The sequence below is a fragment of the Fundulus heteroclitus genome, chromosome 19 (assembly GCF_011125445.2).
Source record: "Fundulus heteroclitus isolate FHET01 chromosome 19, MU-UCD_Fhet_4.1, whole genome shotgun sequence".
Taxonomy (NCBI): Eukaryota; Metazoa; Chordata; class Actinopteri; order Cyprinodontiformes; family Fundulidae; genus Fundulus; species Fundulus heteroclitus.
Window position 1 is genome coordinate 4,959,824 of NC_046379.1, and position 60,948 is coordinate 5,020,771.

Genomic DNA, 60,948 nt, shown 5'->3' on the forward strand with positions numbered 1-60,948 from the left:
ATCTGACCAAAATAAAATGAAACGTGATCTGATCTGGACTCTCTATATTTGTGGCGTTCACATCTAATGGTTGTTCTGTCAGTAAATCCTCTCACCTGAGCCACAGATCGGTGTAGCTCCACCAGAACATCTATGCTGCTTCTTTGATTAACACTGGGTTTGCAGTTGGTCCATACCGTTTCCGTTTTCAGACGGATGGAACAGAACAGAAAATGTTCAAAGCTTGAGTTATTTTTTTTATACCACAATCCTGCCTAAAGTCTCTCCCCTACTTTGGATTTTGTTGGTTAATTAGGGGACTTCTGAGTGCACTTAGTGTTGGCCAATCACATTAAATCTGAGGTTTGTGGCGATGATATGAAAACATCTGAGGATTGTTGCAAAGACCCTGTAAGCCAGGGGTGTCAAACTCATTTTGGTTGAGGGGCCGCATACAGCTTAATCTGATCTCAAGAGGGCCACACGAGTAAACTCATTGCAAGATTAAGCAGAACTAATAAAAGTGGACTTGTTATTGATTTTTATAGTAAATGAATAAATGAACTTTTACACAATATATTATGAATAACCTCAGCGTTTTTAAGAAAAGTATGTGCAATTTCAACAATACTTTTACTCAGTTAAACATTTACTTGTGCATTATGCATAAGAACTGATCACAGTGATTATACAATGTTGAAAAACATTTATTCACATTTTTTGGAACTTAAAAACACTGTCCTGCATGACAAAATACATCAAACAGATAAAAATTAAGAAATGATTTGAATTTTTCCACACCTGAAGCTTAATCTGCTAATTAAACCACAGCGCCCCTCGTGGACAATATAGGAACTGCATATTTTCAATTAAACGAAGTACATGTTTTTTTCAATAATTGTTTTATCATTCTCTTCCTTTTATCTGGTCCACTTGTGAAAGTCAAATCTGATGAGCTCTTTGTGGCATCTTATTGCCACATTGCCAGACAGGACACTGGAAAAAAAAAAAAAAATAAATTATAATGATAATGCATTTAGCCACAGGGCCGGACTATATTGTTCGGCGGGCTGGATCCGGCCCGCGGGCCGTATGTTTGACACCCCTGCTGTAAGCAGATGTTTGGGCAGCTGACGTTCTGGCTCATAATTCGTTACTGCTATTGTTACGCTGACGTGTTTTCGAACAGGACTGCGCGGCCTGCGTAACCACAATATGATGAATCTTAAACTGCATGTCAGCGATTAAACAGTGGTGAAAGGGTTTATATTATGCTCCGAGCGACGTATTTTCCTGTCTGCGACGCTAACATTACTGTGAAACAATTTTTCAAATCCACTGGGCAAAGTTGACTCGAGGCGTCACAACAAACTAATTGTGAGCCAATGTGCTCCTTCCCGTTGTCTTAACATCTCTGATGACGGCATTTGCTTGACGTAAAAAAAGAAATAACCATGTCGGCTGTGTCTGCAGCGCCAGGTTGTCCTGTCTGGAGGTGAACTCCAGCTGAGGCCTGACTTGATTGCCAAACCAGCAGATGTCCTCCGAGGTCACGCCTGGCTTCCAGTCCTCAGACTTTTGGAGAACAGCTCCCTCCGGTGCACGCGCGCAGAAACAGGAGCAGGTCGCTGCGTTTGCACGCACAGCCGCGCAGGCAGAGAGGGATGCAGCAAGGTCGTCTCATTAATACAGCTCCGCGTACACAGCCGTCACACTGAGGCTGGCCAGGTTATTGTTTCCTAGCAACAGATTCAGGCATCGACCTTTTTTCCCTCTTCTGTCCAAATCAGGAGCGGTGTAGCCAGCCGTGGTTTTGCCTGTTTTCGCTCCTCTTCGGACCTCTGCTGTGTCTCCAGTCCTGGTTTTCTGGCTGCCTTGATCTAACCCAACGTTTTCTCTCCCGCCCAGACACTTAGGATGAAGAGTCTGCAGCTAAATGAGGGCAGAGTTTCCATGAAGAGGTTTGAGACCAGCTTTTTCTTTTTCTAAACGTTGTGCTGTTCATGTTTGAATTTGTCACGAACTGGTTTATATATAAAAAAAAAAGACACATTACAAACATTTACATCAACTCTACGAAAAAAATTTTTCTCACCTTTCTAACATTAAATCAAACTGAACTTTTCCTGCTTTACTTTTATTTCTATTTCTATTAAACAGATGATTTTTTTGTTTTATTAAGTTTACATAGACAAAGATCACGGCGCCTTTAAGTGATAGTGGAAAGTCCAGATGACGATGTCTTGGGCGTGTTAAGCCTGTGGTAGGTGATCCCACAGCACTTAAGTTAATGGGAGGTGGATTTATTTTAAACGCACTACTTCCTTGTGTGTTGCATGCGGAGGGAAACAAAACAAGTCAGCAAAGATATCAGGGAGGACATTTTGACCTTCACAATTCAGATTCACCCTGGGGGGCAATTTCCAGATGCCTGAAGGTGAAGCAGCAACACTGGAAGTGCCGGGAAACAGCTTCAGGGTCATCGCCGTGATGAAGGCTCGATGCCAAAACATGTGTCTATGTATATAATGATTTATACCTGGCTTGCACAGTGGAGCAGTGGATAGCACTGTTGCCTTGCAGGCTGAAAAATGGCTGAAAAACTAGACAGCGAGGAAGAAGCCATTGCTCCAAACACAAACAGGCAGTTCACATTTTCCCAACGCACGCTCTCACTTTGTGAAGAGCCGTCCTGAAACCTGATCAAATCAAAGGCGAAGTGAGTTTGGCCACAGGGAACATGGTTACATTTGGAGGAAAAAGGGGAAATCATGCATTACATCACTACAACCATAAAGTACGGAAGTGGCAGCATCATGGTATGGGAGGGTTTTACTGAATTATGGACCGGTGCACTGCTCATGCTAGATTTTGATGATGAAAGAACTTTGTGAAGAAATACCAAAAGACCTTCAACCAGGAAGTTAAAGCTTTGCAGTGTGTCAAACAGCCCTCAGCAAAGGCGAGACCTGTTACCAAGTAGCTTAAGCTCTGAATTTAATCTCTATATTAGGAAAAACCCTAATAGTCTTTACTCATCTTTATTCTTATTTGTAGAAAATAAATTTAAAATAACTGAAAATATGTTAAAAATGACTGCCTAAATGAATTTAACTTCTCTCACATCTATATTAATGCACTTTTCTTTTTAAAAAAAAGCCCCTGTTGGCCTACAGATGATCAAAAAACCTCTGATGATGAGGGATCCACTGCTACTGCTTTGCCAGCGCTGGTAAATTACCGATTTGCAGTGCTGCTGCAAACAGCGAAACATTTTAAGGATATGCCTACAAGCGTACAAGAGTTAGCTACGGCAGCTACTGTCTTACTGCGATATTATTTGACTCAGCCCATTTGGGCTGGGCGCCGTCTGAGACACGCCACTCCCTAAGATTCCTTTGTTGTTATTGCATTAAAGCAGGTAATTATGCAATGATCGCACTGCAGCTCTTTTTCAAGATTGAATGATCCTCATAGATAATTAAGACTCATTCAAATGCACCATCAACTGATCATTAGACTCTGCCTTGTTCAGTCAGCGCTACAGCCTGAAAGGTGGAATATTTACCTCCTCTGCTTCACTGAATTCATTTGAGCCCTCTGTAAAGTAATGTCAGATTTTTTTTTGGCATTAACACGACAGTTTTTAAGGTGTGTTTCGGTTACTTTTTTAGGTAGCATGGTGACAGTGGCATGTTTACAATCCTGAGAATACACTGGTGTACGATTGATCAAAGGACAAGAGCTCAAATTTCAATAAAGTGTTGCCAAAACATTTGCATGTCACGGATTTACGATGATATCCGTGATATGCAAATGTCAAATGACTGTCTGCAGTAAGTTTGTTGCTGCTGAGTTTATTATAGTAATTAATCTATGTTCAGGCTGCCTTTACTCTCATACAGCTGTTTTAGTTCAGGCTGGTGCGCTGGCTCAGTTTTCCTGTTAGTTAGCAACTGCTTCCTCCGCCTCGATTTTCTCTTCTCCTGCTTTCTTTCATTCATTCCTTTTTCCTTTGGTAGCCTGAGTCTTTCTCTTTCTTGGTGAACTGAATGATTTATTTTCCTGCCTCCTGTGGCTGTCGGATCGAATCTCGCTGTTTGTGACTCGGTTGAATCGACCGGGTACAGGTGTGCGTCAAACCAATCTGCACTGGTTTTATGAGGGCGACAGAGGCTTCTGAAAACAACCCTAATTTTTTTTTTTTGCAATGCAAAATTCAGTCAACCATCAGATAATCATCAAGACATTAATTAATCAATTAGAGATGTTAAGAATGCAACACTGTGTTGGAGGGATGAAACAACACATTCCTAACTGACCCCCAAAAAACAGGAAACAGTTTGGTTTGATTTTATGTCAGAAAATTACAAAACACTGTGGTATTTTTTTATGCAGTGTATGTAAACGTTTGGTTTAAACTGTAGATTTATCATCATGACTGGACTGTTTTTCTCTTCCAGCGTGGATCCGCATATTTCTGCTGGAGTCGTGCCGAGCAAGCTGCTTCCCTCCGAGCTGACGGCCAGATCATCTGGTTTCTGGGTTTTTGGGGAAACTCTCCATGCACGTTCACTGTTGCTTTAATCTCTCCTTCTTCGTTAGTTACGCGTCTCGAGTATTATCAGAGAAAATCCGTTTTAGCACAAATGATGCAAACTCCAGCCTCCATGGTGATGGGGATCGTTTTTTCACCTTTGGGGCTTGTCCTCGTCTTCACCGCGGCCATCACGCCTCAGTGGCGGGAGGGACAGGCTCGTCTGAACATCGGAGGGACGGGATCTCTTCTCCGGTCCGGAGCGAAGGGCCAAGGGCTGGGCGTCAGGTCCGGGACGGTGGAGGCCCTGCTCCTGCTGCGCTCTGACGGCCTGTGGGAGAGCTGCCTGCAGGTGGAGCAGCCGGAGCTGAAGCAGTGCTGGCCCGTGGCTGGTCCGTATCAAAGAGACGCTCGGGTTCGGCTGGTGCAAGGCCTGGTGCTCACGTCCCTGTTCCTGTGCGGCATCGGCATTGTTCTGGCTTGCATCGGGGTCCGTTGCTGGACAGATCTACCTCTGAGGAGGGTGGCCGCTTCAGGTGGACTCCTCGTGGTGACCGCCGGCCTTCTGAGCCTGACCGGACTCGGGGTGTACACCCACAACCTCAGACGACTCGGGGTGGATCCCAGTCAAGGACTCAACAACCCCAAGTTCCCCCAGCTGAGCCTGAACGCAGCTGGGTCGCTCTACTTTGGGTGGCTGGGTTCTTGTTTGCAGGTCCTGGGAGGCACGGCGCTGCTGTTCAGCTTCAAGCGGCCAAGATGCCCGACCTGCCCGTCCCGCCAGGAGCAAACGGTCTGCCCCGCGTGCCACTCGTGTCCCGAAATCACAAGCAAGACGGACATGGACGTCTATGAAGTCAGCTGTTAGAGCGTGATCCAACGAGATGAAACACATCAGCACACGAATCTGCCTGTGGAGGACATAAAAGTTACAATCAAAAATGAAATCTGTAAAGTATAGTAAGTAAAAGGTTATTTCCGTAGCACGTTTTCACAGACATGTATCACAAAGTGCTTTACAAGAAGGGTAAACCCAAGAAAACACACACAAAAGACATTTAAAAACACAACATAACCATAAATGCATATCATAAAAGCCCAAATCTAACTAAAGGCTTCTGGGAAGAAGCATTTTCTTGCAACAGCTCGAAAAGATCAGTCACCTAAATCTGGTTAATATTGGAGACCAGAGAAACTCCTATCGGTACAATGTTGGCTGTAGTTATAGTGAAAAATGTACTTTGATAAATATAGATTTGTGAAGCTTTTTGTAAAATAGCTCGAGTCAGAACAAGACTGTGACCATGTGAGGTATTTATAAGAACATTTAGCGGTTTTTAGATGACGCTTTGCGATACTAACTGAGAACGGACTCAGACGCTGGATTTTCTGCGTACTTTCTGGTGTTGTTCATTAGGACCAAATTGGACCCAAATTCACTGATGTACTGTGTGACTCTTTAAATGTTATTTGAAATGTCAGTTTAATGAGGGTGCCATGTGTGCCAGTGTCACCATGAGGTGATCAGTGAGAATATTAAAGTTGTGTACCAAGATTGTTTTAGTCGTGTTCCTCTCCGTTTGTAAACCGTGTGTTGAATAAAACATTTGAATTACACCAAAAGCAAATACTGTTTGATGTTTCTGGGGTATTCGGGATATCTATGTGCAAAAATAGCTTTTATCTAACATCATGGATGATTAAATTTGTGATTTGTTGAGCTGTGAGACATAATCAGTTAAATAAACAGGAATAAAACACTTGAAATGTAACATTTGATACGCAATGACTTCATTTTCAATAGTAGTGAGATGAACCTGCATAATTTATTATATACTCAAACAAATGTATGTAGATATGCTGGGATTGATCTTGCGTTGCCCTACTTTGCTACCGACGTCCGTCCAGAGTCTGTTTAGGACCTTTGAAGGAATGTAGTTTCTCAGCCGAGGCGAAGCGCTGATGCTGCTGTGCAGACGACGTCCGGAGGGATTTATCAGGTTTGAGGATTCCAGATGTGACTGCACAGCGTATGAATGTTGATACCAAGGTGATTAAACAGTTTATCTGACAATCAGCGATGGACAAACAGCAAAACACGTCTTAAAACATGCAGCTTCATAATACTTTTCTAATGAAGTGCTGAGGCTCTTCATTAGAAAGAATCCAAACTTTAATATCATGCATTTATTCAGTGGGGTAAAGATTTCAGGCTAAAACAAATAGTTTTTTTCAATAGTAAACTGAGGGCAAACCTATCTGCACCCCTGATGTCAATACTTACTAGTAGGAGTCTTCTGCTATGACTTTCCTCTTGAAACAATTTATTTTTTTATGATTCAGACGTGGATTCTCTTTGCTGCTTTCTTCTTTTCAGTCCAAACCACAGTTTTTTTTTGTTTGTCTGAGTTTTGTCTCAGATTTCTGGTAGAGGCCACCATCAGGACTAATTAAAATGTACTTATATTTCAGAGTCTATTATGTGCTGCACTTTAAAGCTGTCCACCAGGCAGACCTGGACTGTGTGGTGCTGAAAAGCTCACCGAAGCCCACAGTTCTAGTTAAAGATTTGTGTTTGTAGGACTGAAAAGGCCTTTTCCTGGACCACCTCCTCTTAAAAAACTGTCATGTAGGTAGCATCTGATGGCCGACTGATAGATTTATGGTTTTTATTTTATTTTGGGTAGAAGCCCAAAGGTTAACATTTAAAATGATGCTTAAAAGCTTTTTTCTAATGTCTTTTATCACAGAACACAACAAAACAAAGAGCGTGGAGACTTTTTGAACCCAGCAGCGATCTTTGAGGTTGAACCCAAACATATTCATGCAGATTTAGGTTTAATGTAATATTTTAATTTTGACATGTTTCTTCTCACCGGACATAATCTTGGACTCACCCAGGGGTCCAAGCTAAGTAAAACTCATCTGAGTAATGTTTCCTTTTAAAAATAAGAAAACTTATAATTTTATATTTAAGTATGTACTAGCATGTACAAATTTGTTTCTAAGAACCACCATTTTATTTCTGTTTTTAGATTTTAACAAATCTTTTGCAAAAAAGAACATGGATGCATTTTCTGATGCTGATATTTGTGGAAAAAATTATAAACCACATGGTTTCCAAACTAATGGGAAAAAACTAAAAAGACCTACATTTGTTGTAATATCTATATTTAAAAACATATATTTTTATATCTATATAGTTTTTAGTCACAGTTATTAAGAGCCATGGTGAAGGTCTAAAGAGCCATTTAAAGCTCTGGAGTCCAGGAACTGAGAGAATCTGTGGATGGAGGCAAATAAATCCACTAGAAGATAAGGAGACCTTTACACTTTAAAGGCTTGGTGCTCATCACAAAAGATGAATCATTAAACCACCAACAGATACGTACATGCAAAGAGTTACTCTGCAATTATAAGAAGGTTTAATCACTGTACTGCTGATAAATAACCTTGCCTGCAAGATGAATTCTCACAAACACACGAAAATCCAACTTGTCCCCCTCCTGTCTCAATCGTTTGGGGCCGAACCAAAAACAGTTCTGGCCAATCACGTTGCAGTATCATGGTTTGAGGCGGGACATACCAGGTGTGACGACAGCAAGAGGTGCAGAACCAACACAAACACTGCAGCGCAGGAAGACGCACGCGTAGCTGCTGCTATCACGTCTGTTTGGTAAGAATCCACATTTTCATCTTTGAAAGAAGAACAGCAAGAAGTGTTTTGCTCCTGTTAGGGTTTCTCATGGTGCCTGCTACGTACATTTTCATCTGGTACCGTGATTGGATAAAACCAACCTTTGGTAGGCGGGCACTTGGTGTCGCTTCAACCAATCAGCTCTGAAAGTTCGGTCAAATGTCCCTTCTTTCATCAAACGCATTTGAAGGAAGCAGAACCAGATTGATAAAGAGCAGGACGTAGACTGCTACACATTATCAATCTGGCTGGCCTGGTTAGCTAATAAAAATCATTCATAAATCCAAAACAAAAACAGATAATCATTTTCAAACTGTATTTTTTGCCATTATCTATCACCTTGTGAAAGATGAGTGTCTAATTTTTTTATCACAACCTTCTTGATTGAATGAAAATAATTTAAAATCGACATCTGAATAATTTTGGGCTTAACTAATTTGTGTCACATCCTATTTAGACCCCAGGAAACAGAAAGTTAAAATTAAAGCGTGACTGGACGCTCCGCTTTAAGCTAATTTTATAGGGATTGTTGGGCAAGGCAATAAGCGTCACACTGTTGATGAGATAAAAATGTTCTTTTTCTAACATGAGACTTTCTCCTAGACTTAAATTAAAGGCTGGATTTCTCTGACATTTTCAGTGTAAAATGATGCTGCTGCAAGCACACGTCTTCACAGAAGTGACAATATACACAGTACACTGTAGGTGTGAGTATTGCAAAAAATAAAACAGGTGTGAAAAACACTATGTGCAAAATTATGAACATTCTTTTAACGAGGGCTGTAGAAATGAAGCAAATGGATAAGAGTCAATATTCAGTCAATGTTTTAGATTTGAAGCCAATATAGAATATGCATCTTATTGATATGACAGTAATTAGTGTTCTGGTCTAGCCTGGCCATCCAGACTAACTTAAACGGGCCGTAAATCAGTCTGGCTGGCCAGGCTGGTTCTGCTCATGATAGAGTGAGAAGGAAATTACAAATATTGAATTTTTGTTGAGTGAGCGGACTTTCAGAGGACAGATCTAGGAGCGCTCATCAAAAGTAATGAAAGCTGACTAAACAACCATGTAGAAAAACTTATTTTACAAGTGATTTTCAGTTATACTGTTCTGAGCATCTTCATTAAATGGAATATAAGCATAATTTTTTTCAATAATTCAAATTTACCTTTAAATACAACATAGATACGTCCCACAATAACTGATAAAATGTTCATTTTCAGGAGGTCGTTGCTAACGAAGTCAGCCGTTCACAAAATGCTGACTCAAGCGAACAAATGTAAAGCTAAGTGAAAGGAAGCAGAGTTGCACAGATGAAAGGGATAACTACAAGCTGGAGAATATTTTCAAGAGTCTGAGAGAGACTGAGGACATTTACAGCTCTAAAGTTGCTTGGTTAAGCGACTCCTAAACAAAGCGTCTCACCTGGGCTGGGAATAAATACGACTAGACTGCTGCTTAGTAAATGTTGCATTTCATTTGGAGATCTGTCCTAATCTTTGGAGGAAGACGAGACAGACAGAGACTCCAAATGGGATTCAGCGTGAACTCTCCAGAGTTCGTGATGATCGTCCGCCCAGATTTATCAAGTCCAAAGTCCTTTTTTTATTGATCCTTTGTATTATTCCAATTTGATCAGATACTGAATTATGGTTTCTCTCTAGCTAAAAACCATAATAATCCAATGGACAGAAATTAACCCCTGAAATCACTCTGAATTTAATTTATGTAGATGATAGCTATCTATATATGTATATATATTTGTTTACATTTAAATTACTAAATTAAAAAAATCTTTTTAATGGCTTTTGTATTTATTGAGATGCACTTGTGTATATCAGACCTAAATTCACCAGCATGGTGAAGCCTTCGTTGCTCCATACAGAGCAGCTGCAGACCCCTTCGGATCCAGCAAATGAAGGGTTCATAAGCAAGCGCACAGAAAAGGTGAAATAAAGCAGAGAGAAAGGAGCTAAAAAGCTTTGACCACCAGCAGCAAACCAGCTGGAAAGGTTCAATAAAACACTTTTCAGCTATACCTTTATTAAGGTGCAGAGAATAGAACAATAGAAACTGTAATTATGGGTAAATATACAACATATTACAAAGGGATGACCTAAAAAAGAAACTGTTACTGAATTTTAAAAGCAGTCCAAGGTAAAATCTAAATCAGTAGCTCAGAATTTCATAAATATGTGTTGAACACTTGGCATTTATTTTTTTTTACAAAAGAAGAGGATAAAATCTCTAAGGGACGCAGCTTTTGATTGAGAGGCATTATGAAGTGATCCTTGCAGGTAAATGTCCTCAGAGGACACGTTAAGATGCGCCTCTGTCACGCAGCTCCGTCTTCTTGTCCGAGAGGGCCAACATTAAGTCCTAAATGAAGAAGTAGTGATCGTCCGAGTCTCTGCCTGCTGCGTTTAAGCGCAGCTGTCTGTCTATGGAGGCCTGCAGCGACCCCAGAGAGAGGTCCAGCGTCGGGCTCGAATCCGAACTCACGGGGTCCGGCGGGATCTCCAGGAAGACGTCGGACGTCTCTGCGTCGACGAGCTGCTCGCCGTCGCTCAGGCTCAGTCTATACGCGCCTTCTGTCTCCGCTGTGGCTGTTTCCACGGCAACGGTTTCCGGGGCGACCTCCTCAGCCGGCGCGTCCTGCACCTCAGCGACTTCCCGCACCTCAGCGATGTCCTCGGCGCTCGCGGAGGCCTTGCGGGCGGCCGCCCTCTCGATCTCCAGGACCAGGTCCTCGTTGTTCTCCCGCCACTGCCGGTACTTTGAGGCGGTCAGCTCGGAGTCGTTCAGGATCTTGTTGATCTGCAGCAGCTCGGCTTCTTTTGCCTGCACAGGAGAGCAGCTTTTTATCTTCAGAGTGCAAACATGTTCTGATCACTAACACATCTGGTGGATATCCTGATCCTCCGAGTTCCAACATGGAGCGGACAACCTGTGACTCAGGAGCCACGGTTGGCTCTTTGGACCCTCCACAACGGCACTTAATAACTTTGGCTCACGATGTTAAAGCACCAACTAATGCTGTTAAACATGTATATGATAAAACATGCAGGATTTAGCTGTTTGTGGAATAACTGTGTTGAATTTTCACGACAGAATGAAACTAAAAACATCTGTGGCATTTATTTAGATCTGCTTCTCTTGTCATAGGGTTGGAACACTTAGCTATATTATACACTGGAGTGCTGATTTTGCCGAAAAACTGAAGTCACTGGCCGCCATCTTGCTACTCCCTACTCTCACAGAATCCCACAGGATTTGGTTGCAACAACAAGCAGTTTTCTGGCTGTGTGAAAACGTTTCATAGATAATTCTACAGTCAGTGGATGTACTAACACTATCAACTACTAGGAAATTAGGTGCTGAAATATTTCACATGTTATTCATATTAAATATATATATATGTATATATAAGTATGTGTATATGTATATATGTATATATATGTATACACATGTGTAAATATATGTTTTTGTATATTGTTATTTATATATTTATAAATGTTAAACATATATATTTAAATGAATAAAATGCAAAATATTTCAGCACATGACTTTCTCAGTACTTGATATTTTTAGAACAAAACATAAAAGTATATGGCATTTGACATTTTAATGCTCTTAAGCCCCTCCAGAACATGAGAAAATCCTCGTTATTCGATGCTGTAGCGCACATATTCCCTAGTTACTGGGGGGAAATAGGGAGTACCAATATGGCGGCTGGTGGCTTCAAAGCGACTCGTTCTAACAGACGGTGATTAGCACTCCAGTGTATTATATAGCTCACTGGGTTGGAAGCTGTCTGCTCTTGTTAGCGAGTTTTTTCACAAATATTAACACACCACTGAAGAAAATGTTTCCATCCTGTTTTTGCAAATGTCTTGTTTTTGTTCACTTTCAATTCTAAAAAATAGAAATAAGGCGATGGGTTCTTCAAAAATGACAACATATATTCTCCAGTGGCGTTTAATTAAAAAATAGAAGTTGTCTTTTTGGCTCCGAACAGGTTTTATTTAACAAGACTGAGGACAAAAACAGCTCTTTGGATTGTAACGGTTGCAGACCCCTGTCCTATAGGCACTCTGCAACTCGATTGGCTGTCCTCGCTCACCTTCAGCGTGCTCTGCAGGGCTCGCAGCGTGTGCACCTTCTCGTTGATGACCGGGTTCTTGTTGCGGCGGATGAAGGACCTCCTGAAGTGGTCCTGCGTGAACGGCTGCTCGTGGCCAATCAGAGAGACGCCTCCCTCCTTCAGGTTGTTAAACATCTGTCCCATCTCGTCGACGGTGCCGCCGTCTTAAAAGACAGAATAAAGGTTAAAGGTGGAGGACGCGGGGAGCGTCGTTAACATTATTCCCGTTGATTTGACGGCAGCTGGTAAGGTGGAAATATTCTACTGTTCTCCAGTTTTGCATTGCATTGAAGTGACTGTTGTCATTTCAGCTTTTAACTTTTTGCTCTCTCTCTTTTTCTGCATAGTAGGTACACCTGGTCTGACGTTCTGTTAGCTGTGACATCATTCCAATGAAGACAGATCACCCGCTACTACCATCTAATGTGGAACAGATTACTGGATCAATGTGTGCTTCTGTGCTTTTTTGTCTCTCTTGTTGTGTCTCTGTTCTGTCTTCTGTAACCCCAGTCGGTCGAGGCAGATGAGCGTTCATACTGAGCCCGGTTCTGGTTCTGCTGGAGGTTTTCCTCCCTGTTAAAGGGGAGTTTTCCTCTCCACTGTCGCTTCATGCATGCTCAGTATGAGGGATTGCTGCAAAGCCATCAACAATGCAGACGACTCTCCCTGTAGCTCTACGCTCTTTCAGAAGGAGTGAATGCTGCTTGTCGAGACTTTGAAGCAATCAACTGGTTTCCTTATATAGGACATTTTTGACCAATCTATATAATATGATTGAATTTGACTTGGTAAAGTGCCTCCAGATGACATGTTTCATGAATTAGCGCTATATAAGTAAAATTGAATTGAATTGAAAAAATATTTGATGAGTAAATTAAGGGAAGCTAAAATGTGGCATGAAAACATCTAACTTTTGCATTTGCAGTAGTGAGAAGAGTTGACTTGTAAGGCATACTCGTACCTTTGCTGCCCTCTGTTGAAGGAGTCGGTAATGGCGCCCTGACTGCTTTGTTCTTGGGTCGAGGCAGCGTGTTAGATAGCACCTTTTGCTGCACACAGAGACAAAGACACATCAGCCTCAGCTTGAAACACATTTTTTGTTGCCGCTTTGACTCGTTTTAATCGTGCCGACCTTGTTTTTCCTGCGAGATGAAGGCGACGATTCGCTCTCTGATTCCGTTTCGCTGTAACACTCTGTGAAAACATGCACAAGGGCGTTGAAAAAATGACATTACCTTACATGTGCGCCGCGTTCCCATTATTGTAATTAAATGGCTGCGTGGCAATCATGGCAACAGCAATTAGGCTCCATTCGCAGTGAACAGTTAACATTTCCTAATTCAGAAACATGATGATGGAACAGGAGGCCGTCGTTTATGTTTTTCTGCCCCCGCTGGTGTTGACGAGGCGGCCTCGACGTGCATTACAGCCGCAAATCACAAATATTCAGAAAGCGGAGGATAAGAGAAACGGAAAAATAAGTATGATAAAACTGTTGCCCCACCTTCTTCACTATCTGGACCATTCTGGATCTTCCTGTACTTTCGTATGGTTGTAATCAGGCTGTTTATCCACCTGAAGAGAAACAAACATCATTGTAACAGGAGTTACAAGGCCTTGGAAAACACGTTTCCTGCCACCTGAATATTTTCACATTGTCATATTTAAATTGCAAACATGATTGTATTTTATTAGGATTTCAGGTGATGGACTAACACCAAGATTTAAGTAATTGTGATGTGGATGGAATATAAAGCATGGTTTCAGACACATGAACAACTAGAAATCTGAAAAGCGTGCACGCGTTTGTATCCAGTCCCATTTACTCTGGCATCCTTAAATAAAAGCCACTGCAGTCTTTAGAATTGCAGCCTTCAGAGGTTTTTTAGGGAACATTTACAGACAAACAGCATCATGAAGACCAAGGAACACAGCAGCCAGGGCAGGGAGGCGTTTAAATAGGGCTGGGCGATATAGAGAAACAAGCATATCGATAAAATAGAAATCATATTGATTGATAATTATCAACAAATTCAAAACATATATTTTAAGTGCAGCCGTGAACATTTTATGCTGCTGCTTAGCGAACTATCTTTAGATACAGAATATACAAACACTGAATTCAAACTCAATCCATTATTCAACCAACTTTTTACCAAAACTGCAAGTTTTTTAAAAAAAAGAAAAAAATAACATGTGCTCTCTGAACTATTTGAAGGGGCGGAGCTTGGTGTTCCTGGGTCTGCGTTGTGATTGGTTGGGAGGATGTAATGACTGTAATATTATGGCTAGAGTGCAAAAGGAAGGAAAACTGTTAGTCTATTGATCTTTTTATTGATCATCGATAAACGTCTATCGATCGATATATATATATTGTTATTGAAATATCGTCTGGCCCTACGTTTAAAGTAAGAATAGTGAATAGATTGAATCTCGATAGTCCTTTTCTAGTCATTCTGACATATTCAACCAATGGCAGACACATTCATACACCCATATGTAGATCAGTTGGAAACTTGGGGTTACGTGCCTTGCCCAGGGGCACATCATGTGACAGGAGGGAGCTGGGATCAAAACCGAAACCCTTCCGATTACAAGACGACCACTCTGCCTAGGATTAGGTCCTAAAACAATACCCCAAGATTTGAACACCTCAGGGAGCTCTGTTCAATTCATCATCTGTAAATGGAAAGAGGAAAACTGCAACAAAGGCATGACTGTCCTCCTAAATGACAGTTCTGACTAGGAGAGCATTAATCAGAGAAGACTTGGTAACTCATAGGTGGGAGAATGTGTTGACAGGGCAACTATTTGCTACGACTGAAATGCACGGGACACTTTTTTGATTTACAGCTGTGAAAATGCTAAAAATGTTTTATTGTTTCCCTTTAACCTCATAGTTATGAGCTACTTGGTATAGGTCATTGACTAAGACAAAAAAAAAAATCCCAATGAAATGCATTGAAAATACTGATTGTAACGTTAGAAAATGAGCAAAGAGCAAGGGACATTCATAATTTCGCAAGGCGCTGTACATGTAGATGTGAAGAAAATTGTTCCAGGGCTGTTTATGGTTATAACACCGCATATATCAGGCCATAAATAAAATGTTTTGACCGGAGAACGAGAATCTTACAAGCCCAACAGCAGGGGGCAGTGTGCACCAACACCCAACAAAACAACAACAATGCAATCAAAAGCCTTTCTGTCAGAATACTATCATTTTATGGAGCGGATGCATCAAAAACGCCCAGTGCTCTTACTTATTGACATTAGCCTATCAATGAAGGTAAACCTTTTGAAAAAATGTCACGTAGGGTGTTAAGTTTCTGGCTTACTTGGTCAGGTCGCTGGTAGTCTCAGCAGCGAAGAAGAAGTTCATAAATTTCGGATGGGTCATTTGGAAAACACTGGAGAACAAAGATGGAGGGATGAGGGTCAGAGAAACATGAAACACGACAATGGAGGCGCACACCTGGACCCTCTATAAGGTGATTTAAATTTACAGTTCTACTTATAACAGACATTTTTACTTAGTTCACTATGAAAGTTTTATATTTATAACATTTCATTCTGGCACCAGATATTTATAATTGTGTAAAGACAATAAAATCCTCCAGCTTCTAAGGAAAATGTCGCTACTGTACATGAGCCATCATTGAAGAATACTCACTTTTTTCTCTTGTGCTCTCCAGCACTCTCTAAGGTGTAGCTGGCTATATTGAGAAGACCCTCGGCCTTTTCATCCTGAAGCAAACAAGAGCAAAATAAAATAAAACCTGAGTAAATTCAACATAACAAGAATCTTAAACACGTAGATATTAAAGAAACAGATAAAGAATTAAGTTCAAAAGTAACTAAATGAGTTTCTCCCCCCCCCCCTACCTGTTGTGTGCTGAACCAGTAAAGCTTGGGTCCTTTGAGAACAAACCAGAAGCGCTGCCACTTTTGGGTGATGAAGACGCTGCTCTCCTTCCTCTTCTTCCAGAGCCAGCCATCGCAGTCGGGCTGAGCCAACTCCCGGCAGGACACGCGGCGCCGGCTCAAAGCTGTCGACTTTCCTGGGAAAGCACCACACGAACGAAAACAGCAGGGATGAGTAAATTCAACCGTTTATTTATTTATTTAATGACGATTTATCCGGCCATGATACAGCTCCAGCACTCTATTCAATAATGAAATAAATAAATGTATAAATAAATAAATAACAGCCTCAGGATCTAATTTTGTAATTTTAAGATTACTAATTTATTTTTTATTTTTGTAAGAATAAAGCAATATTTTACCATTATTGGTAGATTTGCTTACATTTTGTCACATTACAATCACAAACTTCAATATACTTTATTAAGACTTCATTCATACCAAAATGTAGAATATAACTTGAAACTGGAAGCTTTAGTCTACATGCATGTGCTTCAAAGGGTGTGAATACTTTTGGAAGGCGCTGTATAATCCCAAAAAATAAGAGGTAAGAGCCGTACCTTTTGTAGGGCTCTTCTTGGTTGCCTTGTTTGTCTGCAAAAGAACAATCCAGCACGTTACAGAGAGCGGTCCAGGGCTGTGACTTCAACCAAAGCTCAAACTTCCACTCACCGTCGGCCCCACCATTTCTGGGCAGGAGCTGACGCTACTTCTTTCTCGATTCAGTTCGAAAGGTGAAGGACTTCTGCGCGAGGGAGACCGGTCTCTCCTGAGATTCGGAGAGAGCCTCAGACCATCCGAGCTGTCAAACACTGAGAAACAGATGAGAGGATGAAGATCCTGAGTAGACCTGAGGCCCAAAATCACAACGGTGATAAGGAAATTCTTATTCTAATCACCGCAGCAGCACAATACTGGCTGTAGTTATGAGTTTGTGTTAGCAGACAGTAATTTAGATTATTACTCGTCTTCAGATGATCATTACTCACATTCACTGAGAGGTATCAGCGGGGAGGATGATACTAATCAGTGAGTTTGAGGAGGCATCACAAACTAAATCTTTAAAAGATCCTGTTTTTTATTTTTCTTTCATTTTAAGTGTGAGATTAATATAAGCAGTTTTTTTAGATGTATTTTTTACATACACGTCCATATGAGGGCAGCAAACTGTACATCTGCAGTAATGACATAAATTTCATGAATTGGTTTTAGTTTGCATTATTTTAAGTATTTTCAAGAGCAACATTTTCTCTCAATGTAAAGGAAATAGCTAGATTTTCTTGTACTATTTCATAAAATGTATTTGTTTGGTTTGTTTTTGTTTGTTTGGAGAAACAATGAACAGATCTCCATCGTTCAGGTTTGCTGTTTGTCTCTAAAAAAAAAAAGGCCTTTAGACACATAACTCGGCTCAGGTAAGAGATTTCCTCAGTTCTGATTGGCTGCATTCTGCAGAGATTTACCCCGTAGGTCCACATCCTCCGCTCCCGTATTTGTCCAACCTTCTCCAGACGCCTCCATGAGTCCGTGAAAAGCAAAGCCTACTACATCTGCGGTTACTCCGTCCAGCTCCGCTCCAAAGTTCGTTGGAGCCCGAGGAGAGCATGTGTGATCATTGTCATTACAAGCAGAATGCCTGATTCCTTGTTTGGTGCAAAAAGAGTGGATTGCATCCGATATTTAAATAAAAGTGTTAATTTTATTGCGAATAATAAAGAAAATGTATTTTGTAGCTAACAATCCCCATATACTGCATTTAACTTGGACAAACCAGAGGTTGGTGACGTTCTTCTTCCTGTTTGCTATGATGTAAATTGTGGAGCTTCACCAGACGGACCGGAATGGAGCAGAAAATTGGACTTCTTCCATATTTTAACAGCGAACGACGGAGTAGTCACAGAGAAAGTGGAACTGTCCTCTTTAATTAAAATAACGAAGTTGCTCCGTCGGTCGGACGTGAATGTACGTGAACAGAACAGAGCAAGCACAGAGGATGTGGAATGTGAGGGTTAGAAATGTCCCCAGGAATGAAAGAATGAACTAAGTGTTGGTTAGACAACTTATTCTTAATCCTCCCTTAACAACTGAACAATATGGTGATGTAAAAAATCCAGAACATTCTAAGACAAGTTGTTTTTCCTACCTGACAACCTGTCCTGTTGGTTTTGAAGTGCAGTTAAAGTCAGACTCTGCTCCGGTTCCCTGTCCGAAGGCAACTCGGACTCTTCCTCTCCCATAGGCTGCTGTCGAACCGCTGGTCCATGAATGGCTCGCCTGCAGCAGAACACAAGAGGAGAAAAAAAAAAAACATTCTTAGAAAACTGGGTTCTGGGAACATCGAAGAAGTTGCAAATTCTGAGATTTTCCCCTCTACTAAAAACCAAAAATAATGAAGCGTGGAAAAAGCGGCTAGCATGTGATGATAGCTGCCAAGAGAAAGGACCTCAGCCAACATTAAAGTCAGGTGTCATATGATTCTGATTTATCACTGATAAACGCAATCGGTGTATAATAAAAGTCAACAGACACGGATACGAAGCCAGAACTTCTACAAAGATCAGATACGCCGTTACACTCATGTCGTCTGAAATTTTCTCTTTTTCCTTCCAAGACTGGATGTGTTGAGCATCACCTCCCCGTCCCTCCATTTATCTGACCATGCTCCGACAGCGCCCGTTTTTGGGGTTTGCCTCTTCCTTCCCTACCGTCTTCCTTCTGTCGTTATCTCTTCGTCTTTCTAAAGCGCCCTCAGATCCTCGCATCAGATACAGATACACTATTTTCGTCCATAACATCCCTCTCATTTCCAGAGGATTTATGGCCTTTTGCAAAGTGCCGTTGCGTCAAACCCTTTGAGTTCAGGCAGATTAAAAAGGTCAGGAGGGGATGTGGGAGGGTCTGTTCTACTCAGTGAATCTGTGGTCCCTTAGTGAACCAAACCTAAACCCAATCTGCTCTCTATGGATGTTCTGGCTGGTCTGACCAGAGTCTCTTCTTCCACATCCTGCGTTTGAGATAATGAGATAACTACTGAAGGTGAAGAGTTGTACTGGATTTTATTGAGAGAAAAGGAGGTGAGTAGAAACAAACGTTCAGGTTTTAAAAAAAAAAAATTATTAAGGCCCAATTATCCATCTCCTACCTTTTTACAATTGCCATTTGGCGTGGATCCATCACATAAGATACTAACAAATACATCATTGTGTTTGGTGACACGACAAAGTGAAACGTCTATGAAAACCTTTGCAAAGCCACGTATCAATGATCTTACCGAAACGACAGGGATCTGACAGAAGCTGCAACTCTTTCAAATATGGAGTGCCTATGGTTCTCGTCTTTGTCCTCCTCTTCTTCTTCTTCTTCTTCCTCTGCCCTGTCGCCTGTCTCCTCTTCCTCCTTCTGAGAAGAAATCACACCAAATTCAAACACGTGAGTGTGCGCATCGATGCCCGCGTGTGTTTGCGGGTTAGCACAGGGGTAGGAAAGCGGATGTCATGTGGACTGCGATGGCAACCCTCTCCTCAAGGTTCCATCTGCACACAGACAGAAAGCCTGGGGAGATCTCACCGAAAGCAGGTCATGGTCTCGGGGCAACACGGGAACTGATACACGCAGCTGATTCACATCTTCTGAAGCGTTCTCTCAGCCCAAGCCACCGGCTAGAGCTGAGATTATCATGCCGATGGTCACAAGGGAGTGTGAAGCACAGGGAGACCTTCGCCGTGGTGATCATAAACAAACAACTGCTGACACGGTGATGGATTGACGTGTTTGTGGAAACGGAGATAAGCAGAACTCCAGGAGATCATTTCTATGAAAAAGTCGCTTCGGCAGGAGTGTTTTATGAGTAAACTGCGAGGACTCCACAATATAGGGACAACATGTGGTAGGAGATCAATGAACATATTCTTTAATATGCAACAATGTCTGTCTGGTTTGGGTTAACTGCACATAATTATTGAAGCTGTAGCAATGCAGCCATTATCAGCCAAACTGGGGTTTCCCTTTAGGTCTTATTAATCATCTGTCCCTACCGAACACAGAAACAATCTGGCCGACTGATTGGTCCTTTACTGTCTAATATCCACTGTAATCCAAGCAGTTCCTTCCATGATTGATACTGACAATCACATAAATGCGATATTTACACTGCAGGCCCTGATAAGAACATATTTTCAGAAACATGACTAGAAACTGAGTAAACAAAATTAAACTTTAGGGTTAGGGTTAAAATCTGTTTCATTACTAGTTATTTAAAAAAACAAGTGACATTTATGACAAAAGCTATTTTGCTTCTAAGTGACAAGAAACAAAATATTATAACAGTAACAATTGAAATATAACATGCTCACTACAAGTGGAGCACCTCTTATGAATCATTTCTAAAACTGCTGCCACACTGTTTCCTATAATGCTACCTAATATGTAGATCTTTCAAAATAATGCATTTCATAGGTCTAAATGTGAGAAAATTAAGCACTTTTGATAGTTGATGAACACACATCTTTCCAGTATATACTTCACTTTTTGCTCCATGATTCTGTGTCGTGCATGTACATTTAGATAAAAAGTTTAATTTGTTTTCCAAATGTAAGGTTCAGTTGATCATCTGTCAGTGCCCCAAGTGGACAGGTAGCTGCATTAATGAAAAAGTAGGTGAGCCTGCCTTCTGTTCAAAAGTTCGGCTTTTGGAGGTATGTATATCTTCATCATTGCAGACAAAGTGTCTGCATAGCATGGCATGAGATTGGATACTTTAGAACTCTGCAGCAGCCTTATTGAAGTTTAAGGTCAGGATTGGAGGAATAATCAAATTTTCCGGCTTAGGATTCAAGCATCAGAGGTCCTCTGCATTCATTTTTCAACACACAACTTGACAGATTTAGACTTCTAAGTGCAAATGTAATTAACTTTAATTGAACCTGAAATTCAAGCAGATAAAAATAGATTTTTTCTCTCTATCTTTTTAAAATAGAAAAAAATAATCAACTCCAAGTCCAACTCTTAGTTTATTATTATTTTAAAATGTCAGTTAGTATGAATTTCCTAGAAGAGAGCCACTTTTTAAGCCAAACGGTGTCTTTTTATTTGTTGAGTTGGTTGGCAATTTTGACTTTATTAAGAAAATCAACAAATTATCACTGTTGCTGCTAAAATGATATAAAATTAATTATTGTAATTTGGATATTGATTTCCAAATATATTAAGCAAATATATATATTCATTTTTTTATTTACCTATAATTCCTCCATGCTTTTATATGAAAACCGGAAAATTAAACCATAAAATCATATCTTATAGCTGGTCACCTCTTCAGAGAGTACCACAAATCATGCTTGGGTTGTCAGTCTGCAGTCAGTCATAACATAAATGCTGCTTATAGCTGCCCAACTCTGCTGTGTGTTTTTTTGTCACAGTTAATTTTCTTCAAAACAAATCTTCTTGTGACAAAGTGGAAAAGAAAATGTGCAGCTTTCTTTAAGCCAGCAATCACAGTGGGAACAATATAAAATATATTTTCAATGGCTTTGCAGTCATACCTTTTAGAAACTGGTATAAAATGGTATAGGTAGTCGGCCCATTTCTATAAGTTACTGTCAAAGGCGTTTTACAAAAAAGCCAAGTAAAGCTAAACTAATCTCTTTCAAAGAGATGCCGAGGTTACGCTGACTTCAGAGGAAATCCAGCCTGTAATTTTTCCTTTTTTTCACATTTCCTTTGCCTGAAAATTCACAACCTTAGATAGCGTAGCGCATCCATGTGCAGAATAAAAGCCAGTAATTCAAATAAACTTGCAACAGTTTGTGGTGTGAAGCTGTGAGCGGTGAAAGTCTCTGACCTGCACAGGGGTGATCTGGATCGAATGCTGCAGTCGCACCGATGCGGGGATCTTCTTTAAGACCAGAGTCACTCCATTGGGATTCTCCTGCAGCTTCTTAACAAGGTTGGCTCTGCTCCAACCGACCTGAGGCAGCGGCACAGATTAAGTCAGCCGAAGGTCGATGCTTTGTGCTCTACAACACTGACCTGAGGTCTTAGTCAGCACAAGCACAGGGCGGTCCAACATAAAAACAGGCTTATGGCCCATAGTCCGTGTGCTGCACCGCTCACCACTATCTGGTCGTTGACTTGGATCACTTCATCGCCAGACAGGACTCGTAAATAGGCATCTGTGGAAGGCTGCAAAAAGAGGGACATACAGATATAAACATGAGCTGCTGCATCACAAAACCAACTAAAAGGAGCACAGAACAACACAAATGATAACGTGACAGTATTATTATTATTAACAGCTTATCATGCTGCTCCTAATTACATGCAACATTTGAAATAAGTGTACAAAGCAAGTGTAGCAAGTGGGGAGTTTGGTACAGACGGATGAACCTTCAGGCTGGAAATAATGTGTCATGCATAAACATTTCCTAGCTGGCTCCCTGTCTTTAGATGTGCAGAGCTTTGAAAACTCTGCAGACATCTTGTTGTTAATTCAAACAGAAAAGAATAAAAGTAGCTTTTATTTCCATCGCCGTCAAGGCCAGAGGATGAAAACGAAAGAGTCGAGCAAAACACCACCAAGAGATGGAATACTAGCGAAGAAAAGAACAAAAACGGAGTAACAGAATATATCGGAGACATTTCTTCAGTTTTTTTTATCATATTCGGCTCCTACATCAGCGCCTTTTTTAACAAGGCACGTGTAGTTGGGTAGTTAAAACACTGGGGAAACCCCTCTGAGCGCACAACTTTAGCTGCAGTTAACCCTCCTGGCCCTGGGTTCAGGGGGAGCGGTGTGAGTCTAACTGTTCGCTGGCCGGTTCAACGGCGAAACGGGAGGAGAAGCGAACGTGTGAACCTGACCTCAGCAGCTGTTCCCGTCACGTAGTGGTTGCTGGAGCTGGTGGAGGTTACCTCAATCCCCTGAAAGAAATGGAAACAAAGTAGAATTGCTGTGCATATTTCCGAAAGATAACTTATTCAGAGAGTGCTGCCCTGCACAGTGTAAATTTGCACATCAACACCTCTTAAAGAAGCAATATAGTGTTGTTGTTACTGTTATAATTAGGTTCTATGATGGTGGCGATGTCTGTACGTCAACTGTTCGTGACTGATTTATAATTAAACCATAAAATATATATAATTAACCCAATGTGAGATCAATAACACCCTATCTTATCTTAAATCAGTCCATATCTAATAACTGTTGAAACGTCAAGGGATTAAAAATGTTTTATTCCTGCACTTATGATATCCTGCTGCAACTATAAAAATGATCCCTTTCTGGGTGGAACATCTGAATAAATGCATCCACATACAGTACTGTGCAAAATAATATGTGCATCTTAATTTTTTCCTAGTTTTATAACATTACACGCCAGACTTTAAAGTATTTTACTGGGGCTTTATGTGCCGGACCAACAGAATGTAGTGAAAGATGAGATTTTCTTTTTACAAATGAAAGATACAAATTTGTATTAAGTGTCATTTATTCTAATACCCCAAGAATAAAATCCAAGACAACCTTCATAAGTCACCTAATTAGTAATTAGTCCACCACATTCAATCTCAGTATAAATACAGCTTTGTTAGGTTTGTGGGGAAAAACAGCATCATGAAGACTGAGGAAGACAGCAGACCAGTCAGAGAGAAGGTTGTGGAGGAGTTTAAAGCAGGTTAGGTTATAAAACCTAAACGTTTAGAATCTCAGAGCACTGTTCAATCCTGCACAACGGCAAACCCACCAACCACGGCTGATCACCCGGACTGAGAGGCCGGGTAAACAAAACCACGCAGACAAGAGGTCTAAATTAAATCTGGAGGAGCTGCAGATATTCCCAGCTGAGGTAGAAGAACGTGTCAACACAACAACTATCAGTCGTGCACTCCCCAGATCAGACCTTTGTGGGACGTGTAGCAAAGAGAGAGCCATTGCAGAGAGAAAGCCACGAGAATTCCCATTTTCTGTCTGCTCTCTGGTCAGATGAGGCCAAAATTAAGCATTTATCCAGCAAAGAGATTTGTGTGGCAGCAAAGTCATAATGCACATCACCCTTGATACATAATTCCCATTCCTATGGTCTAAAGTGATGGTGGCATCATACTATAGGAATGCTTTTGCTCAGCAGGGTCAGGGAAGCAGGCCAATTGATGGGAAGATGGTTGGCACTTAATGCAAAATCAGCGAAGAAAACTTGTCTGCAGCAGCAATTTTCTTTAACTGTGGTGGGGTTCACCTTCCAACAGGAGAACAACCCTAAACATGCAGGAAGGCACAAAGGGATGGTTTAGATCAGAGGTCTAAAACTCCTGCAGCTTTAGATGAGTCTCTGCTTCAACACACCTGACTCCAATATGAGCTCATTAGCAGAGCTCTGCAGAGCTTGACTGCATGCTGGTGAGGTAGTTCAGCCATTTGATTCAGGTGTGTAGGGCAAGGAAAAGGTGTGTAGGGCAAGGAACCCTTCTAAAGGCTGTAGCACACGTGACCTCGGAGATTTACATCTGGTTTAGATCCACGCAGATTCATGTTCAAGACTGGCCTAGTCAAAGTCCAAACATAACAACTTGACTGAACATAATTTCACTCACACTGGCCTAATCAATATGAAGTCTGACTTGTATTTGTAAAAGATGTTGAAAAGTGTGTTTAATTTCCTTTACCTTCTCAGTCATGCACTACTAGTTTTTTGGTTTATCACATAAAAAGCAAATTGACTACAGGATACTTGGTGGTTGTAACGTGACAACATGCAGATAATATGCATGGTGATGTCGGTAAATAATAATGATACCAATAAATAAGTGGCTGTAACAGTAAAACATATCAACAGAAGTGTCATGATTTGGAGGTCTTTGAGTTTTTGATAATCTTTTTATTTGGTTGTTTGGACTTGATCCTTAATTTTTATTGTCATTTTTAAGTCCTGCATATTTAGTTAATTTTCAGTGCTCATTATGTGCTAAAAGTTTTCATTATTAGATTTAACTTTAGTTTCCCAGGATATTCCAGTATTCTTTGTTTATTTTCTATCACATATTTTCTTTGGTTTCTCTTGTTTTTAAGGGTGTTATATAAATAAATTTGACATTGACATTAAAACAGGTCTTATCTTATAGAAGCTATCTTTTAATGTGAAACCGTAATGGAGATAATTATCTAAACCAGGCATGTCCAACTCCAGTCCTCCAGGGCTGGTCTCCTGCATGTTTCAGATGTAACCTCGCAGCTTTTCAGCTGTTGTTTTTTTTTTCTTCTCTGTCCCTGGCGCTGTGTTGCTGACGTCACGCGCTACATTTTCAGCTCAGCTCCTGTAATCAGGTCTGAGCACCTACACCTGCAGCAACTCTAATTACTGGGAGTCGCTGCACCTGCTGGCTTCACCATCTATACCAGTCTCTCCCTGTTTGTAGCTGCCAGATTCTTGAAAGTCTTCCGCGTGAGCAGCGCATCCAGCGTTCTCTGATTGCCTTCCTGAGAATGACCCAGATTGCTTCGTTCTAGGACATCCTTATCCTCTGGTACCTCTGCCTGCTTCTGCCTCCCTGTGTATGACCTTGGACCGCTCACTGGATTTCCCACAGTTCACCAGCTGTCTCTGGCCTGATGTCCTGCCTTCAAGTATAAAGCCAGCTGGACTCCTGGACCCACTGCTTGGATTCACGAAGGGTTAGTGGCTTTATTTCAGTGTGCACTACAATCCACTGAGTGTCCAACAGCCACTAATCTGTTCTCCTTTCTTCCAGCGGTTCGTGAGTACGTGGCAGACAGTTTCCTGCCTCTCAACACCTTTAGCTTTAATAAATCTCTTAAAGCTTCTCCTGTGTCTCGGCTGAATTATGGGGTCCCATTCTTGGTTCATTACAGTAGATCTCTCTCTGCTCCAACACATCTGATTAAAATGACTGATTTATCTTGTCGGCCTGTCACCAAGGTCTGCAGAGGCCTACTAATTGAGCACTCAGTGGGTTCAGCCGTGTTGAAGCAGGACGCCGCGTAAAACCTGCGGGACATCAGTCCATGGGGGGCGAACTTTGGACACCACTGGTCCAAACCATTCACAGCAGAATAATATATTGTGATAATTTTTTTGTTCATATTACTATGCAAAGGTTTTCCAGAACAATAGATTTTGCCAAATATCTCAGAGATTAAACCTCTACGACAGCCGTACACAGGTCTAAAGAGGAATCATCATGTTTTTAAACTTCAGAGAGTCAAGCATTACCATCCTAGACATCATTTCATTGTTCTTTCTTTTATCTCAAATTTCTACAGTTACATTTATACAAAATTTGCAGAACATTCTATGAAAACACAAGCTTTTAACTATTAGATTTACAGATAAAGTGGGAGACAAATTGTGTTCTGTAAACCCCCTTCTGCTTCTCACTTCCTTTTCTCTTTGCCTTTAGTTCCCATTACTCTTAATCTGTCAGAGGACCGACTGCATTACTGCCGATGTGCTTTACTCAATTACCCGCTGTTGGCTGTAATTAACAAATTCTGTCTCCTCTTGCTAAATACATCCATAAAAGTCCTGTTTTTGTGGAGCAGCAGAAAGAAAAAAGGTCAACGAAGCACACCTACAGCCAAATGCATCTATGCATCCGCGGCCATCTAAACGACCTGCAGACGCAACATCAGTGGTGGTTTAGTGTAAAAAAATATATTTTTTAAAATAGACATTTCACTAGTTAGGATGTGATCAGGAGGAAAAATGCATCTACAAAAAAGTTGTTTTTTTACTTAATGGCCTGAATCCACAAAGGCAAAGAAAATGCATAAAAGAAAAGGCTCTTTAGAAATTAATGCTAAAATGATGCTGGATTAGTGGGATAACCAGCACAGGCGAGCGCTGTAAGTACGGAACCGAATGTGCAGAACGGGGTTGAGCAGCACAAAAAGAACATTGTTCTTTAGCAACCGAGCATCAGCGCATGTTTTAGGAACAGCACTAAAAGTGGGTACAGAGTGAATCTTGAGCTCGATGAAAGCTCAGCTGACAGGAACCAAATGATGAAACCCACAAGCAGAGAGGATGGAAGAAAAATAAACGTAATAAATGCCAGTGTTAAGAAACAAATAGAGACCTTAGAATAAGTAAATCAGTAGGAGAAGGAAAGAATGGAATAATAAGAGGAAAGATGGATTGATAAGGAGGGTGGGATTAGAAAAGAATACAAAAAAGGAGTTTTGAGAAAAGTGAAATCATCATTTTTTAATTGATTATTGTGTGTGTTTAGCCAAATTAATATTAATTTGTATACATTTAAAATGGAAATGCTCCAGTTTTCAATATGCAGATAAACTGAATTTGCAAACTGATTAATAAATATAACCAGCTATTAAAAAATCTGTCTAATGAGTTACAACCTTTGTAATTTATTAGTCAAATTTGTATCTACATGCAATAGATAAAGGCAATAAGGGAAGTGTTTATATTCCAGCTTTGGTTATTGACTGAATCCATAAATAGACACACAAAATATGTATTATGACAACATGCAGCAATTTCTACCTGTTTTTAGAATAAACTACAGTGTTGTGGGTTTCATGCAGGTCCAGACGCAGTTATATCAAAATGTCTCTGTGGCACATTTTACAATCACTGCTTTTTAGTGGAAATTTGATTTTTAAATCTTCTACATGAATGTATTTTTCTCAATGCCTCAAGCCCACCCAGTCTGAATGCAGCATCATCAACCAAAAGGAAACAAAGTCAAACACAAACAAAATAAAAGCTTTCTGGATCGAGAGCATGCTGGCAAAGCAATCCTGACGCGTGTTCAGCCGAACACATGACAGCGGGGAGTGCTACGTATCTCACACATCATTATGTGCTGCGTTCACTTGCAGTCAGACATTTCATATTGCCTCGTTTAACAATTAAACAGTTTAAACCACGGTATAAAAAGTGGATTATAAATAGATATCTCACCTAAAACATTATTATTATTGCTTTTGTTGGTAATAGTACTGTTGCTTATATGTGACTATAATTTATCATGTATTATTTGTAAATATATAGATGATATTGGAAGGAAACATGTTGTAAATTATTAAGACAATTCTTCATGTAACTAGTTACTATAAGTTTATACTTCTCACTCCACCCCATGTATTATATGTACACCAGTTTTCTTTACGTCACAAGTTTTTTCTTTTCTTCTTCTTCTACTTCTTTTTTTGAAACTTATGAAACTACTTTTTTTAAACACTAGCTCAGATAGCATGTAGGTTTAACATTTAACAGTGAAATGAAATACATAGATTTATTTAATGTGTTATTTATTTTTCTCTAAGTATTTAACTGAAATTATTGCATTAAAGTCTTGTATAAACTAAAACTAAAGTCGACTATTATTATAAAGTTACTTTATAAAAGAATGTGCAGACTGATTAGGGCTGATTTTGACAGAAAGAATAAATAAGAATTAATTATCAAAAAGATGACTCTTTTTTCTTTAAATTCATAAAAACAGTGGTGAAGAAGCAAAACCGAAGCTTTACCAAAGGAGCCCCGGGCGAAGCGGGCACCAGGTCGACGCTCTCCAGCTGAGCCGTGTGGGTCAGAAGCGACTCGGGGCTGGAGCTCAGGATCTCGTCACAGACCTCCACCAACTGACGGCACTAGAAAAGGAAAAAAAACACGGCTTCGCTTCAAATCACAGGGAAGCAACAGTTATGGCGGCTGAACTGATGAATATACTTATAAAGATGAATAAATGATGGGCAAACTCACAACCGAGATGATGTCCTTCTCCTTCTCGTACACCGTGGTGTCCTGTGGGATGGGGGAAACGACATAGTTTAAAATGACGCCACATCAGCCTATATGCTAACGCCATTGATTTGTGGAAATGGGACAAACTGAGTCAAAAGCCCATGTCTCATTTCCTCTTCACAGCTTGAGTCAGGAAGAAAAAAGCCACACGCTGGTCTAACGCTGTCAGATAAAGTCAATAGAAATGATTCATAAATCCTGTCGTGTTTGTGACGGGTACGATTGCAGTTACAGCGTGTAGCAGCTGTTCACATTCTGTGACGTTACAAACCATAAACACCAACGCATCATCTGGAGGTTTTCATTAGACGGACCAACACAAAGTAGTGCAAGATTGTGCATTTGAAGGACAGGGATGAATTAATCAGAAAATCGGGGCATGAATTTGTTTTCAGCCACCCTTACACTGACACCCAGGAATTAAATAAAACAAAAACAACCTTCATCACAATTTCTGTCACAAACGAGGGACTCCACCGGTGTGTAATCTAGGGTTCCTCAGCATTAATCCAGCTGTTTTTTGAAGGACTCAGAGGTTTGCTGGAGAACATTGGTGAACAAACAGCATCAAGGATACCATCTTTAAATGAGCTGTTCAAGCAGTCATTTAAAGATGGAGAAAGTTTGGAGAAATAAAAAACAAACAAACACCTAAACTGACAGGCTGGGTAACAAGAGCAGAGCAATAATCAGAGAAGCAGCCTGGAGGCCTAAGGTAACTCTGGAGGAGCTGCAGAGATTAACCACTGGGAGAATCTATGTACAGGACAGCTATTGGTCATACGCTCCATAAATCTGGGCTTTATAGAAGAATGGCAAGCGCAAAAAACACGTTTCACTGAAAGAAATCCATAGAAAGTCATTTAGGAGACACAGCGAACAATTGAAGAAGATCCTCTGGTCAGATGAGGCTAAAATTAAACGTTTCAGCCAAATCAGAATCAGAAATACTTTAATAATCCCAGAGGGAAATTACAGTTGCAGAAAGAAAAGCTACACTGCACATCACCCAGAACACAGCATACAGAATCATGCTGTGGGAATGCTTTTCTTCAGCAGGGTCAGGTAAGTTGGTCGACATTGATGGAAAGATGGGTGGAGCTTAATTAATGAAAATCCTGGAAGAAAAGAGCTGCAAAAGATTTGACACCGAAGTGGAGGTTCACTTTAGAGCAGCATACATGATTTAGGTCAAAGCATATTTATTCATTAGAATGGCCCAGTCAAAGTCCAAACATAATTCAACAGGGAGTCTATAACAGGACACATAAAGCTGATGTTTACAGACTCTCCCCATCAAATCTGACAGATCTTGAGGCATTTAGCAAAGAATAGGTTCGTTTTTCTATCTTTAGATGTGCAAAGCTGGCAGAAACACAGTCGACAAGGTTGCAGATGTAGTGAAAGGTGGTTCTACTGTTGACTGTCAGATGGCTCAATAAAGAAACACCGCTTTTTTAAATCTCATTTGTGAAAAAGAAATGTTAAGAACCTTGGATTATTTTGCTTCCACTTCACAGTTATGAACTGCGTTGTGTTGGTTAATGGAAAGGTTCAAGTGGTATGAAAACTTTTGAAAACAAACAAACAGGTGATGTACTAAGCCTCGCAGCATATAATAATTTTATTTTAGAACATAGTTTACTAATCAAACAGATAACTAATGCTAAACACTGCAATGTAAATCAATTTAGCCACAATTTATCAGGAGAAATAAACAATTCAAGAAGGTTCTTGTGCTCAACATTTTGTTAAACAGCAAATGTTCAACAAAATCAACAGGCCAGCAAGAATAGAACCTCCTACATTTATGGGATGGCCTCGAAATCCACCGATCCTCACAGCCACACACACAAACACATTTAATCTGCAGTGTAAAGGCTCTATCTGTCACCCGTTGATGAACAGCGCTTCACTCAGAAGGCGCCAGAGTTGAATGATACAGTAATTTAAGCCGTTACAGTGGAATGAAATTGCTTTCATGTATGGTTTCTGGGATGTGAGTAAAGATAATGATCCTACAGGCACAGTGATGGGTTAAGACTGGGACGAGAAGAGATGAAAAAGAAGCATCCCATTAAGGAGAAGGATGAGAAATTCACAGAGAACGAGGCTAATAGACAGAATAATATTAATGCCCAGAGCTAACTCGGGAGGACGAATGATGAGCTGAACAGAGATCGGCATGGGAAAAGGAATCCTTGTGAGATGCAACGAGGAATCGACTTTGAACACAAACAGATTGGACTAATTGAGAGGCCATATGACACAAGACTTCAGGGAGGAGTATGATTACTGGCCAGGTTCTGCTTATATGTCCACATTTATATGAGCGTGAATACTTGACAAAACCTGTCATGATTCACGGCTTAAAAACAATACAACAGATGAAGATAGTTGTTTTAAACTTTAATCCTGAGCCGTATTTGAGCAAAGTAATTTCCTCATTCATGCTAATTGTTCGGCTTATTTAATAGGTGAGCAGGTTGATGAGTCAGACTCTTTTCGCAACGTAAAACACCTAAAAATAGAACACTACCTAACCAGAGTTTTTTTTTTTAATACCACACTGGGAGTCATGAATACATGTTAGCATCTTCAGCATAGATTCAGGCTTGATTATATTACATACAGTGGCTCTCAAAAGTGTTCACACCGATGCAAAAAATGCCAGGTTTTGGTGAGGTCGGAAAAGAGATGCTAGTAAATCCTTTTCCAAACTTCTTTCCTTGTGATATTTATCCTGTACCTGTTAAAACTTGTTTAAAGGTGTTTTTGATTCAGTTTCAGTATTCATTCTTCTAGGATGGGACTCCACTAGCATTTCCACTTCTAGACTTTTGCCCACGCTATCCTCCAAAAGCTAGAGCTGTGAGGATATCTTCGGACCCTTCCCCTGACTGGTACCTTTGTACGATGACATGACTTGGATCCTCTAACGTTTCTGCAAACAAGCCTTTAGCTTTAGCTAATAAAGGCTGTAAGTGGGCAAATATTGAGAAAATCCTACTACAACAGCTGAGCTTAATTAATTAATTAAATTCACTATGATTGTCAGCATCAACTCAATAAGACTGAATCCTGACTTAAAAGGTGCCTGAATGAAAGATTAGCCTTAGAACCATCCGGCCATTTTTTACATCTACAAATCTAGACACTAAACACCACAGGAAACCCAGAAATAAATCAGGAAGACTCTGATTAAAGAAAGAAAATTTAATACAAAATTTAATTAGCTCATGGTAGCATGCTCAATTTGCTTGTGAGAGCCATAGATATTATATACATAAACACCCAATTATGTGCTGGAGCACATCCGGCGTCTCCGCCATATTGGATGGGTCTCTCCTACATAGGAGCTGGCATAGGAGCCAATGAGAGTAAACACAGAGGGAGCAACTTTACCCGTATTTTCTGCAGCTTACGGATGCAATAACTGGCGATAACTATTGAAAGCAGATCACGTGGTGCAGATCACTATTTTGGGCTGAGATTGGTTCTGAAGATGAATTTTTACTTGGTGAGAACAATGCAGAAACGCAACAGGTGGACCATCATTTTATGGTTATTAATCTGTTATAGCTGTATTTCACAAACTAAGGCTGAAACGCGTTTCCACATTAAGTACCCTGGAGTTAGAGAGTACAAACACATGCAGGAAGCTGTGCTAAGCCGTTGTTTTCAAGGGTCTTAAGCTCCAGCCGTAGTTGCAAGCAGGGTAGTGTAAGACACTGGAATGACCTGAAAATTTCAAAGAACACTTTCCCAGGCCTTTAAAAAAAGCTATGAATGCATGTGTAAATGCACAGCATGCAAAATATGAAGAAGTTATTGTTGGTGTGTAGAGAAAGCTCAAGATCGTAAATGTGTAAGAGAGAGTGAAATACATTTAAATTAATAATGAAACTTGTTTCTTTACTAAAATATGAAGTATGACCAAAAAAACAAAGTATGTCAGTATAAAACCACATATTTATACATTAATATGCCATATGTATCTGTTAAAGAGTATATACTTATGAAATACAATGTTTAAACAATGTAGTTCAGCATTAAATCATGTTTTTTTCATGTGTTTTTCAGCATCTTGTATCATAAACACATCTCTGCCGTTCAAAACAAACCAAAACATGTGAAAATTGGGTAAAAATTCAGGGAGTTATGATTTATTTTAGTTGGGTGCATGAGAAACCCATCCAAGATGGCGGCCGCGCTGAAACGTCAGCTCCAGTAGGCCGTGCCAGTCCATGGGGCGTCTACTTACAGTATATGATGTCTATGGTGAGAGTAACCAACAATGTGCTGTAGAGCGTTTTCACATGATGTCACCAGACCGGGCGCGGCCATATTGGAGGCAAACAAAAGGTAAACACACAACCCTTTGAGTTGCTGCAGTTCCTTGCTCTAAGTGGTGAACACTGCTGGAGTTCAAAACACTTACTATAAAAAAAACACAAATTTTTGACAGACTGTGAAAGATTTCTAAAAGATGAAGAGAGAAAATACCAGAAGTTGTGAGAGGGGAAGAGATTTCAAGTTGCACTTCACAGCAGCTATGATGTTCAGCGACGTTGTTTTGCAGCTTTAACTGTTCTAAGTGTATTTTTCTTTCACATGTTTCATGCTGCACTGCCTGCATTGCTGTCTGTCCTGTAGCACCAGGTTCCCCAACCCAGATTCTCAGCCCTGATGCCTTAATCCTTTCCTGCTACTAAGAACGTTGTTCAGATGCTTTAAATAATTTTGCCACGCATCACCGGACTGGTAATGACTCGCTGAGTTAAATCCCTTACATGTTTGACATGCAGGAAGTGGGCTCTGGAGACCATGGAGGATTCTCTCTGCTCTCTGTCTGAGCTGCTCAACTGCTCCAAGCACTACTCCCTTGGAAATCACAACAAATAGACATTTTTTTTATTTCCATTTTTTACATTTTTCTTTATTTAGTAGATTTCCAAGGTTTTAGAAAACACCAGGTCCTCCACGGCTCGGAGCCTTGACCAGAGGACCAAATAGATAATGATACCTAGATATTTATATTTATTGCAGAGAAGATATGGGTCCATATTACTGTGGATTCATTCATCCCTGATTAAACAGCATTTTTAATCTCACTTTTTCTTCCAAACTGTCCCGGTCCTTTATTGGTAGGTCTGACAGTTTTGCAAACTCCATGCAGAAAAACCCCAGGCTGGGATTTGAACAGCGAATTTATTCAAAATGCTCAAACAACTACGACTTGGGATATGAATTCCCCTCTCTGTGTTCTGCTTATAATATTTATAGTTTACTTTATTGCAATTCCATGCTAATGTGGGGAATGTTGTCTACTTTCCAAAGACGGAAGGTGTTTTACAAGCAGTACCTTCCAGACCAGGCTGCAAAGTATGTGTTAGTATGATTTTGGTCAATTCAGATTCACAAGGTTCAGTTTAATGCGACTAAACGTTGAGTCTATCAAGAACATCTCGGGCAACGAAGCATTCAATGTTAGCCAAGGAGGAGGGGAAAATAACTGCATAACAGGGTCCTCATTCAGATTGAACAAGCCTGTATGAGATTCTCACATTATTATAATAAACATTTGAGGAGGGACGCAATTAGAAATGTTTATTTAATTAAAATTAATTAATCGCTATTGATTGCTTTTTCATCAAATAGCTTTGAGTTTTTCAACCCCGACAGTCTGTTCAATCGCCGAATGAATAACTAGACATGTACAATTTATGTTTGATGATATAAAGTAATTACTAGGTTGATTTGATACTACGTTGATTTAGTTTCATGCTGAGGTTCTTCCAACCGTACCAGTCCAGATGCAGTTATACTAAAAGTGTCTTCGTCCTTCAGTCGGACAGATGAGGGAGGGGGAGCGTTATGCACCTCTCATTCTGTCCTGTATTCAGCTTGCACCCAGATTTCTATCATTTACTTGTTAAATTACTAGTTGCACATGTGTTCCACAATGTGATTACATTTAAAAAAAGGTGAACAAGTAATTTTATCTGTTATTAATAAATCCAAATTAATGTTTTAAAAGGAACAACACCAGGTACAAAATATCACAGTCTATTGTAATTGCATATGATACATATAAAAAATGAACAATATCACAGCTATGCCCAATATTTCTCACTCCCCAACCAGATTTGGGGTTGAAGTAATCTTTTTATTTGACCAACGTCTTCTGACTGAACTTAATGTTAACCTTCTAGCACAGTCCAGTCAGATCCCTGAAAGAGAATCCATGGGGTAAAGATTAGGGTGATGGCAATGAGCCCTTCACCAGAAGATACATCTTTAAAGTACGAGTGGAAATCTCCAAAAAGCCGGCTGGTGGTCACAAGAAAGGTTTGATTGCTGTAACGCCAATCCAGATTTTTATTCCCACTGAGTAATGACTAGGGGCCACATTGATTTCTGCATCCTTATTTTAAATAAAATTTAAATAAAAACAAATAAACTGTTACTCGTTTTGAACTGTTTTTTGTGTCTTTTGAGAAATGTCTTTAAATTTTCCATAAGAACAAACTTCTTGGTTGAATGAAAATTATTTTCCAGCTGATGGATATTTCTGTGCATAACTGCCTCTAACTTAAAACATTTAAAACACAAAAGGAACAACTATTCCTACTGCTGATAATCTTCCACATTGATATTACAGTTATAATAACACTATGCATAACACTTATTTACTATTTTTTAGATATTGATGTATAGACATCCAACACTATATTCCGAAGTAGTTTTCAAGTATTGTGTAAAATATGATTCCTTAATCCAGGACTGTATTGTGTAACAGAAATACCAAGCCGATACCAGCTAGTAAATTTATATATCTTGACACCTGCAACCAGGTATTCCTGGTTTCAAGACTAAAGCGGATGCACAAAACAGCAAAAAGGCTTAAAACCAAGGACATAAACTCATAACTTGCCTCGATGTCAGGTTCTAAACAGGTTGCCACTCCCTACTAGCCTAGAAAGTATCACTTCTGTTCTCACGTAGCAACACCTTTTTCATTTTATGAATTGCATAACTGCATGAAGTACATCTGACTGCCACAGGAGATTTAACCACAACAAGACAACCTGTTCTGCATTTTATTTTTAACAGTGGAAGAACAGGAAATAGCACGTTCACAGTATCCATGTAGGCAGTAGGTGCTATCCTGTGAGGAAATGGGTCAGCAGGCTGAGGTGGAAAATCAAACAGCGTGAGCCAACACCTTTTACTACTATCTATACCTCAGAGTTTTTGGACTGTGTAAGAAAAGGTACCAGAAAAACGAAAGTAACCAGAAAAATTATCAAAGGCTTACCATGGAGTAGGTGAACAAAGATTTTTACGCCTTTATTTTACATGAAAATTTCTAAAATTAAGTCATCAACTCCATCCGGTGCCTTTTAACACCAAGCTGATGAATGAATGGACAACATCGTGACTGGACGCTCGCCCTCCCACATTCCACTGACAGAATTGCATATTTTCACATGTAAACTGTAACGCTCATCTAAAAACAAATCTGTCTCAGTTAATGCCTCCGAAAAAAAAAAAAAAACGAACACATAATCTCTTTTTTAAACTAAAATAATGTGACGTTGTACTGGACCTGAGGCCTTATGAAAAAGTGTCTGTGGCGAAAACACAATGAAGACGAAGGAGATCAGGCACAAAAAAGAGGAAGAGGTGTGGTGAAGATGTATCTAGTTTTTCCACAGCCTCCAGCATTTTGATGCTCCATTTTTAAGCCTTCCTATTCATTCGACGTCAAAAGAATTATAATAGCGATGCCACTCCTGATACTTTTTTTAAAGGAACACATGCTTAAAACGTAAGATTTATTACAAGAGTGCAGGGCCTACAGTTGACCCACATTTGGTCCTACATAAACCACAGCAGAAATATATCTCTTATGTTAGAAGGAAAGCTTCAATTTTATTAAACTACTTCCACAACCAAACAAAGCAGTACTCTGATGTCTCCTTAGTTAATCCGTGTCTAGAAAAACTTAGACAAGTCATGGTCACATTAAATACCACTGTAGCACAGCGGTTTCAGATTGGAACTACAATGTTAATTAAGTTTAAACCAATCCCGACCTCAGAGTGATTTCTTGATACAAAACTGAGAAGAAGGGAGGTTTTTCTGGGGCTTTGGTTTTGTTAAATGAGGTGAGACTCACAGAGTCGGCCATATTCTGTCTACTGTTTTCGGCCCTGTGAAGTTTTGATTCCAGTATATATAACGCAAAAATAGAGAAATTTGTTCCTCTACCCCAAGTGGCAGACACAAGGACATTTTATACTTAACAAGAAATGAAGCGCAGAACTCCAAGAACGCCCTCAGAGGTCCATCCCACTGTAGCGTTTCTATTTAATGGCCCTTTTGGACCAGCCGTGTGTTCATTTCTATCTCAGTTCAATCTACCATCAGGGACCCGTTTCAGATAGAACGGCCGATCGTTTTCAGTTTCAGAACAGGTGATACCAATCAGGTAACTACACTCAGCTTCCAATCAACCATGAGTTAAGTGTGAGCATGAAAGAAGCTCTCCTCAAAGTCACGCAGATACCGGGATTCACCATGGCAGCGGCAGGAAATAAGAGACATTTCCCGGGAGGGGGATAGGAATTCTTTAATGAAAGCATAAGGAGATTATTAAACCATAATTAACACACAGAAACAATACTGTTGCTGCTGAAAAAAGCGAGTTAACAACAGAGAATTTGCTGAAAAAGTCAATGCATGAGTGGTATGAGGGTTATCTGACGGAGAAGTAAAAGCTGTTTTCTCACACTACACCCATTCAACACCCAGAAAAGTGTGTGGGTGTGTGTGTGTGTGGGGGGGGGGGGGGCATTGATTATGTGTCTAGGTGCAACCCGACAGGCATAAAAAGGATGCAGCAGCAAATCAAGGTCAAATATAGAACTACAGTTTAATCAGTCAAGGTCCAGTTATAAGCTATTCTTATTTTTAACTTTAACCAACTAAAGCATTACCTGGCTATATTCAGCATATATAATTAATGATGGGATGGTGTGTAATTGAAATAATGGATATGTTATTGATATTTTTTGCAAGAATTTGCCTTCACCCAACCATCTAAAAATAAGTTGGCACTAATTTTGTTGTAGGTGTATAATTTGTGCCAACCTCACTTTATATTAATCATATAAGCTACATTTATGTTTTAAGTTGAAAGGTGGTGTTAAGTGAAGAAATGTGCTATAGCAGCTGGAAGTCTCATAATTTGATACAGAATAAATAATTGTTTTCATTCTGTGTAGTTCTACATCTCACAGGAACATGCCTGTGCTCGGGACCTTCAGATGACTTCTCTGCGATACACAACAGGCCCCAGCAGCAACCTTTTCAGACGTGAGGTGGGAGATAGCTGTGAAATATCTGTGATGATACATGGCAGAGATAACAAAGCTGAAAGGATAACAAGCAGGAATAAACAATCATACTTAAAAGTCATAAACCGTCAGATGCAACCTGCCACAGAGACATCATCAACCACTAAGTCATACAAACTGGCGTTATTAAACATTAGGAAAACTGTTTTTTATTAATGACTTCATTACTGACAATAATCTTGATGTAATGTTTTTAACAGAAATATGGTTACATGAACTTAATGAAGCAGCTATTCTGTTGGAGTCGACACCTTCAAACTACAATTTTCTTTGTGAGAGCAGACAGCAAAGGAAAGGTGGAGGAGTGGCAACATTGTTTAATGATTCACTAAAGTGTAAAAAGGTGTTTCTGGGAATATTCAAATGGCTCTCCAGGTAAAACTATGTTCCTGAATGTTTACAGGCCTCCTAAGTCCAAATCAAACTTTTTTAATGAATTTAATGACCTCCTATCTGTGATATGTGTTGTTTACGACTGTTTAATTATTTCAACTTTCATGTTGACAACCCTGAGGACAGAAGTGCAAAAGAACTGTGTGACACACTTAGGCTACGTTCACACTGCAGGCCTTGATGCTCAATTCCGATTTTTTTATGAAATCGGATTTTTTTGCGTGTCCGTTCAAATTTCTGAATACTTGCGACTTGTATGTGATCTCCTGTGTGAACTGCATTCATACACCTAAGTGTCCCGCATACGCAGCTGAGGACGCGAAACGTGGATTATAATGCTGCAGCGTATCTTGCATTCTTTACGTTATTCTCCAACCGGATCTTTTTAAGAAGATTGAAAAGGAAGCGAGACAAATTTTTGTGATATGAGCAGCTTTACTGATACTGTCTTCATTCATAATTTTCTAATGACAAAGGCAACCTTTATGTGCGTCTGAACGGCTCTCTTTAGCGCTCTCATGTAAAAACACACATCTTCAGCAGCCATAGCAGCGAGTAAATGCGTTGCTGTGGGGCTGTATTGACCTGCAACAGGTGCTTGTTACCGCACAATAGCCAAACTCTTTGGCATAGCCAGGTCCACCGTTAGTGACGTTTGTCGAGTATCGGTGACGTACAGGTCGGATTAATGCGACTTGGCCGTACAGACACAGATCACATTTGAAAAGATCAGATGCGTATCGGATTTAGGACCACATATCCAAGTGGCCTGAGTTGCATTTGAAAAAATCCGATCTGTGTTGTTCATACTGTCATGAAAAGATCCGATCCAGGTCGCATATGGGCAAAAATTTTTTAAATTAGAAGTGGCTCATGTTACCCTGAGCTATCTCTATAGTTGTGCTGTGATAGGCCTAGGCTGCTGGAGGACATCAGGGTCTAATTTTCTCACTCTACTGATTTCTACTGTTCTTCAGTCTACTGTTCTCCAGTTTTGCATTGTATTACATTGAAATGACTGTCGTCATTTCAGCTTTTAACTTTTTGCTCTCTCTCTTTTTCTTCATAGTAGGTACACCTGGTCTGGCGTTCTGTTAACTGTGACATCATCCAGAGAAGACGGCTCACCCGCTACTTCCATCTAATGTAGAACAGATTACTGGATCAATGTGTGCTTCTGTGCTTTTTTGTCTCTCTTGTTGTGTCTCTGCTCTGTCTTCTGTAACCCCAGTCGGTCGAGGCAGATGACCGTTCATACTGAGCCCGGTTCTGCCGGAGGTTTTTCCTTCCCGTTAATGGGTGGTTTTTCTTCCCACTGTCGCTTCATGCTTGCTCAGTATGAGGGATTGCAGCAAAGCCATGTACAATGCAGATGACTCTTCCTGTGGCTCTACGCTTCTCCAGGAGTGAATGCTGCTTGTCGGGACTTTGATGCAATCAACTGGTTTCCTTATATAGGAAATTTTTGACCAATCTGTATAATCTGACCCAATCTGTATAATATGATTGAACTTGACTTTGTAAAGTGCCTTGAGATGACATGTTTCATGATTTGGCGCTATATAAATAAAATTGAATTGAATTGAAATTGGGTCACTTCAGGCTGCAGTGTGAACGTAGCCTTAGAAACTTTGGTTTAACTCAACATGTTAAACAGCCGACGCACAAACAGGGACATATTTTAGACTTAATCATCACTAAAGGTCTAAACATTTCCAAAGTCAATTGGGTAACTGATGTTGCCGTGTCTAATCACTTTTCTGTTACCTTTGAAAGCATAATTTCCCGTGACTCATTTAGCCAAAGGCACTGCATGAAAAGTGTGATTTTCGTCACTATGCGGCACTGTAGATTGTCGTGGAAGTTCAGGTTAACGGCTGTTCACGGTAATTTGCAGGCAACACCGAAAACTGCCGTGAATTGTCAGAAATTGACGTGGGCCTTGCTTGGCGTGGTCCCCCCATGACCCCCCCTCCTCCTAATTCTAGGGGAGGCTTTAACATGTAAATGAAAATGCTGTGAGCTATACAAATGCAAATCAGGGTTGCAGGGGGAGTTTACCCATGTCTCGCATTCAACTCCCCTTCAACTCCTCTTGGACGCGATCTACAACTTTCAGCCAGTCCGCAGACTGACGAGAAGAAACTGCTGATTGCTATCAGTGGACTGTCTCATATGAGTCAGTCGGTACTGAAGCAATGCCAAGAGCGTGGAAATGTTCAAGTCAGAAGTTTTGGTTGGGTCATTCAGGTTAAAGTAAATGAAATGGGGTTTAATGAACTAAAAATAAGTTCCACTTTAATGGAGAGGTATAGTGAGGATTTAACTATATATACAGATGCATCTAAACTAACTAATAAAAGAATGGGTGTTGCTTATGTCATTCCAAAATTAAACATTAAAGTTGGAAAAAGAATGAGTGATGATTTAGCAGTTTACACAGCGGAATTGATTGCTGTGTGGCTAGCTTTGCTTTGGGTGGAGGACAATAGGCCAAGGAAGGCAGTAATTGCTTCAGATTCCAGCTCAGCTTTAATCAGTATTAAAACATTTCAGTCAAAATCAAGGCAAGACATTGTGTATGATATACTGCAAGCTGCAAATAATCTAATAAAGTCAGGAATTAATATAACTCTGGTATTGTACCAGCTCATATAGGAGTAATAGGAAACGAGTTAGCAGATAAAAGTGCTAAGCAAGCAGCTAGACATTCTAATATAGATGTTGAAGTGCACTACAGCAAAGAAGAAATTAAAAGTATGGTCAAAAACATAGTTAAGGGTAAATGGCAAACATTATGGGACGGTGGGCAGACTGGAAGACAGTTCTATAACATTCAGAATAAAGTGGGAAAGAGCAGAAATACAAACAGAAGCAAGGAGGAGGAGGATGTATTTTCTAGAATGAGGTATGGACACACACGTCTAAATAAAACTTTGTTAATAATGAAGAAGCATGCTGATGGCAACTGAATTCTGTGGTAGTCCAGAGACTATAGAGCATGTTATTATACACTGTAATAAATATCAGGAAGAAAGACAAAGACTAGTCTTACAATTACAAGGAGAACAGATGAGGCTAAACTTCTGCAAAAAAAAAAAACACAGGGGAAATGAGTGTAAACTACGTAATTGGCTTCCTGAGGAATACAGGACTAATAAAAATAATTTAGTATGATCTTTTTGTTTGTTTTGTTTTGATTGGTTTGTTTCGTTATGTTTGTTTGTGTGTTTGTTTTATTTGTTTGCAACCTATTAGGGAAGGTTAGACTCCAGTACCACACTCCAGTCCAGTTGGTGGCGGTAATGCACCATTAAAGTTAGTTGCCAACCGCCATAAAAACCGAAAGAAGAAGAAGAAGAAGAAGAAGCGGACCGTCTCGTCAGCTAATAGTGCCGATATGAATTAGCGGTTCACTTAACTGCAGAATTCGGTAAACTCCAGGTTGCTGTCCATAGAGGACAAGTTGGCGGCTCTGCAGTCGAACAACTGTGCGGGAGAGACTAACTCCAAGAAGAGAAGACGGGTGCAGAATCCCAAGCTTAGGTAAGAATATGTTCGGTGACTGCTAGCTAAGCTAAAAGTAGCCTAGCCTACAACCAAATCTAAGATTAGCCTAGTAGCCTTGCAAAAGAACAAGCTTTATTAAAGTGTATTTTCATTTACAGGAAGCAGTATGCCGTCTTCACAACTCGGACACAAATTGCAGGCGCTATGAACCGGAGCAAGGCGGTGACCTCCTATTTGCTCGGAGCCATGTCTGCAATTCCAGATTGACACGATGTTGATAAAGACGACATTATCTGTAAGTGACTTGTTTTTACTGCTTCTCCTTCCTTGTTTAATGTTATTGTGACTTGCGTTTGATTTTTATTCATACCACTCTCATTTAATTATTTTCCAGCCTGGCGAAGAAGATGGCGTTGTTGGCGTGGTCTCGGATGGATTGGACGGCCGCCGCCATTTCGTAGGCCGGTGTTGTGCGCAATTCTGTTTCCCCTGTGTCGGGAGCGCATTTTGCAGCCGTTTTCCCGGCGCTTCTAGTTGATTTCTCGGTAAAACAAATCCTATAATCATGTCAAGGTTGTAACATTCAGTTTAATCGGCAGCTGTTTACAAAATTGTAAAATAAAAATAAATAAACGGTCTTTCAGACATCTCCCGAAAACTTTGGGAAATAAAGAGCAAATGTTTCTAAATTCTCAAAACATTATGTGTGATGGGATGTAGTATACTAGAAATTTCCTTAATCCAGTAAACTGTCATATTTTATATTACAAAGGGATGTACTGGGAAGTCTACAGTCTTGTGTTTTCAGGAAGTCTAGGCTGTTTCTCAATTCACGAGAACGCGCTCGCATTCTCGTGAATTGAGAAACAGCCATAATGTTTGTGTCCTGCTATCAGCCATCCCATCCTCCTCTTTCAGCAATGTAAAATCATAAATACACAGTAGGTGCTGGAATAGTGTTTTATGGCTTACTTTTATTTGTCAGGTTAAAGTGACAAAAGTTGGAAAAAGACCGTTTATCTTGCCATTTATAACACAATACAGCGTAAGAAGACATAGTTTGTTTATTTTTATTCTACAATTTTGTAAACAACTGCCGATTAAACTGACTGTTACAACCATGACATGATTATATGAGTTGTTTTACCGAGAAATCAATTAGAAGCGCCGGGAAAACGGCTGCAAAGCGCATTCCCGACACAGGGGGAACAGATTTTCACGGGGGAACAGAATTGCGCACAACACCGGATCTCTCTGAACTCTGTGTGAAGCTGCAGTCCCGGTTAGAGGCGACGCCGAAGTACAGAGCCGCGCACAGGAGGCGTCTGCACATCGGACCTGCCTCAGAAAGAACGCCGCCAGCAGTTACCTACAACCCCGAGGAGGCAAACGGACAGTTCACGGAGTTGTAGTTTTTGGATCCTCGCGTTGTATATAGTTGTTTGTTTTAATAAAGCTCTTTCTTTGCATAAACATCTTCCTGGCAAATGTTCATTTCCTGTATAAATTCATTCATGTCCTTGATGGTAGCCTAATAATAGTGTAGTAGCCTACATAGGATAACATGAATATACAGCATAATATGAATGAATGAATAAATAAATATATATAATAAATATATATAAATATATATATATATATATATATATCTAAATAAGTTATTGGGGATCTGCCAACCAATCAGGAGTGATTTTACTTGTTTGAAAGAAGTGGTTCCATCCAATACTCAGTAAGAACGTTCAAGCCTGGCCTGGCCACGTGTGGTTTTGCTGCCAATCAGGAGCGATTTTACTTATTTAAAAAAAGTGGTTTCAGCCAATACTGAGTAGGTTATTCAAGCCAGACCTGGCCAGCCACGCGGGTTCGCTGCATTCATATGCTAATTAGGGCCATTAGTACAGCTGATCGCTCTCCACATACGTCAGAGTCCGGTTCCGACAATTTGTGGCACTGAAAACGGCAACAAGCGCGGGTTGCAAATTGTCGTTAACTGCCGAAAATGAGGGAGATCTGCGGTAGTTTACGGGGACGAAAATCTCACTTTTCATGCAGTGAGGGACACCATAAGAAAACGCACCTTTAAGAACAATGCCACGGAAACTTTTACCCACACTTACTCTTCCACTTCCTCTTTGCCCTGCAACTCAGTAGGTGAACTAGTAGATAACTGTCAGTCTAAAGTCTCAGACATTATTAACTGCATTGCTCCAGTTAAAGTGAAGGTTTTTTACGGGAAGAAGAAATCTCTGTGGAGAAATGCTCCAGAAGTGAAAAAAGAGAATGTCGAAAAGCTGAACGCAGGTGGAAAAAGTCCTCACTAAGACTAGGAACGTAGAGAACATGGACCCGGTTCTGAAGTCCTCACTAGGACTAAGAACGTAGAGAACATGGACCCGGTTCTGAAGTCCTCACTAAGACTAACAACGTAGAGAACATGGACCCGGCTCTGAAGTCCTCACTAAGACTAAGAACGTAGAGAACCTGGACCCGGTTCTGAAGTCCTTCCACTAAGACTAAGAACGTAGAGAACATGGACCCGGTTCTGAAGTCCTCACTAAGACTAAGAACGTAGAGAACATGGACCCGGTTCTGAAGTCCTCACTAAGACTAAGAACGTAGAGAACATGGACCCGGTTCTGAAGCCCTCACTAAGACTAAGAACGTAGAGAACATGGACCCGGTTCTGAAGTCCTCACTAAGACTAAGATAGTAGAGAATGTGGACCCGGTTCTGAAGTCCTTACTAAGACTAAGAACATAGAGAACATGAACCCGGTTCTGAAGTCCTTCCACTAAGACTAAGAACGTAGAGAACATGGACCCGGTTCTGAAGTCCTCACTAAGACTAAGAACCTAGAGAACATGGACCCGGTTCTGAAGTCCTCACTAAGACTAAGATAGTAGAGAATGTGGACCCGGTTCTGAAGTCCTTACTAAGACTAAGAACGTAGAGAACATGGACCCGGTTCTGAAGTCCTTCCATGGCTCCCTGGATCTCAGGGAATAGACTTTAAAATCCTTCTGTTAGTCTATAAATCCCTGAATGGCTTTGCACCTAAATCCATCACAGACTTGTTATCAGGGCATCAACCCTCCAGACCACTCAGGTCTTTCTGAGGATTTGCGCCTTTTCTGACCCATCCTCGTGCAGATCTCAGCTAAAAAGTAGGAAAAACTCAGGGTTAGCCCTAACAACTCTGCTCAGTAGCAGGGTCGTTTCAATTTGATGTCATATGTTTTCTCGGGGTCAAGGCTTCTGAGCTTTCTGAAAAGGAAAAGCCGGGGAATTTACTCTGGATATCCACTAACCCAGCTTTCTGAAACGGGGCACAGGAGGTTTTTTTTATTGTTTTTATTTAGTCTGATTGAGGGTAATAATTTCTCATATTTCACAGGATTCATCTACCCCAAATGTTAGTTATGCTCACATCTGTGCAAACAGGGTCTGATATTAAATCTTCTGAAAATATTTTACAATTCTCTAAATGTACTTTTAAGATTTAGGCATTTTTGAATATTTATTCCCATAATTAATCAAAAAGAATTGTGCTACACAGAAATCAGTAGGAAATCAAAGTAAGCCGCCACAAAATAGGTGTCTGGATTGTCCAAAGGGTTGGACCGTGTTGGTGTTGGGAATTGTCTTTCTCGATCAATCAGGTGCTTTAAAAAGACGTCCATGGATGCAGCTTGGGAGAACTGCTCTGAGAAAAAAATTGTATGTGCACCGTCGTGCTCCAACACAAGCCCAAGCCACGGAGAATGCACCAGACAATGTGGATTTCGTTAAAGATAATAATAAATGTTCCTACTGACTGGTTCAGATCACGCAGTAAAATCAAAGATCTTGTTCCACGACAACAGTTCATTCTTATTTCTCAAACTCACTCTGCTGATGTTTCATATTGCTAGCTACCAGGTCAGAAGTGCTATAAAAAGATTAGGAAACATAAATACGATGATTCACCTAACACCTGCTGCGATCATTCAATCAAACTGCACACTGCTTCTCTCCTGGAGAAAACCAGCTCAGCTTTGCGTTTGTCGGGGGGTCTCCTTTACCGTCTGAGGATTTTCTCCTTTCTGCCTTCTTAATAAGTTATCCGCTCTGCTGAAGCATGTTAATATTACCTAAGCCAGTGACCACAATGTTGGGTTTTAGTCTATTAGCGTACATTTCCTGTCAAGCTGAAGCATTATATAACCCAAGCTGCACATTAAAGAAAAGTCGCATTCCTTGTTTTGTTTTTGTTTTCTTTTTTAAAGGTGCAATGAAATGTTTAGTTAATGCAGAAATCCTTTCAGAAAGGGAATAAATCTCACGTACCTGGAAGTTCACCCTTTTTTCTTTTTGCCCTTAATCTCTTCAACTTTGGCTGCTGCCTGGCTGTTTCAAAGCAAACTGAGGCAGCGGCGCAGTGAAACGTTGACAAGTTAAGTGTTGGGTCCTGGCAACACCAGCTGACTGCTGACCCTGATCGCCCCCAGGGTGGGAGAAAGAAATACGCTCTCAAACGCACACAGACGTGGAGAAACAACTCATAAGAGTCCTTTCTTTTGTGAAGGATGTGGTGCAGCTTCTGTGGAAGCGCCTCTTTAGAAAAGACGTCACGATTGAGCCCTGGGCCCCTGACAACACAAATGTCACGCGGGGGATGACACCAGATTCAATTAGCCGCGAGCAAAGGTTTAAGCTACCATGACTTTGCTCCGCGTGGCCAAGCAGTACTCAGTTCTCACATATAGACTGGTGTTATGTGTTGCAGCAAAGCTTGTAGGGTTATCTTTGCCTTGACGATGTATGAGGAGTGCGTAAAAATCTTTTCACACCCCTTCAACTTCCCCACTTTCTGCCTTACAATTGCAAATTTCAGTGCATTTCATTGGGAACTAATGTGATTCACCAACATGAAGGAGTGCATAAAAGTGTAGTGAAGTAAGAATGACCTTATCACTTCCGTTCAAACATTTTAAGGGCCCCTGTGGAGGCCCTGAAGGACCAGATGTGGCTCCAGAGCCACAGGTTGAGGACCTTTTGATCTAATAGGGGGTTTTCAGCTGACGTCACGCTCACGTGACTACTCAGCGCGTCCGCCATATTGGGTGGCAGTCGTTTCGCACCGTTGACCTGCATTGTATGACGCCTTAGGCAGTATTGGAAGTGAACAATGGGGAAAACGTGTTTAATGGTTGGTTGCACGGCCCGTGGAGGTGGAGATCAACGCTCTTTCTATCGCCTACCAGCCGTGATAGTGAATCAGTGTGAAAAAAAAAAACAGCCGTCTGAACAACGCTGTCACCTATGGCTGACACGGATATCCAGGTCCGATTTGGACGTTGTTAAGCTGGAATACGCCAGAGTCTGCGGTGCTCACTTTGTCACAGGTAATTAACTGTTAAGTATTTAAAACATATAAGAAGAATATATTAATAATAGGGCTTGGGCGTTATGACTTATTACTTTCCGCGGCTGTCATGTTGATTGCCTCCGCCGCCTCTACTGCCTATTACTACCGCATACTGTACTCCCTCTCTCAGCCGTGTTTTAATTTGATTAATTTCACCTTAACTTGATTTCAACCATGGTAAACCGTTGCTGTATTGTGGGCTGTAACAGCGCAACACATGATCGCCATGGGAAAAACATAGAAACAGATAAATTTTCCACCGCTTTCCTGCCTGGAGGCGCAACCACGGAGAACAAGCGTCAGAGATAACAAAGAGTCGTCGGCTCGCTTGGATCGCGGCTGTAAGTCGACCGAACATAACTTTCCACAGTATCCCGATGTCAATGAGAGTGTGTTCTAAACGTTTGAAACACATAGCAGCAAGTTAAAAGTACATTACATGCGCGAGTGGTTGTTAGCGCTAACGGTTAGCATGAGCCAGAGCCCGGCTGAGCGCAGCTTACCTTTGAACGAGTTACAGAGATAAAGAGATCGTCGGCTCGCTTGGATCGCGGCTGTAAGACCGAACATAACTTTCCACAGTATCCCGATGTCAATGAGAGTGTGTTCTAAACGTTTGAAACACATAGCAGCAAGTTAAAAGTACATTACATGCGCGAGTGGTTGTTAGCGCTAACGGTTAGCAGCTACTAAACTAGCATGGGCCAGAGCCCGTCTGATCGCAGCTTACCTTTGAACGAGTTGCTGTGTTCCCACTGTTTGCTGGCTTTATGATCTGCAGCTCCTACCGGCGCCAATACGGTAAATACAACTTAATTTTGCACTGGTCATTGTTCTGCTTAAATAATTAAAGCCGCGAGCGGCGTCGATCGGCCTTGCAGCCAAGCGCCTTCGCGCACACACATTTGCAACACATTTGCGTCGGATTGTTTAAATTTTTACCACCTTATTAAAACTCACCCGTCCACGTATGATGGCGATTTCCTTGATGTACATAACCAGATGTGAACTGGTTGTGAGCCTCTAGATCCTTGTAAGCTCTCATTTCCTCAAGAGTGTGCAGAGGGTTTTCACCGAACACCAGGTAATGCATCTGGATTACGGCTAAACAAGGCACCGTGGAGGGCATACGGGTCCATATGGTCGATCACGGAACATTTCCTCAGATATACGTCCTTATCTGGTCGCTCTAGCGTGCTGGCGTACTTATCCATTCGCGATACGATAATACGTGTAAGACAACTAGAGATAAGGAAGTGTGCCACCCAATATGGCGGACCGGAAGTTGGCCAGTGACGTCAGTGAAAACACCCTATTGTATTTCTGTCAGTATGTTTAGGATCGTTGTCATGCTGGAAGGTGAATCTCTGTCCAATCTCCAGAAATGTCCTGTATTCAACTCCATCTCCAACTCCTTGCTAAAGAAAAGCATCCCCACAGCATGATGGTGCCACCATTACATTTAATGGCTTTAGGTTTATGTTCAGTGTTAGTTTCCCTCCACAGTGTTAGTTTCCCTGTATAATGTTTTTCGTTCTTGCCACTCATCAACAAATTAATGCAGTCCACCAACGTCCAAAGATTCCCCAAGCTGAGCCGTGGATCTCTGCAGCTCCTCCAGAGTTACCATTGGTTTCCTGGATGTTCTCAGGTTCTCAGTCTGGCTCAGTGGTTCTCAGATAGTGTTGTGCGCCCCCCAGGGGGCACGAAGGAATGACACGGAAGAATAGCCTTGCCTTTTTCCTTTTTTCTCAGCCCTATTTGTCTGAATCTGCAGTCAGTAGTAGGAACAGCAGGGGGTTCTCATTATTCCTCAGAGCAACGTGTAAGGCGCTCTCCTTTCACTCCACTATGAGGCTTTACGAATTTGTTAAATTATGTTTATTCGGGCGGATTGGTGGAAACCGGAGTGGGTTCGGCCGACAGCGGAAGTTACCTTTCAGCCATAAAAAGCCACTAGAAATCTAAGTAAATCCATCAGATTACTTCTCACTCACATTTCCATACATAGACCAACATGGTGAGTTGGTTGTGAATATTGTAAACAGCTTGGAAACGGGTTGCTTTCGCAAAAACATTTAGTGGTTTCATGGTTATTCTGTACATTAGCACCTATTATATACTACCCTTTGCAAAACTTAAAGTTAATTTTGGTATTAAAATTACTAGTAAAATACTAGTATTTAGTATTTTAGTTAGTCTTAGTATTAATGTACTTAGTCTTAGATTTCTGTTTATACTTTTCAGTATAAGTCAAGTATACTCCACTATACTTTAGTTAATAATATGAAAGATAGTTTATAAAAAGTAAACTTCAAGTACACTGCCTCATTTTAAGTATGACATAAGTATACTTGTAATACACTTGAATAAACCACATTTTGCTCAGAGGTTGTATTCAAGAAAAAAAAAAACTAGCTGTTATAACGTTATGTGTTCTTTTGGTTTACTGTCAAGGTTTAAATTTGTGGTTTGAATTTTTGTTTATTGATGATTATCAAATAACACAGATATAGATATGAGTGAAATCATTGGGCAATAAATAATCTGTACAACCAGAACTGGTTTATATTATTCAACAGCTTCACTGCATTGGCAGCGTAGCTATGAAAATGTGTTGATGAATAATAATTCACTCCTGAAAGAGTATAAAACTTAACGTAATAGTAATTTGTCTTTAATATTAATGGCTTCATATTTTAGACTGTTGTTTATATCATATAGTTTATAAAATGTTGAAAAGTTGTAGTTGTTAGAAACTGGTGTTATAGAATATATTTAACTGTTCTAAAAAAAAAAGTGATTCTGGGTAATCTTTAGAGCGACAGTTTCAATGCATTAAGAGAGAAAACAGTAAAAGTTACATTTCTGACCCATTTTGTTGGGCTGAGGGAGCCTGAAATTTTTACATACTTCAAATGGGGGTGCAACAGCAAATATTTGAGAACCACAGGTCTAGCGGGCTCTCAATGTCATGTTAGGTCTACATTTGGTCCATGTTCAGAAGATAAATTGAACAAAGCTCTGGAAGACGCTCAAAGTTTGGGATTCTGTTTGATAACCGAACTCGGCTCTAAACTTCTCCACAACGTCCACCCTGATCCGGTGGGTTTTCTTTGTCTCCATGATGCACCAGTTTTCTCTAACAAACCTCTGTGGCCCTCACTGAGCATCTTAAATTAATGCTGAGATTAAATTACACAGAGGTGGACTTTTCTTTACCGATTGACCTCTAAAGGAATTAGTTGCACCTAAATTCATTTAGGGGTATCGCACTATAAGGGGTTAATTCAAATGCATATCCCACAGTTCAGATCGTTTGTTGTGGACTGTAAAAATCACACTTCCTTTTCCTCCCTTCTTTACAGTTGCGCACCACTTTGTGTTGATCTATCACATAAAATGTCAATAAAATGCATTAAAATCTATGGTTGCAACAAGACAAAATGTAGGACGTTTCAACGCGGATGAAAATTTTTGCATGGTAAATCAGTATGAAAGTTATTACAGTTGATTTAAAGGAACTTTTTCAAACTTTTTAGATAAACGCTCCGTGTCACTTTCAAAGACCTGAAATAATGATTTAAAGCCGCTTTTTTTCAGGAGCTGCATTTTTTGTCAAAATAACAAAATCTCCTCTGTGCTCTGTAGCTGTCAGCACGCACGCAGCCAAAAAAACAGGAACTGCTAGATCACCTATAAATAAAACAGTTGTCAATCTACTGAGCAAATACCAAAAAAGGTGAGCACTTTTAACTCGCTTATCACTGACTAAGCTTTCCTCCCCGTGTGTTTGTTGCCAGAAATGAATGAAAACAGCCGTCAACACGGCCAGCTCTGAATCATTGCGTAGGACAAAAAAAAGAAACATCTTCTCAGAGTCAACACACTAAATAATTTCCATATCCACACTTCCTTTCATTCTCGTTGTTTCTCAAGGTTCATTAGAACATTGTCACGGCTAAAATAGACCGATCCACAGAGTTTAACTTTTACTTCTGATCCGTGCCACCCGCCCCACAGCGTCCGACACCTGATCTCGCCTTACAGCTCATTTTTAAAACATTTATTTCTTAGAGATTCTGATTCTTTGTTTCAAACAACCCAGAGAGTGTTTTAAACCTAATAGGTCGGAAAACTAAGCTCTCCATAAGTGCTTCCCTGGAGCAGAATCTAAAAGCAGGAGCGGAAGGATCACCTTGTGCTGCGTTATCCGATCAGAGAGCTGGGAACAGTACCTGTCATCCCGGGCAGGTTTCCAGGAACGGATAAATATAACCTCCTCTAAAAACTGGGTCTCTGCGCTCGGGTCCGAACGCTCTTCACTGCTGTTAGTCGCTTCTTCTCTGATTTCCTCTTCTTTGCTTTACCTCTATCAGCTTGTTTTTCCCTTCTGGTGTGTTTCAGAGCAACCCGCCTCTCGCTGCGCGTTGCTCGCTTGTTTGTTGTTCACTCCCCTAGGCGCCTAGAAGTCATTGACAGAGGCAGTACAATCCCTCTGAAAGTCTCCTCCCTTGCTCTCTGATTGCCTCCCTCCCTCCCTCCCTCCCCCCGGCGGGCAGTGCAACATATCCAGGCCTGTCCTCTCTGCCACAAGTACCGCTAAACACTTTTCGTCCACCTCTCATGTATCCTGTTATGAGTATTCTTTCTTCTCCTGTTTCTTTCGAGCATTTCACAACGCCAAGATGGCGGAAGCAGAAACCCAATCCAGCTAAATGTTTTTGTTTTTTTTTCTGCTGAAGCTCCATGGAGGTGCCACCTCCCTGCAAATATCTCAGGAATTTACAGATAAAAAAAAAAAAAAAAAACAGCAGCAGCAGCATAAGTACGGCTAAGCTGAGGAACAGACGGGTGCTCATGTGCTTCGGTTTTTCTCGTTTAGTTTAATTGGTTGAATAAAGAAAAATAATTAAAAGAAGCTGGCAGACACCCAGCTGATTGTGGTTCCTCTTTAGGATACAGATCATGCCTGACATTACGACTGAAAACAGCTCAGTCCGGCACAGTTCCTGTTAAGATGAAACACATCGAGGATTCAGGAACGAAAATCGCTGCAAAGTGTGCCGACCTCGCACAGAAAGTCGAGCGTTGCGGCGCGAAAACAGACGCGGCAGCTGAAAGGGTTGGGAAGCGTGAGGTTTGAGCTCGACAGATGTGCGGAAGCTGGGCAAACAAACAGACCCACCTTGTGCACGATGTCTCCCAGGTCTCTGCAGTGAGTGAAAATACTCCGGGTGGAGGCGTATCCGCTGAGCTGCGATAACTGATATCTGCAAAGACATTTTTTGCTACAAGTCACTTCAGATGGATGGGGAGTAATTTAGGAGAAAAAAGTATTAAGAGAGCTTTCACACATAATTAAAGATGAGACGAGACTCCAGGGGAGGAAACACTGTTTTTAACACACAATCCATACAAAAACTACAGATGCAACTATGCGTTTTATAAACAATCCCCTGTAATAATATCTAGGAAAAAAAAAGGTTTCACAATGATGCATTTAGGACTTCCTCTTTACCAACCTGTTGAGCAAAGAGAAGAGGCCTTTAGAAGAAGTGATGAGCTCAATTACGTTCTTCAGAATGCCAGCTGGCAGCTTGGTGGTGCTCCGGCCGTCGTAGCCGTTGAGGCGCCAGCGGCCCTGGATGCCCATCTGCATGGAGTGGGCAACGGCACGCAGCTTCTCCGTCAGGCCTCGCAGGCTCTCTCCTCCCATGCCATAAGTCTGGAGGCAACACACACACACACACACATAGGTAACGGCTGGGCAGTGCATCCCACCCCCTGCTGCCACCAAACCCCTCAGAGGGTAGCGATGTTTTTATAAGTCACATCTCCACTGTGGTTTGTTTCTGGCTGCGATCCAAACGTACAAATCTCAGACTCTCCTTCATTTCCTGTGACTTTTCTGCTGTCTGGTTTGAATAAATCCACGGAAGGCCTAAAACAGAACTATGTTTTCCTCTTCAGGTATTCGGCTCTCTTTATTCCTTTTAAATCAAACTTTTTTTAATTAAACCTTTTATCCAATTTTGAGCAACACATAGCGCATTACAAGATATACAACCCTAGCAATTCCAAATAATCCCACCAGAAAACACTCCAACGTTTGAAAAGAGAGGGTAATTTGAGTCGTCTGAATGGGTAGAAAAGTGCTATTTAAGAGTTGTCCATTCAACGTTGAGCCAAACAGAAAAAAAAAACTGTGAGAAAGAAAAAATGAAATGGATCTACAGAATCAGCGTAAACCAGACATCAGAAGGATGGTTGTGGTGGAAAATGTCACTTCTGCACCTGTTCTCCACAAGGAAACAATAAAGAATGGAAAGAAAAATGTTTTGAAAATTAAATAAATATAAAATACATGATCAAAACACTGTGATAGACTAGAGACCTGTCCAGGGTGAACTCCGCCTCTCTCCCATTGACAGCTGGAGATAGACACCAACACCCCTCATCGCCCCAGCAGGGACAAGCGTGTTAGAAGATGGATGGATGATAAAAACATCCATCCATCCATCCATTTTCTGACCCGCTTAATGCTACATAATTAAATAAAAAAAGAAGAATTCAAATATAAATAAGTCTGAAAGCAATAATAATAATAATAGTAATGGAATTGATTTGGTATATATATATATAAAAAAAAAATTATATTTGTATGTACAGTTAACCCCCTAATGATTCATATTTCTACTCTGCCAAAAAGTTTTTTTCTGATGTAAAATGAGACAGCCATCTTTCAAAAGATGATAAAAAATGTAAAAGTAGTATCAATTGTGTTAAAAATAACTTTATATAATTTTAAAAAATTGCCGTGTCAGAAACAACGTATATGCTTCTCAATAATCAACTGAAATTGCATTGTTTAGCATTTTAGCAATCAGTCACCTTTCTTATGATTGCTGGCATGTCTCCAGTTAAATTTGATGGTTCATCTTTGGAGACAAGCGGCGAGTCTTTACGGTGGGAAGGTCTCTTCACCGTTACTTTAGTCTTTAGCTCCTCCCAGAGGTTCTATGTCATTAAGTCAGGACCGAAACATTCACATTTATTCAAGTCATTATAATTTTTATTAATCATGATCCATTTGCACAAGATCTTTAAATTTTGTCATCATTGCATGCCCACATTGCAGGTTTCCCTTCATTTCTGTGTGCCCTTTGGAAAATATATGAAAAACCCAGAGAATTACGAGGCTAAGGTTGAGTACTATTGGGCTTAAAGTCCTCCCCAGTGGGTCAGGGAGAACCAGCACGTGCTACTAGAGCTGGACGATTATTCAATGATGATATTTATCGATCAATAATCATATTATCTATGATAGATAAAAAAAGGGTCAATAAAAAGTTCACAAGAATAACAGTTTTCCTTCTTTTGCATTCCAGACCATCATGTAGGTTAATACTACAGTCATTACATCCTCCCAACCAATCACAAACGCAGACACAGAAACCAAGCACCGCCCCCTCCAAAGAGTTCACATGTTTTTTTTTTTTTTAAAACTGCAAGTCTTTAAAAAAGGTTGTTTGAATAAAGGGTTGAGTTTGAATTAAGTGTTTGTGTGTCTGTATCTAAAAATAGGTCGCTAAGCAACAGCGTAAAATGCCTGAGATGCACTTAAAATATGTGTTTAATTTGTTGATAATTATCGATATCGATCAATATGATTTCTATTTTACCGATATGCTTTTCTTCTATATCGTCCAGCTCTACATGTCACTCACTTTCCAATAAGGAATGCTTGTTTCCTTTCCTAACAAACGGTGCACATAACGCCGCACCTCACACTAATTTACATCTAAATCAGAGGCTAGCTAAGACATAGAGATGATATTTAAGTATTCTTTTTTTTTACATCTCTATCACCCCAATTTTCTGCATGGCATCATGAAAAGCTCGGCTCTTCAGAGCTGCTAAACCAGAGCGTTTGATTGTTAGCGTCCACTCGCCGCAGGGTCAAGTGCTTTTGACCGGTCCGGCTTCGTTGGCACACATCATCCAGCCACTTGAACGAGCTCGTCAACAAGTGGCCATGAATCTTTTATGGAGCTGTTAATTATGTAGCTGTGCACTTGAAAGTGTTCAGCCTGTGCCATGTGAGCATCTGATGGTGTGTTTTTTTTTTTTTATGAATGAGCACAGTGTTGGAGCTTCACGGAGCATCACGGCACACACAAACACCCACACACAAGGTCTGTTTGAGGGAGACGGCAACTACGAGAGGACCAGTCCTCCTCATTCACACAGACTCCAGGCCTACGGCTCCAATCCGCACCACGGTTAATTCGAGAACTCGACAACAAGCGGTTTAAGCCGTCTTAGTCTGCTGTTTGCAGGCTGTTACGTCACCAAAGCTGGACATTTGCCTGCCACCATCCCGCTGAATCAATTGGTTAAATTAAAGCAAAAGACTATTCTGGTGCGACCGCAAATCTCCCCACACAACAGCTCATTTTATCAAGCCTCCTCACACGTTTCACAGAGAAAATATTTCTACAGAATAAAAGGATCAAGACTTCAAAAGTAGGGTGAGCGCGTTTAATTGCACATGGATCTGAATCTGAATTAGAAAATGATTAAAAGGGTAAGTAATTCCTGTCTTTTGATCCACATTGCACGGATTCATCAAACACAGAGTGATATATTTCAAATGTTTAGTTTGGTTAATCTGAATGAGTATGAAATAAAAGTTTCTTAGAAAGGTAGAATATTACACGAAACCAATTAAAGGCAAAAATGTTATGTTGTGATCTACGCAAGGGTAAGCAACAAGAGATCCTCGCTGGAGATGCTGGCTGGTCAGAGCGCTGCGTCAAAGAAAAATGAATAGAAAGGGAAAAAAGCGGCCTGGCATTGTGACTGATGTCAGCTGCAGCCTTGAAAGGATCGTGAAGCAAAACCCCATTCAACAGTTTGGGGAAGATGAAGCACTTCAGCAGGCGCCACGAACAGACCCATCCATGGCATGGGCTAACTGTCTCACATCTGGACCGAGCCTCTCCAGGTTTCCACGGTCAGTGATGAATTTAGGAGCCGGGTCATCTGCTGGTGGATCCAGGCTGTGCTTTATCAAGTCCAAAAGTCGCTGCACTAAGGCGGACATTTATATCCCTTCACGCTTTCTCCTGCTGACAAGCTTTATGGACAGGCTGGTTTCATTTTCAAAGCTGGTTGGATGACCACGGTGTTAGCATAGCCACATGCTGATGCCCTCCATGGCACGATACACCGACGCTGAAACTGATGCAAAAGGAGGACCAGCCGCGTATTAAAAGCATATGTACCGTACAGTATATGGGCATAACTTTCAGTAGGCCCACATTCCTGGATTAAATACTGTGCAGGTCAGGATGTTGAGTTTCCAAAAGTAAACAATATGTCACTCTGTGTGTGATACATCTACACGATAAAATGTCTTTCACCTCCTGAACTGAATTACTGAATTTTCTTTTCATAACCATCTAATTTGGTGAGACGCACCGGCGTGTGGCTGCCAACGCTCCCGAGTATCGCAAAGGACACACAGCAGTTGTCAACATGCACTTTGGTAGACAGTCGAGCAACTTGTTGATGCTGATATAGATAATGCAGGTAGGGTTTTTTACGACTAACCCTTGAATGGATGGCAGCTGGAACGTAAGATCAAAGTGGCACCCAGGTGAAGTCAGTCAGTACGGCGGGTCTGGGTACGCTGGCAGGATTTTATAAGATTATCCTGCAGTCTCTGGTGCAACTGTGCAAACAACAGCAAGATCTGAATGCATCTCAGAGATGAAAATCACCACGCTGCTGCATCGCAGAATATCCACCACCCTTGCCAAACATGGGCATGACGACTCAGTTGATATCCTGATAGCTGCTCCCACAGGGGGAAGCCTTGGAGACACAACGGGCCGCTGCAGGTGTGCACGGCGGACAAACCCGCACAGCTGCGCATCCTCACTCACCAGGGAGCAGAGCTTCTCCACAGCCTCCAGGATGAGCTCCTGGTGTCCGATCTTCTGAACCCCCAAGTCCTCCAGATCCTGGGCCGTCAGCTGCAGCAGGTCCAGACCCGACAGGTGCCACTCCGACACCTGGTACTGATCGGTGGGAGCATCCAGACCTGGAAGTCGTTTAAAAAAAGAGAGGTTTTACTGTGCACAGGACAGGAGTCTACATGGAAATTCTCCACTGTCAGAAAAACCTTATGCGTGTAGCAGCATGATAAAATGCCTCCTGCCTCTGGTTCGTGTAGAGCAGCAAAGAAATGAGAAAGTCCCACCGAAACCTCAGCAAATCAAGTCAATTCGTCCACCTGGAGGATCTTTGACTCTTTTAACTTTACCGACGTGCTTCTTCGGGCTAAATAGAAACATCGTGGTGTTGCTCAGCCAGTGCTCACTGGAAGCTGATGAAGAATTTGAGGAGCGAGCTAAAGATTAGGGTGATGGCATGGAGGCCGTCCAAACGTCAAAGAGTCGTAGCTCATGGCTAAATGAGAGGTAAAAACACCAGGCGTGGCGTGACAGCGGTTACAGGAAGTGTTTAAATGCTGCAATGCAAACTAAAGCTTTTCCATTCAAAGGCTAAATGCCATTTTTGACAAAATGTTACAAAAACAAACAAAAACAAAAATGGCCAACACGTCGCTTTTAGACGTGCTTTGATTTTTAAATAGATAAAGTAAATCCCAACATGAACGCAAACCTGCTGATGAATGACTCGTTTTATTTTATTTATATTTTTTTTATTTTGTATTCTACGGGTAATAAGTTTCTACAAAGTTAGCAGAGCAGGGCAGCGGACTCCGCTGTGTTGTAACTGTGCAAGAAATCATTAATCCACGCTGAGCTTTGCGGCTAAATCTCTTCTCTTTGTTTTTGCAGAACCTGGAACAGTTTCAGTCGGTCCAGCGAAATCAACGGGAAGAGAAACAGAAGCCCATTATCGAGACAGTTGTTGAAAAGATTTGGCTTTAGTTGTTGACACTGATCAGAGCCGCACTGTTGTGGCTTCTCTCTCTCTCTCTCTCTTTCTCTCTCTCTCTTTCACTTCCTCATTCCACCTCCACCTTTCACTTCCAATAGGATTCTGCTTCTATTTTCGACCTAACCGCCCGATCCAAGGTACCTGCGAGAGGGATCAAGTGTTGGGAAATGTTGCGCTCTCACCTTGGAGCCACTTGGCGACTCTCTCCTCGCTCCACGCCGCGATAGGCTCCATGCTCGGAGTCCTGCTCCACTCGCTGGTTCAGCTCCAGGCGGTCCTGGCCGACTTCTACCTTTCCGGGCTGCTGGAAGAAGAAGGAAAACTTGATCCTGATCTGGAATCGGATGATGACGAATGGCACTCCTTCTCTCAGGTAACAGGTAGAGTCTCCCCCCCTGCTTGTGTCAGCCAATGGTGCGGAACTGTCAAGCCCCACCGGCAACAGGACCCCTCCCTCCCTCCCCCACCTGACAACCCCACCTGCGCGCAGGAACTGCGGCTTTCAGGCTTCATAACTTCCTTTATAGTCAGTCTGCGTTCAGGCCGGGGGAAGTGCGTGGGAAAGGCGCAGATTTGCACACGCAGCGGTTCTGCGAACGCGGAGCAACACCTGACCAGAGGAATTATGATATAGTCTTCTTCTTCTTTAAGAAAAAACAACGAACAAGGTTTACTCATATTTGTTGAAAACGATTCCGATTCAAACTGATTGATTTCATCTCTTTAGGGCACTTGTGTCTAGCTCAAGGCCCGCGGGCCGAATCCGGTCCGTCGAGGCAATTTCTCCGGCCCTCAAGAGCCAAAAGAAAAAAAGGGCATATCATGTCATAAAGTAGAGGCATATGTCCTTTTAATTTGTAAAGTGGCTAAAACTGTGCCTCCTGTAGCGAAAGTTTTATTATGTAGTAACAGCATCCTGCCACCAGATGTCAGTTTTTCCATAACACATTAAAACAACCCAGAAATGTCCAAAAAGAGAAAAAAAGTGATGCAGAAAGATGAGTTTAAAAAGTAACTCACCCCAATATCAACCTTTTTTGCAGATAAGCTGTATAAACTGGGCCTAAGAGTGCTACGTGTATGTTACTGTGATTTATTTATTTATTTACATTTTTATGTCAACTGGAATTAAATTATGAAATCATAAGTGTCATCTATACACGCACAACCGGCCCTAATAATGACTACATGATGTGAAAGTGGCCCGATATAGAAATGAGTTTGACATCCGTGCTTTATGGGCTGATGAGGAGGCATCTACACAAGCATGGTTCATTTCTTACAGTAATTTAATTTTAAGTGAAAACGTCTATATTTCAAGGAATTACATGATTATTGTGCAGTTCAGGTATGGTTTACACCAAATTGATAACCTAAAATTCTGAGATTATTAAAATTTGACATATTTCTGTCTGGGCCTACAGAGTTGGTGCAGGATTTCCATGTTTGGCTTCTGCTAACAGCCTGTGCTTGATTGTGGTCATATTGTGTACTTCAACCCTGTACTTCAACCCCCCGTGTGTTTTACGTGTCCCCCTGCTTCAGCAGACCATATTCATGGCTCATAAACAGGCTTTTGCTGAAGTGCAATCATCTGAATCAGGAGTGTTAAAGCAGAGAAACTTCTAAAACAAAAATACGGGCCAGTGTCCCCCCCGAGGATCGGGGTTAAAACACATTACAGTCATCAGCTGTGTCCAAATTCAGCTTGGGATGTTCACAGATAACATGACACAGGCTTAGTATTTACAAGAGTTTTTTTTACATTAAAGCACGCAGGTTTGTATATTAACCTATGTGCTTATATAAAGCGACAAACACACTGGATGACTCGTCTTTGTTCCAACCTATTTATGCTCTTTTCTTCCCGAGAACGGAAAGCCGTCATGCTGTATGATAAAACGACAATTTTGTATTTTGTTGCTCCTTGGGTTTGGATTGAAACAGCAAAGAAAGTTCTCAGTTTCTCTGCCCATCTTCCTGGAATGTCCTCCAATGTGAACTGAAACTGTCAGAACTTGTTTCGCTGGAAGCCTCCTCCTCTATCGTAAGACGCTGACAATGGAAACCCTTCAGACCGTGCCCGTCTATTAAACCTTAAATTGTTACTGTTTGAAATTTAGTGCTGCTGCTGTAGTGACGCCTGCATTTAATTCGTCAAATTGCTCG

General features: G+C 41.0%; 2 protein-coding genes across 3 annotated transcripts; one reads left to right on the forward strand and one right to left on the reverse strand.

The window, feature by feature from the left end:
• The first annotated feature begins 4,473 nt into the window (after positions 1-4,473).
• LOC118567037 (claudin-23) lies at positions 4,474-6,007 on the forward strand. Its single transcript, XM_036150999.1, has one exon. The coding sequence runs from the start codon at positions 4,629-4,631 to the stop codon at positions 5,382-5,384; it is 756 nt and encodes a 251-aa protein (XP_036006892.1). The 5' UTR covers positions 4,474-4,628; the 3' UTR covers positions 5,385-6,007.
• A 4,168-nt stretch (positions 6,008-10,175) lies between these two features.
• On the reverse strand, positions 10,176-59,217 carry cnksr1 (connector enhancer of kinase suppressor of Ras 1). 2 transcript variants are annotated; one of them, XM_036150384.1, is made up of 21 exons: positions 58,962-59,217; positions 57,756-57,913; positions 53,328-53,530; positions 52,991-53,075; positions 29,026-29,067; positions 28,794-28,913; positions 23,144-23,203; positions 22,397-22,465; positions 22,125-22,250; positions 19,557-19,681; positions 18,429-18,559; positions 16,958-17,097; positions 16,846-16,879; positions 16,247-16,422; positions 16,035-16,108; positions 15,700-15,771; positions 13,866-13,936; positions 13,494-13,555; positions 13,323-13,410; positions 12,341-12,525; positions 10,176-11,058 (listed from the first exon to the last, which is right to left on the reverse strand). In XM_036150384.1, exons 1-21 carry the CDS (start codon positions 59,011-59,013, stop codon positions 10,597-10,599), a joined length of 2,535 nt encoding a protein of 844 aa, XP_036006277.1. In that variant the 5' UTR covers positions 59,014-59,217; the 3' UTR covers positions 10,176-10,596. The 2 variants fall into 2 exon arrangements, with proteins under 2 accessions (XP_036006277.1, XP_012720040.3); XM_012864586.3 differs by having other exon boundaries at positions 19,557-19,684.
• Positions 59,218-60,948: the final 1,731 nt, after the last annotated feature.

Coding starts and splice junctions, on each gene's coding strand:
- LOC118567037 (XM_036150999.1), top strand. CDS start 4,629: ATGATGCAAACTCCAGCCTCCATGGTGATGGGGATCGTTTTTTCACCT.
- cnksr1 (XM_012864586.3), bottom strand. CDS start 59,013: ATGGAGCCTATCGCGGCGTGGAGCGAGGAGAGAGTCGCCAAGTGGCTC. Junction 29,068..52,990: donor TGGGAGACATCGTGCACAAG/GTGGGTCTGTTT, acceptor CCCATCCCACAG/GACACCACGGTGTACGAGAA. Junction 28,914..29,025: donor AGAAGGACATCATCTCGGTT/GTGAGTTTGCCC, acceptor TTCCTTTTCTAG/TGCCGTCAGTTGGTGGAGGT.